Source organism: Nelusetta ayraudi, unplaced genomic scaffold (genome assembly GCF_046127955.1).
Source record: "Nelusetta ayraudi isolate G7.1 ecotype Tasmania unplaced genomic scaffold, CSIRO-AGI_Nayr_v1 ptg000234l, whole genome shotgun sequence".
In the NCBI taxonomy this organism is placed as follows: domain Eukaryota; kingdom Metazoa; phylum Chordata; class Actinopteri; order Tetraodontiformes; family Monacanthidae; genus Nelusetta; species Nelusetta ayraudi.
Window position 1 is genome coordinate 1,916 of NW_027466283.1, and position 71,020 is coordinate 72,935.

Genomic DNA, 71,020 nt, shown 5'->3' on the forward strand with positions numbered 1-71,020 from the left:
TTCAGACACGTGTGGTGGCACTTCTTTGTTTGGAGATCGCCCCCACACATGGCATTCACATGATGATGCACCTCTAGAAGTGAAGTTTGGCCTTTAGTTGGAGCGAGGTGAGGCCAGAGGGTCGGTGGTTTCCCTCTTCCTGTGCAGCTAGAAGCACTGCTGATGAAGAACACACGCATGTTTCAGGGGTTTTTTTGTGCATTTTCTGAAGACCTGCTGCCTGCTGCTCGGTTTGCAATGGAGCACTTTTGAAAGGACGATGATGGTGAAATTAAAGCTCTTAAACTAGCCACAGTCGACGCCAGAAGTCAAGGTTCCGTAAAATGTCGAGTGAATTTTAATCCAACTTTTGAAAGTTTGCTGAATGAAAGCAGGAAACGCTGCGCCGCCTTAACTTTAAATGCTTTTCTCCAAATAAATCCGTGAGTTTAAAGGAGGTTATTTGAAAAACTCTCCAACATGGCATGTGTGGACATTTTTTTTCCTTTTCTTTCACATTTTCACATTAAAAGTCGTATGCGGGCTCTATTGCCGATTGGCAGGGAGGCCGAGCGAGTGGGGCCAGATAAGAGAGTGAGAAAGGAAACATGTGAGCATTCTCAGCTCCAGCAGAACAAGACAAGGCAAAAAAATAACATGCAGGGTAGTGGAAAGGTCAGAGATAAATGAAGTAGTTCCCCAGGCTGATATGTGTTCTTAACCTCAAACACAACATCACATAAGGAGGATGCTTTATGCCGCCGTCCAAATGTAGTCTGCAAGCTTCTTTTTTTCCGTCTTTTCTCTGCGTCTGCAGCTCTCGAACGACGCCGCTGCTAGCAGAACAAATTAGACTCGTCCGAACAGATAAGACGCGAGTATGGCAGTGTGTGTGTGTGTGTGTGTGTGTGTGTGTGTGTGTGTGTGTGTATGTGTGTGTGTGTGTGTGTGTGTGTGTGTGTGTGTGTGTGCTGCTGTAGCTCGCGGGGCCTGCGAAAATAAAGGGAGGCCAGAAGAGGCAAAAAAAAAAGAAGAGAGAAAAAGCCAGAGGACATCGCTTTTGTCCCAATTACAGCTAATCCCTTTAGTTGCAGAGAAAGTGGAGACCCCCTGCCAGCTCCCTCTGACTCCACACAGCTCTGCTGAGGGCCTGCTGCTCACTCCACACCCCACACCCTCCTCCCCCTCCGCACCCACCTCCACATCGCAGGGGGAGGGGGCGAAAAAATCAAGAACTTTCATCTGCCTCTTGTCTTTGCAATTCATCAGGCCCTTTCAAATGAAAACGTGCCACTTTTCATGACTTGAAATATGTTAAGCGGTGAGACATTAGCCAGACCAATCCTGTTAAGAGCATCAACGCTGGGGGGTGGGGGTGGTGCTCCGGGGCGGAGGGCACAATCTTCTTAAGTGATTAATCACCATGTGAAAGTGAAACCCAGCGAGGGTGAAGAAATTTCACCTCGACATTTCAGCGCCCCTTCACTTTTGTTTGCGCCGCTTGTTTCTCCGCCGTCGGAGACGTTTGGCGTCACGCGACAAAGTCTGGAGAGCGCAACGTTTTCTATGCGTATGAAGCCCGGGGATGTTTCTGCCGTCGGGATTCTTCTCTTCAGATTTCATGCGGGAGGAAGTGAGTGAGCCACGTTGGCGGCCCAATCGACACATCGATGCGGTGATCTCAGCGCTCACTAGCATGCGGAGGGTTGCGGAGGGTTGGAGACGGCACTGGGGGTTAAAAAGCAAACACGTTTGGTTGAACCTTCACTGTTATTGCCTCATTATGGTGATGCAATGGAGGAGTGCAGTTGTTTTTGCCCCACTGGCCCTCTGGCTGCAAGCTGGAGGCTCTCAGCCCAGCGCGCGCGCACACACACACACACACACACACGAGCAGGGTGAAATATAAGAACAAAGTGGGGGAGCTCTGAGGGGGAGTGGGGGGGTGGGGGTGGGGGGTTCTTTCTTTCTCCACAGAGACCATAAAGTCACCGCCAGTTTGTTTCCTTGTTATGTTTTGTGTGTGTGTTGGTAACCAATCTGTGGTCGGTGGCCCTGCGATGAATCGCTGGTACCCACACAGGACACGACACCTCTGTACAGTGGTGCAGCGGTGGCAGAGTGCACGCTGCGTCGCTGTGAAAGTGAGTGGCAGACAGCACGTCGCTGTGGTGTTAGGTTGTGTTGTTGTTGTGTTAGTTGTCTAGCGCCGAACACATTTGTTGAATTGAAAAAGCTGCATTGTCTTCACGCCATCGCCAACGTTTTGACTGTGAAGGGGAGTGGGAGAGTCGCAGTGCTGCCCCCTCTGGCCACTCTGGCTCCCACTTGGTGAAATTTGCAGCAAAATTTCGAAATTTCTTCTGAAAACTTCGACCCCTTGCCATGACATTGTCAACACACGGTTCTTCAGACTTTCATTTCGTCAGTCAGCCCCCCCGCCTGCCTCCCATCCCCCTCGTCCCCCCCATCACCACCCCAACCCTTCTCCCTCCCACTCCCCCTCCCCCTCCTGGCCTTTTACAGGAAGAATCGGGGTAGCGGGGGCCTTTTTTATGAGCTGCAGCTCGCAAAACAATTACTGGCCCTTAATGAGGCCGTCTGGAATTTCACAGCCCCCCCACCTCGCCGTGTCACCTTAGCCAAGGGAGGGAAAATATAAAAACACAAGTGAGAAGCCCCATCTTGAGGAGGAGGAGGAGGAGGAGTTAGCGTGTCCCTGCAAACACGTTAACGCAGCATCATGAGCCTTTTGCAGGCGTTGGATGCATTGACTAACTTTTCTCTTCTCCCCTCTTCCTTTTCATGCTGCTCCTGCTGCTCTTGTTGCTGCTGCTGTTCCTGCTGCTGCTGCTGTTGCTGCTGTTAAAGGTGAGTGTCACTGTTTCTAAGAATCCCTCTCATTGTTCTTGCAACAACATCAGGGTCAATGTTGCTGAGTCTGCAGAAGCCGGCGGCTGCACATAGAAGTGCCGCCGCCGCTGCCTGTCATTTGTCTGGCAGACCGCGCACGCACATGCATGCACATGCATGCACACGTGCACGCGTACGGACGCACGGGGGGGCGCGACACAATTTGTAGTATTAGCCACAACTTGCTGCGCTCGCGCAGAGCGGCCATCGCTCTGAGATTTGTGTGGTAGTTGAGCAGAGAGGAGGAAGGGCGAGCGAGGGGGAGAGAGAGAGAGAGCAGTAGTGAAACCTCAAGCCTCGACCGACGTGGGTTTAACCAAAATGGCCGCTCACCACAGGCCTGTGTGAGATGGAGGAGGGTGCGACCGCAGTTCAAACTATCACCAAGTTGCTTCTGCAAACCAACCCTGCTGATTGTGTGTGTGTGTGTGTGTGTGTGTGTGTCTCCCAACCATCTCTGACAACTGTGGCCTTGGCTCTGCCACCACCTGCTTCACACAGATCCTCCTCAGCAGCCCGCAGCTGTCAATAGAATAGAATAGACAGAATAGATGCACTTTATTGATCCCAACTGGGGAAACTAGGCTGTTGTAACGCCAAAGACAGCACAATAAATACTATACCATGCAGTAATTACAGGGAGGAGTCACGTGAATCCATACACAGCAAACACAGTCACTGGGTGGTTTTCTGCACTGTTGGAAATTCCATCCTATTTGAAATGATGACTTTGAAAGTTGTTGAAATCAATCATCGGTAGTTTGTACGTCGCGCAGTTCACTTCAAAACGCTTCTACCTGGGAAGAAAAGAATCTGCGTTTTGTTTCTCTTCAACTTCACTGAATTTCCAATGTATATATTTTGTCTCTGCGGGTGGAGTTTAGTTGCAATGACCTCCTGGGTGGGAAAAAAAAGTCGGCTTTACATTCGGCTCACTGCTGACTCCCTCCAGTGCTGCTCCTCTGGGGGAACTAGCGCAGCAGCAGCAGCAGCAGCAGCAGCTCACCAGTGGGACACTGCAGCCTAGCAGGAGGGCATCACGCTCAGGTCAAAGGTCAGGGTGGCTCGATATTTGTTTGGCGGAGTGCGGCCCACATCCTCTTTTGCAGAATGCAAATGATTTCTCATTGAGCGCTGACTTCACCTCCAGGCCTGCCGCTCCTCACATGAGCTGAGTGTGTGTGTGTGTGTGAGGTGTGAGTGTGAGGTGAAAGGTCAGGCTCTTCACCGAGTGAGAGAGCGAGCGATAGGGAAGAAAGTGTGTGTGTGTGTGTGTGTGTGTGTGTGTGTGTGTGTGTGTGTGTGTGTGTGTGTGTGTGTGTGTGTGTGTGTGTGTGTGTGTGTGTGTGTGTGTGTGCTGCTCTGGTTTATGACGAGCACTTTAGTGGAGCTGAACTGGGTGTGACTTGTATCACAACAAGCATTGAACTACCAACCCGGTCATATAACAACCAAAAAAATGAAGCCTGTAATTTCTGTAACCAGTTGAAAGAGCAGGGGTGGGCAAACTGTGGCCTGGGGGCCATATGCAGCCCGTTAAGTTTCTAAAATCTGGCCCGTCGAACTTGAAGAAATGATATTAATAGTCAGTCAATCATCAAACTACTGTATTCCCTCCATGTTTGCAGTGTTTTCAGAGTCATTTCAATAAAGAGCTGAACACCCTGGTGGTTCTGGATGGTTCTCAGTGGTTCTGAGTGGTTCCAGATGGTTCTAAGAGTTAAACACCATGGGGCTTCAAACACACTGACTGCAGCTTTGCTTTGGTTCATTTTTCAATTGACGTTGCGACGTGCTGAAGAGATGAAGATCTCACCTTATATCTTAAAGAAAACAGCAACCTAACCCATCATGTATAGATATGTTTTCCACACCGACCCAACCCCAGCCTCCAGTCGTGGGTGTGTGTGCATCGCCATGTATTGATTGTTGGCACGTGACACTTTTTGCCCGTCTGCACCGAGCCGACGATATTCAGCGTAAACACGTCTGGCTTTGCCTCTGCTTTTGACACACACACACACACACACACACACACACACACACACACACACACACACACACACACACACACACACACACACACGGGGTGTTTGTGTGTGTGTGTATGTGAGAAATGAACTTCATCTGGGGCTGAGTTTGGAGCTTCACCTCCAGGTGTCACTTCATCAGAAGCAGATGAAGGAGAACCTTGTCGTGTGTGGAAGTCGACCGCTGGTGCGTGAGGTCGACGGCCAATCAGACGGCGGCGGGGCTGCGGCGGGGCTGCGGCGGATCAGAGAGCCGCGGTGTCTTTTTGCAGGGAGGAAGGAAGGCAGCAGCAATCAGAACCAGATGACAGCACTTCTCTGTTTTGACTCTGAAACGTCCGTTTTTGCAAAGACGGCCGGTATCGTCTGGAGTCAGTCAGTCAGTCAGTCAGTCAGTCTGGGCCTCAGATTTTAACTGGCGTGTGACTCCAAGTCAAAATGGCTTGGTTTAGCCTGGTTCTGGTCTGCTTCTGGTCTGGTTCCTGGTCCTGGTCCTGGTCCTGGTCTTCCTGCTGGTGATCAGTTTTTACTTCATCCGGCCGACACTTCAACACTGCAGGAGAGGCAGAGCGGACTGGAAGAGAGTGTGTGTGTGTGTGTGTGTGTGTGTGTGTGTGTGTGTGTGTGTGTGTGTGTGTGTGTGTGGCACGCCCTTGCAGGTTTCTCCATCACTCAGCTTCCATTAATTTTTAATTGCTTCCTCCGCCTGGCACACAGCTCCACTTCTCACTCAGTGAGTAAAAAAAAAAAAAAAAGAGGAGGAAGGACTCCCCAGAAGGAGGTGGAGGGAGGTGATGAGGGGGCGGGGGGGAGCACTTGAAGGAGGGCTGGAGGAAAGGGAGGAAGCGAGATGGAAGGGAGGACAAGGGAGGAAATGGCGAAGGAGAAAATTTCTTTCATTCGCCAGATTTGGCGCAGCCGGCGGCGCCAACTTCCTCTGCCCCTCCCCACCTCATTCCTCCTCTCTCTCTCTCTCTCTCTCTCTCTCTCTCCCCCCATCCGCTGGCCGTGTCTCTTATCAGCAGCAGCCCAGTCTCCTCCGTCACTGCTGGCAAACCAGTGAAAAGCAGCCAGCCTGAAGCCTTTGATTGGAAACAGTTTTGGGCCGCGCTGCTCACACCTCCGCCCACCCCGCCACCCTCCATCCCTCCATCCATCCATCCACTCTGCAGCTTTTCAGATATACTCACCCCCCACATCCCATCACTACCTCGCCGACTCTAAATTAAACATCAAAGGGAGAGAGAGAGAGAGAGACAGAAGGGAGAGAGACCTTAACTAGGTGCTCCTGCTCACCCAGCGCCTCGCCAGCGGTGCCACCGAGCCTTTTTCACTTGTAAAGAAAGTCGCACACTGTATTTCACAGCCCCCCCCCTCCCCCCCACCCTCACGGCTCCTGCTAGAGAGCTCTCTTCAGGTTTTGAGGGGTGACAAGTGGCCCCATGGAAGAGACAGAGGAGAAAACAGACCCACTTCCTATAAACAGCATATTAGAAACTGAGATTTGTTCTCAGCTCGCAGCGTCAGTGGGACTGTCAGCGCACCTGTGTTTGGTTCGTGTGTGGCGCTAATGAAAGTGGACGAAGAGAAGGAGGGAACATCAGAGGAGGAGAGGAGGAGTGGGGGGGGGAAGCGGGGGGTGGGGGTGGCAGCTGCAGTCTGGGCCTCCTGGCTAGACTGAGAACACAGACAATGGAGCCGAGCGGAGACTTCCTCTGCCAGCCGCCCATCCATCGGCCTGTCAATCAATCAATCAATCAATCAATCAATCAACCAACCAATCAATCAGACCTTCTCTGACTAACAAGGAAAAAAAAAGCTGAGCAGAAAGACCCAGGCCGGAACAGGCTGAGAGTCCAGACTTAAAGGAGCAGTATCTAAAATGAGTCTTGATTTATGATTCTTATATTGGTGAAAGCTTAATATACTGCCCATAGATACATTAATACAAGTGTATACTGGCAGTGCAATAAGTCGCCAGTCATTTGGTTTTCCTACCATAACATAGCGGTTCTCATATATATTAGAATAGAAGCAGAACATCCACAGAGCAATACGAGTCAGCTGCGAGTTAGCAGCCATCTTGCACAGACATTTCTTCAGGTCATCGCCCATCACGGTGACTGAACTCTGCCACAGTGTGCACTCGCTACAGGTAGAGAGAAACAGTGTTGTTTTTAGAATTGGTACAGTTTGGAAGACTTTGAGTGGAGGATGAAAAGAAGATCACGGGCAGGAGGAGGAGGAGGAGGAGGAGGAGAGAGGCTGCTGGCTTCTTGCCACGTCTTCTCACTGTGACCTTCTTTGTAAATAGCTCATATGACTCCCCCCTCATTCCACCGGGAGGAAGAGAGAAGGAAGAGAAAGCTGAGAAGAATTCCTGCACCACCACGAGCCCCCTCCTCCTCCACTCCTCCTCCTCCACCTCCACTCCTCCTCCTCCACTCTTCCACTCCTCCACCACACCCCCATTTTCTTTCTGCCAGTCCCTCTGTTTTTCGCAGGGAGAGCGCAGGTGTAGTGAACCCTGGTAAACACGGGCAGGCCGCCCGTCAGCCAGACTCTGTGAAAGCCGCCCTCCCCATCCCTTTTTATTTTTACATAAAAGATGTAAAAGCAGAGAGAGAAAATTCATTGACTGAAAGTCAGCACAAAATGGAATTTTATTTGCCAAGGACGGCGGCCGGGTCGAATGTCTCCAACCGGTCCCCCTGCGCTGATTAAAATACACGACATTTCTGAGGTCACAAGACCGAGGACGACTTCCAGAGCTCATTTGACTGTTAAATAGAGCAGCGTTGCAATTAACCATTCCATAAATTGGCACGCCAAATTAAATTGGCAGAGTGTGACGGCCTGGCGGGGCTCTCTCCGTGGAGAGGGGGGGGTCACTGCCGGCACACTCGCTCAGAGTGATGCTGAAGACCTGGACCTCCGTGGAGGTGGTGCTCCTCTACAATGTATCTACTGCCACCATTTATATCAGCACCGCACAGCGTGAAGGCAGGCAGGCAGGCAGTGGGCCCAGGAGGATCTGGAGCTGGAGCTGGTGGTGGAGCTGGAGCTGGAGATGTAGGTAGACATGTAGGTAGAGATGGAGATGGAGATGGAGGTAGAGATGGAGGTACCTCTGTTCAAATCCAGACTCATAACTAATTTGTTCTAGATAGCCTGGCCTGCATTGTTCCATTTTATTTTATTTTATTTTATTTCATTCATATATTCATTCATTTATTTTAGTGTTTCTAGCTTTTATCTGTATCTGTTTATTGTTAATTGAAATTGGATCGTTTTCCACAGCACACCTGACATTATCTCACACTACACTGGTGCGCTGCAGCAGTTATGGATCTTTAACTGGACCGTACAGGTCTCCTCCCTTCCATCCTGACGTTCCCTCGCTGTCTGTCTGTCTGTCTGTGTGTCTTTCTTTTGGACTGTGTCACTTGTCGCCAGAGGCAGATGGCTGGTGGCTGGTGAGAGGGCAGCGCCCACCACTCACCAGCCAGCAGCCCCGGCAGCAGCCGTCTGGCTGCCACCTGCTGCCCTGGTCTGTTGGACGGCCTCGCCAGGGGCCAGCAGAGCCACAAGGACAGGACGCGTAGATCCTACTGAGCTGGGAGTGCTTCTCAACTGGTGGAGCCTCAGCATCCACATTATTATTTTCCTTATCATTAAGTCGCGACCCAAATTTATTACACAAAAATAAAAATGCAAGCCCACGTTCTATAATTCCTAGCCAGTAAATTATTGAAATTATTGAATTGAATTCTTTTTTCTGCAAAATAAATGGCCAATGTTTTCTAGATATTAAATTCCCTTTTTTTTCCTAAAAAAGGGAAACTGCGACCCAATCAGAACAGCTCTGCGACCCAAAAGTGGGTCATGACCCACCAGTTGAGAAACACTAGTATAGAATAGAATAGAATCGAACCCTTTATCAATCCCACACATTGGGGATAGTTGCACAATTTCAGCAACTATTTAGTGCAAAGAAAATCATTTTTAAAAATGATTTTAATTCAAACGAAAGAAAGATGTAAAATCTCCATATTTGACATCCAAGTAAGTGTTTTTTTGCACCTTTAGCGTGCCCCCCCCCCCCCCCCCCCCCGCCCCAATACCAGCAGACACATTGGCCAAAGTTAATGGGCCTCAGTTCCGGCTGTGAATTGCAAAGGCGGGACAATAGTAACAACATTAAACGTGACGTGGAGGCTGCAGAGGAGATGAAGCTCCAGCTGTGTTTACTGCTGCTGCTGCTGTGGCAGAGTGAAAAGCTGACCTACATACAGTAGCCACTATAGCGTACAGTAGTGAAGCTATGGCTGTGTGTCTGAGTCACCTCCAGTCTTCCTCCCAGGGTTTTGCCATTCATGCTTATTCACGGCCCTTTTCTGCAGCCTGCGAGGCGTTCAGGGCCTTTCACTGTACATTAACGTTACGGAGACCAAGTCATCGCAGCTGAGCGTAGGAAGTTGTTTCAGTTGTTGGTCATGCTGACACCCAGCCATCCTCATGGAGAATACAGCACTATTATTAATATTTTTGTTCAGACCATGTGACTACTCTGCGGATGGGCTCCTGTTTTCCAGTCAAGGCTTTTAATGATGCCATAACCAAAACTGTTTCATAACCACTGAAAATAGACCAGCTTGACATATAATAAATCAAATCAGACTGAACTGAAAAACAAAAACACAAACCAATTTTCAGCCATTGTCTCTTTCAACTCTGGTACCGGTGTGCCACACCAGCAGCAGCACCAGCACCAGCAGCATCAGCAGGCCTCGGTCCAAACTGGGACTCAGCGGAAGCAAAGCTGAGGCTCCAGATGTTTTGAGGATGTGCAGGTTGTTTTAGACGATCACCTTATGGAGTGGAACCAAAACCATCTTCTGCAGGACGTCTTGCCCATGTGCTGGTCCTCACTGGTCCTCACTGGTCCTCACAATCACCTGCTTACTGGTCTGTCTGCAGGCGCATCAGAAATATCAGTGCTATAAGATTCAAACCCCCCTCCATGCCTCCACTTGGGCTCCCGCCGTGGCGGCTGGGTGACCTCAGTGTTGGCCCTTCAATCAGCCCGCTTGTTCCAAAACACATGTGCTGTGTTGCTGTGCAGCCCAGAGAGAGAATGAGCTCATTGTTTACACTTGAACCTGGCGCTACGCTTTTTTTCTTCTTCTTCGAAACACTAACAGCTGCATAACTGCCCCCCCAGCCAGCCCTGATCCTACCCACCCAACCCCCCACTGCTGCCCCCCCACCACCACCCAGCCTGTGAGTGCTTGTGTTTGCCTTGGCAGACTGTTTAAAGACCCAGCAGGCGCCTGATGATGATGATGATGATGATGATGATGATGTTGATGTTGATGATGATGATGATGACCACCACCACCCGTCCAACTCAAAATCGGCGTCACTTCCATCCAAACGTGCTTCACCAAATTGAATCAGCGCAACAAAATCGATCACACACACACACACACACACACACACACACACACACACACCAGTGTTAGGTTGCCTACTTAAGCAGTCCACGGGGTTGGATGGTGTTTGGGAGTTTTGTTCTGCACGCTGGCCGTCGCACAAACCTCCTTCAGCCTTTGATTCAAGATGCGATAACTTTATTGCTCACACCCTCACAGGATGTGCAGTGAAATGTATAAGATGTAAAGGTGGCAAACAGCAAAATAACATTCACATTATATATAGAAAGAAAGAGCAGCAGGAACAATGTAGAATAACACCATATGCAGCCATTAGTGTTTTATATTATTATTATTATATTATTATTATTTTTAGTACAAAAGAAGCACAATATCCACAAAGGCACTTATTTAGAAAAATGTATGGAGTGTGAACAATTTTCAAAGTGACTAAAGTGACTAAAAACGTGTGTATAGGCCATTTATTTGTGCATTTATTCACTTCCCCGTTGCTTCCGTACGCTTCCTGCGTCAAAAGTGTGTGTTTTTCTTTTTTTCTTTTTTTTTTTTTTACGACGGCTCCAAGTTGAAGATTTCAGACAGTCGGACTTTGCAAAGTGGGGGATGGGTGAGGTGGTCGTGGAGGGAATAAAAGCAGATGAATGGCGAGGAGCCAGATGAGGGATGATACTTGTGCTCTCCCTTAATTGAGTTAAGTGCCTTTATTAGCAGCCGGACCATCAGCGCCTCGGCTGCTGGCTAATTCAACACATCCATTGGCTCTCGTCTCGTCTCGACTCGTTTCGTCTCGTCAGCTGTCGTGAAACACGGCTTCCCATTACACAGTTCAAACCTTGACCTTGTTCCAACACGTCGTCCTCTGCCGTGCTAGAAGCCACGTGTGGTTTCACCTTGACGCCACTTGGTGGCCCAACCAGGCGCAGGCACTTTTCTTTTTATTTAAATGTATTTTTCATGGGCCGGTCCAGACGAGTCCGGGGCCCCTCTGGTTTGCGGCGAGCGACGGTGCGAGAGACAATTGGACGTTGACTTGCGTGCACTTAAGCCGGTGTGCAGCTTCCTGCCTGCTGCGGCCCTTCGTGCATCGGGTGGGGTAGAGGAGAAAAGCGCAAGAAAAATAATTTCAAAATCCTTTGTGTTATTGTCTGCCGCAGTTTTTTTCCCTCTCTTCCTATTTCACCTCACTCTCTTGAAGAAAAGTCTTCTTAAAACAACACAGTCAGCCAGCCATGTGACAGGATAGAATGGAGGGAATGGCAACTGCGGAGGAAATGGCCGTTTCCTGTCGGCTACCGACCTTCACGCACACACACCGCACGGTTCTCCCTCTGCATTTTTCCCCTCCGCACTCATTTACCAGTCTGCTGGATACGCTGCTCTTATCTTGCCGTGTTGTCTTAAGGAAAGACAAAGTGATGACACAGTCCAGTGGAAAAACAACAGAGTGGGGAAGTGGGAGAGAGGAGGAGTTAAAGGCCGCCAGCTTCTCCTCACAACTTCAGCGCACCTTGTCATTCTAAAGTGCAGCTGAGCTGAAGCTGAAGCTTCCCTCTGTGTGTGTGAGAGTGTGTGTGTGTGTGTGTGTGTGAGAGTGTGTGTGTTTGGTGGCCCAGTTAGTTACTGAGTCCTTCCAGGAGGACGTTGGGTCTTCAGCAGTCGTTAGATGCTCCTTGTTTGGTTGCTTTTTGCTGAAATAAGAGGCAATGCTCGTTTACAAAATACAGAACCGAAAGCAAAGACTCGCTGCCTTTCTAATTTTTCGCAAAATAAAAGCGATATTTTCCATGACACTGTTGCGATATACTTATATATGGATACGTGTGAAAAACCACCTGATGAGAGCATCAAAACCTTTGATCCATATTTGAGAGGTTTTTCCAAGTCGAGCTGTTTTTTGGTTTTTTAAACCAAGAACTCCACGTGACGTTTCAGACCACAAGGACTCGCTGCAAAACAGCAGACAACAAAACAGTTTGGTGTCATGGTTTTAAAATGTTTTTCAGATTTTAAAATGACCCTCAGACACCTGGTCCATAAATCCTGGGTTGAATACCAGCACAGACCAGTGAGAGTGTTCTGTCTCATTCTGGGATTCTTTGGTTCATCGTCATCTTCATCATCATTCACTTTCAGCACACTGCCATCACCAAACAAGTCATTTCAACTGTCCTTCACATCACAAATGGCCAGTTAGTCGAGTCTCTGTTTGACACCATGGCTGCATCACCAGTGTTTGTACCCACAACAGCAGCAGGCCGGCCAAGTCCACGGCTTTGATAAAACCTCAACCACTCACAAAAACAATGAGCTTGCGAAGAGGAAACCACACACACACGCGCACACGTGCGCACACACACACAAACTGTTACAGAAAGTCTTGCGTCACCGTGGCCGACCGATAAAAAGGAAGATTACGGCTGGTGTTTGTCTTTATCTGGAAGTTCTCAGCATTGAACCCATGGTCTAAAAATTCAATCTTTAATGGGAGTTTTGTTTTTCTGCCGTTCTTCTTCCTCTCTGCTCCGCAGCAGCAGCAGCAGATTAAAGTGAGTGTGCAGCGCAGTGACAAAACAACGCTGCGTGTGTGATAAGTCTGTCTGGGAATCTCGTCTCCTCAGTCTCAGACATAACAGATGTGTGCGATTGGAGGCTGTGTGTGTGTGTGTGTGTGTGTGTGTGTGTGTGTGTGTGTGTGTGTGTGTGTGTGTGTGTGTGTGTGTGTGTGTGTGTGTGTGTGTGTGTGTGTGTGTGTGTGTGAGGGGGCACGTAGTTTACTAAACACAATTTTGTTACTGTGTCAGAGGATAGAGTAGCGGTGGGCAAACCTTTTTTTTTTTATTTGTACAGCGCTAAATCACAACCAAAGGCGTCTCAAGCTTTTCACCGAGAGAATTCACAGGACCACCTAGAACCGTTCCAGGACCGTCTAGGCCAGTGGTGGGCCAACTTTTTGACGGGTGGGGCCACAATGTAATATGTAGAAAACATGTTGCTTTAATGTCAATTGAAATTGAAGCAAAGCAAAGCTGCAACAAGCAACCACCAGGGTGTTTAGCTCTTTATTGAAAGGACTCTGAAAACACTGCAAAATGGATAATTGGATGATGGATTTTATGGCTTCCTTACTATTAATATTATTTCTTCAAGTTCAGCGGGCCAGATATGGCCCCCGGGTCATAGATTGCTCCACGCCTGGGATTGAGGGACGGAGGTAGGGTTCGAAAGAAGAAATTAAAAATCCCGGAGACGGTGAAGGAGTGAGCGGTCAGCAGGTTGCGTGACGCCACACACGCGTATGTTTTCCCTCTAAGAGCGGTCACGCTGCCATGATGTGTGTGTGTGTGTGTGTGTGTGTGTGTGTGTGTGTGTGTGTGTGTGTGTGTGTGTGTGTGTGTGTGTGTGTGTGTGAGAGTGTGTGAGAGAGTGTGTGTGTGTGTGTGTGTGTGAATATATATTTAGAATGAAGCGGCGGCTCACTGATGTCACACAATCATATTTCCTGTCCCATTTGACAGGCTCTGTGTTGGAGAGCCACACTGGCTGCAGGCCTTTCTTTTTGTCCCAGCGTGCGCTTTTTAAAAATTGACAGGGACAAAAAAGAGATGGCACTCGGGCGGTCGAGGTTAGCAGATACTATGGAGAGAGAGAGAGGGACACTAACAGACAGCTGACAGAGTCCAGAGACTGATAGAGAGCCAGTGACGTCTTCTGCCAGGCTCCGTCTCTCTGGCTCTCGTCTGACTGTCACGTACACTGTTCCTCCTCCAGCCACCAAGAGCCATGCTCTTTCTCTCTCTCTCTCTCTCTCTCTCGCTGTGTCTCACTCTCTCTCTCTCTCTCTCTCTCTCTCTCTCTCTCTGTCTCTCTCTCTCTTCTCTCCCTCCCTTCATTTTCTTCTCTCCCTCCCTCTATCTGCACACTTATCCCAGAGGGGTCGGCCTCAGGCAGCCCGGCTGGCTGTCTGGACAGACAGACAGACAGACAGACAGGCTGAAGGACAGACAGACAGACAGGCTGAAGGACAGACCGATGTCTCGGTGCTGGTCAGTGTCAGGAGCAGAAACATTGTTTCTCTTCCCAGAAAGGTTAATTTAGTTCTTCAATTCTTTCTTTTCTTTTCCTTCTTTTTTTTAAATGACCTGAACATTAAGTCATTTAGTGACGTTTTTTTTTTTATTTCTTCTTTTTTCTCCAGCTGCTGCCTGGTGACCAGCAGCTTTTAATTGTGTTGCCTGGTTGTTTGGAAAAATCAATTGTTGGTGGCCAAAACTTTTGAAGAGCGCGCGTGTCTTTTCTCTGCGCTGCACCGAAGCCGACCGACGTCGGCGGCTGCTGGTGATGTGCAGCATCAGATCCGTGCTGCGTTCAGGGCCACCCTCCGTTGTTTTCCACGGATGCTGATGTGTGCGGCTGGGTCGAACACTCTGTGTCTTAGGAAACGGCTCGGACCAGATCCTTCCCTCCCTCCCTCTCCAGGCCAGAAAACACCAAACGTCTGAGATTCATCATTTGTTCCATGTGGCGCAGCCAGCGGAGGGTTTGGAGCGGCCGCCGCTTACATAACTAAAACAAATATCCGACATTTTGGGGGGGGATTACGTCACGCCAACGGGATGGAATCGCTGGGCTTGGAGTCGTGTTATTGTGCAGGGAAAAAAAGGTGCAACCGAGCATCTGTTTAGCTCAGGGGTGGGCAAACTACGGCACTGGGGCCATATGCGGCCCGTTGAGCCTTAGGCCCTGTTTGCACTTGGTCATTTCATGCGTTTTTTGCTGATCAGATTACGAAAAACGCATGAAATGACCAAGTGCAAACAGTCCAAATCCATTTTGACATCCGATCACCAGATCGCATCGCATAAAAATGCATTCGTCACGGACGTGCAAACAGAATGCGACTTCAGTCCACATTAACAACCGCCTACTCCACTCACCTCTCCCGTGTACGTACTTGGTCGGCGCCCCAACTTCCGGCATCGTCATTATAAAGTTACAAACAAGAAGCCAAAACAAATCATTTTTGTTAGACTCGTTTATTAGCATGCTAATAAATTTCATTACGCATTAGCGTATTTTGTCAGCGGAGCAGCGGTTGCAGTTTCCCACATATGTGATTAAATGTGCGACGTTGCATCCGAAAATTTGCCAGCCACTGTTGATCCGAAAATAAAGTCGTCACCACTCTGTCCCACCAGTCGTTACTCCTCGTTCGGATCCATACGAGCTGCAGTAGAATTAAAACCAGTGACTTGATATAGTCCGCAAACAGGAAGTTGATTCTTATTCGCTGTCATGTAAAACTCGCCGTGGTTTTGCGCTTTACTGCCCCCAGTCGTTAAAAGCGGAAATGACGCATGTTGCATTTGCATAGGTTCGGCAGGGGGGTGTAATGCGATCACAAATGGCACGCTCGAGACGCATGTTAATGCTACGTGCGAACAGATGCTGCGAGATCCGTTCTCGTGATCCAATCACCCAAAACAGTTACAAGTGACCAAGTGAAAACAGGGCCTTATACTCCGGCCCTCCGAACTTGAAGAAATTATGTTTATAGTAAGTAAGTCGTAAAATTGGTTTATTTCATCCATTTTGCAGTGTTTTCAGAGTCATTTCAATAAAGAGCTAAACACTGAGGACAAATGTATTTGTATGAGGGGGTCAACGAAAACCTCCATCCATCTGCTGCTGCTCCGGCCACCTCCCTCTGTCACAGTTTAGAACCCACCATGGCCCCACCAGTCGGTGGTGGTGTAGCTGCATCTCCTGGTCTGGGATCAGTGTTGGGACGACTGCTCTCTATGGTCTAGATGATGAGTGGAATCATCAGATGACATCAGCAGCGCCTCAGCAGGGCCTCAGCAGGACGGCGTCGGCTGGAGGAAAACAAAGCGTGAGCGGAATATTTCCGCAAGATGGGGTCATGGTGTTGTTTTGTCGTCATCGTCGTTCCTCCGGCGAAGGTGTCGTCACGTGTTGTGAAGCAGCTTTTGTGGTTTCTGCTCAAGACTCTGTATCACTTTTTTCTTCTTCTTTTTTTTTACTCGCGTGTTGGAATACATATGGACGATGACGTGTGCGCTCAAAACTCTGTCTGAGCCCAGATCCCTCCTGGTTCCTGGCCTGGCCTGCTGTGAAATAAGGCAGAAGGAGCCTTGGAAGAGGGAGGGATGGGGGGGGATGGATGGAGGGAGGGAGGAGAGGAGGAGGAGAAGGGAGGAGCGGCGCTTTTGCACACACCGAGGGAATGATGGATTTTATTTGGTCTCTGTTTGTTGAGCCTGAGCTTGGCCGACTCCGTGTGTTATGTCGGTTTCTATGGTGAAAAACAGCAGCCCAGCCAGATCCGACTCGTACAAGGAATTAAAAAAAAAAGAGGAGAGGGAGAGAGAGAGAGAGGAGGCCTGTGCAGGGACAGGGAGGGACGATGGCGGCGGCGCAGCCCAGTGGTGGTGGCGGGATGACAAGGAAAAGTCGTTTCCAGGAATACTGGAGGGCGTGGATCTGCTGAGAGACGGACACCACTGCACACACACACACATGGACTGACGGACGGACAGACGGAGGGGAAGACAACAGCCACAGTTTGAAGTAACATTCGCTGGATGGAGGAGAAACAGAATTCAAAGAGGAGCAACTCAGAGTCAAAGTTGCTTCCAGGTTCTGCTGAGCAGAAGTTCAGTCAGTTTCAAGGTGCTAAAAGTCACGGCTTTGAAACCAGTGGGATTTCTTACATCCCACGTTCAATTCAAGATTCAAAAACTTTATTTGTCACCTGCTCATAGGATGGGCCATGAAGTGTAAAGGTGGCAGTGCTCTGCCAGAGTCAGAGTGCAAACAGCAAAATACAGCAGGCAAAAGAAAGGAAAAACAAACACACGTACATGTCCATCGTTTGTTCCTGTAAAATATGCAGAACAGTGGTGCCTCATAACACACTCGGCAACGTCATGCAAGTCTTGACGTTGCACTCGGGACTGTAAACTAGTGAATGTCCACAAGCAGTGAGTGGTCGTGCATATTTCAGGAGTATTTTAACAGCAGTTGGATGTAAAGCAAGCACAGCTCAAACTTCCTGGCTGCAAAGAACAGTCAAGCAGTCGCTCGGCATCGTGTTGGAAAGTCACAGTTTTTCCACTTGTGGCACCTCGCAGACACCTGAGCTGGATGAAAGCTGCTCCGTGATTGGCCGCTGCTGAGGTTCAGTGCAGTTGATGGGGTTTAATCCCTCGTCCCAACAGGAGCTGCTGAGCATCGCACCGTTTCCTCCTCATGCATGAAACATCAGCTGCATTAGCACACACTGACATGTGATTGATAGCGTGCGTGTGTGTGCGTGTGTGTGCTTGTGTCTGACTGACTGAGAGTGTGTGAGTGTGTAAAATATGTTAAGCGGTGTCATCGTCGGATTGATGGGCTGTGTTTTATTGAACAGATTGAAGTGAGTGAAAGGTCGGCTGAGAGTGCGAGCAGGCTGCAACTGCTCTGCCATTTACCTGATTGCTGTGTGTGTGTGTGTGTGTGCGTGTGTGTGTGTGCGTGCACGCAGGCACGCGTCTGTGCAGGAGGGTGAGCACTGTTTCTTTTCAAATTGTCTGTCTGCTGTTTATGCAGCTGTGTTCAACCTGTGTGTGTGTGTGTGTGTGTGTGTGTGTGTGTGTGTGTGTGTGTGTGTGTGTGTGTGTGTGTGTGTGTGTGTGTGTGTGTGTGTGTGTGTCTTGCCTGTATCTGCTTGTCTGCTATCAGTCCATTTATCTGGGGCTTAACTCACGGTATGCACCTCACCTGCAGTAACGGGGTGTGTGTGTGTGTGTGTGTGTGTGTGTGTGTGTGTGTGTGTGTGTGTGTGTGTGTGTGTGTGTGTGTGTGTGTGTGTGTGTGTGTTGACGGGTGGTAGGGGGGGCCGTCAGTAACACACTGCCAGCCTAGACACACACTGTCTTGCTTGAGCTGAAACGACTGCTACAGTCTCACTGACTGCAGAGGTCAGGTGGAGAGACACGACTGGCACAGAGATGCACACACACACACACACACACACACACACACACACACACACACACACACAGGAGAATAAGTCATACAGGGCTCTGCTTTGACTCTGTATCAACAGTTTAGTCTGCCGGCTTCATCCATCATTCAGTAACAGGGACACTGAGGGTGGCTTGGACCCCTGGCCTGTGGGTTTGTGTGGGGGAAAAAACTCTTCAATATAGAATATAGAATCAATGCAGCAGCCACATGTAACCGTTGAGTGTCAAAACGTTTTAAAAGATTTAAGAAATCCAGAGGTCGCAGACTTTGTGGAGGCGATCTTAAGATCTGTCACAAGGTGTCTGGGAAAGTGACTGGAAGTAACTTCTGTGGACAGTTTGGTTAAAATAAAATATACAACAAATACACAACCACCGTTCTCCCCCTTAAAGGTTCTGAACACGTTTAGATGTTCGCCATGAAAACACAACTATCAAATTTGTTTCATTTCTCACTGCCACGCCTTTTAATTTGGCTGTGTGTGTGTGTGTGTGTGTGTGTGTGTGTGTGTGTGTGTGTGTGTGTGTGTGTGTGTGTGTGTGTGTGTGTGTGTGTGTGTGTGTGTTGATATGTTATTAGTCTGGCAAGTTTGCATGCAAAAAAAAAAAAAAAAAAAAAAAAGAAAAGCTAAATATGCTCCACCTGTGGACACCTGCAGCACGCTGTCTGGCTGAGCATAAACAAAGCTTCAGGCTGGAGCTGCAGGCAGGTAAGTACACGCATGCACACATAAACACACACACACAGACACACACACACGCACACTGGTTTTTCCAGGCAGCTGACTGGAAGTCAAAGCTTCTACAGTAACTGCTTTTCTCTCCCAGGTGCAATAAAGTTGATCCTGCAGGCGACACTGCGCTGACTAACGCAGCGTCACACTTGTTAAAACAATTAAAACCAGTTCTTGGAGGGTGTTTCAGTTGCTTCAGAGCCTCTGCAGCCGCTGCCCAGTCAGACAGGTTTTTTTTTATTATTATTATTAGTTTTACTCTTGCTTCACTTCTCAAATAATGTGACTGGCAGCCTGTCGTGTCCAGACATACAGGCTGCCTTGCTTCAGAAAAACATCTCCGCGGTCAAATGATGAAACCAGACTCCATTTTAATTCAGGCTGATTCCAGTGAGGAAGGAAGAGCAGCAACGAGCTGGTTTGCTTTGGTTTACCACGTGCAATATACTAAAATCTCATTCAACTAACCAAGAAGAAGAGAAAAAAAATCTTACAAAGAAATTTGCATGATATATACTCCCACAACAAAAAAATGAGCCAACGCTGTCTTTGAAAAAAGCAGCAAGCTGAAGCCCAGGCCTATTTTTGCAGATCCTGTACTGATATTGATATTGATATACATACTCTATTGATATCTAATACGCAAATGCACAAGATGGTCCAGGCACGTCTAGTCCTTGGTGGTCCTTGGTGGTGTTTTTTGGTTGTTGTTTTTTTTTTTTTTTTACAGTCCCTTAGTGCTTTTGTTCTTGTCTTGATAGATAGATATATAGATGGATGGATGGATGCACTTTATTGATCCCAAATTGGGAAACTACACTGTTGCAGCACTCAAAACGGTAAAAAATAAACTATACACTAATTACAGTAATTACAAGAAACTTCAGGTCAATCTATGTGACAGACAGTCAAATTGTGCAGATGCAGGGATGAGCAAGGTTTACAAAGCAGTAGTGCAGGATTTACCAACGTGTGCGCATGAGGCTGAGAGACGGACGGCTGCACGGTGGCAGAATGCACACTGCTGCTCAGCTGCAGTCAGGATAGTAGCAGAGGACAAGATGACAGGGAGACACCGAGGCACTGAGACTGACCCTCAGAGAGTGAACCTCAGAGAGTGACCCTCTGCAGTGACCCTCTGCAGTGACCTGGAGCTGCTCTGGGAATGACCCCAACTTTTACTGTCCAGTTGGCCTCCCAGTGAGCCACATGTTTTTCTTTCCTCCAACCGTTCCCTTTGTTTTTATATGACATCCTCGCAACTCTGCTGCTGCCCCCCACCCCCAACCCCCACCCTCACCCCATCCCACCTCCACCACCTCCAGTCAGCCGTCAGGGCCAGAATGCCGCAAAACAACAAACCCAAATAGTGGCTATAAACTTCAGACTTGTTTATGGCCCGGCTCTGCTCGCTCACCTCGCGCTGAACTCCTGCACAGACACCATCGTCCCTCTGTCCTCTTCACAGAGCCACAACCCCAACTTCACCCCTGCCAGCCTGCCCTTTGGACCACTCTGGGTGGAACTCAAGTGCTTCTGCCTCTTACGCAACTGCTGTGTGTTGCGGTGGTGGCGGCGGTGCCCTCGAACGCGCCACTCGCCCCCTCCGTTCTCTGGATTTCAAGAGATCTTTTTAATTCTGCAGCCTGGTTCCCCCGGAGCTACACAGCCGGGTCAGAGCCGGGTCAAGTTCTCCACAGTCCAATTCCACAGAGTGCGTGTGTGACCAGTAGACCATGACTGGTGGGCCACAGTGGGTTCTAAAATTTGACAGAGGGGCCGGAGCAGCAGCAGATAGATGGAGCATTTTGGTGAGCCACCTCATAGGAGGAAGAAATATAGTTTCCAGTTTCATAGTCTGGCCATGTCTGGCCTAGAACCACCACCTAGAATATTCACAGACCCACCTAGAACATTCATAGAACCCCTACAGAACCTCCTAGAACAACCCAGACTTACGTAGAACCACCTAGAACCATCCCTGGACCACCTATGCCAGTGGTGGGCTAACTTTTTGACTGGTGGGGCCACAGTGGGTTCTAAAATGTGACAGAGGGGCCGGAGCAGCAGCAGATGGATGGAGTGAGTTTTGGTGAGCCACCTCATAGGATGAGAAAACCTATCATGGGATATTATGGAGAAAACAGTGTTGCTTTAATGTCGATTGAAAATGAACCAAAGCAAAGTTACAAGAAAATCATTTGAAGCCCCGCGGTGTTTCGCTCTTTATTGAAATGACTCTGAAAACACTGAACACCTATTTTATAACTTCTATGACTGACTTTTAATATCATCTTCAAATTTGGGGGGCCGGATTAAAAAGCTCTAATGGGCTGCATATGGCCCCCGGGCCATAGTTTGCCCATGCCTGCCCCTAAATTGTGAAGCAGGCTGGTCGAGTAAAGCAAAAAAAAGGAAAAGGAGACGGAAGAGTGGTGGTGGCTGTGTGAAGTGACACCTGAGGCAGAGCAGCCGCAGCCCCACACATCACCACTAAGCTGCTGTAACCAGCATTGATTGACTTTGTCCTGTTACAGAGCTGCCAATTCTGCTGATGGCTGGCTCTGGGGAGGCCCGTCAATTCTCTCACTCCGTGTGTGTGTGTGTGTGTGTGTGTGTGTGTGTGTGTGTGTGTGTGTGTGTGTGTGTGTGTGTGTGTGTGTGTGTGTGTGTGTCAGGGGTGGAAGTAGGCCACTGATCCTGGGAGCAGGCTGCTAGACGACAGTTTTCCCAACCCTGCTGACTGGCAGGGGATTGTTCCTGGCGTAATGAGGCAGAGGGGCCTGTTGCTTCTCTTTTAATTGTCTTTTTTTGAGTAGAGTGCGATTGGGGGTGGCCGGGCGGGGGGGTGTTGGTTTGTAGGAATTTGGTTTGGAGATTTTGCATTCTTTGTCTTTGTCAGTTTAAGCTTTAAATGTCCAGTGTGTCATATTTGGCTTGATTTATGATTTTTATATTAGTATATTGGTATACTGCCTTTTTTCATTACCAGAATTAGAATGGAATAGAATAGATGAACTTTATTGATCCCAATTTAGGAAACTGCGCTGTTGCATCACTAAAAACAATACAAAAAAGACACTACACAGTAATTACAAGATTATAAATGATTTCTCTGCGTTACTTCTATACTGACCGAGCACTGAGCACGTTATTAAAGTGTCCTGTCACTCCTTCAAGCGCCCTCATATCTTAGGCAATGATGCTGATTCATGAGCTTTGACCTCAGCGTTGACCTGCAGTTTTAATATCACTTTCTCCTCCCGTTGATTGGCTGCTGCTCAGAAGCCGACAAAGCCTCTCGATGCTCGCCGCTGGCCGGCGTCCCGTCATTGTCTCAGTGCCTCTCGCTTACTTTAATGCCTGTATGTTTGGGTGAGCTGTTGAGATTTTAATCTGCTCAAGCGAGGCCATCTGCCACCGTCGCTGCGCCGAATGTCTCCGGGATTAAGTGGGACGGCGGGCGGCTGGTCGCGGCAGCACGTGAGCCGCCGCTCCTCGTGCACGCTGAGCAGCGGCCCTGTCAGGAAGACACGCACACACACACACACACACACACACACACACACACACACACACACACACACACACACACACACACACACAGTTTATCCCAGACACAACGCAAACAAACAACACATTCTGTCAGGCAGATGAAAGCACGTCTGAATAATCCTGAGCATTCGCAATTCACTGCAGGAATCAGTGGTGTGTGTGTGTGTGTGTGTGTGTGTGTGGGAGGGGGGGGGGGGGACACTCCTCTCCACCTCCCCTTCCCCCTCCCCCCCGCCCGCTGCTCAGATTGTGTGGCGACTCTGGACGGCCCGCCGCCGCTCAAGGCCGCCATTAGCATTTTATTACAGCGTGTCATTATTCTGATGCTATCAATGGAAATGAATTGGCTGACAATTGATTTACAATAACGCTCCCTCCCCTCCCGTCCCACAGTGGGCGCCGGCCCCTCGGGGAAGCTCTGCCGCTGCTCACTGATTGGTTCCTCCTGTCTGCTCCGGCCCACCGACTCTAACTGGGCTCTTTCCTATCGTGACTGTCCGGCTTCAGCCGCACACAACTTTTATTTGGGGATTTTTTTTGGGGGGGGGGGGATTTTTGATTCAAAAGGACAATGCAGTGATATTAACAGACAGAGTGAGTAACAAACAGCAGCATTAATGGGGGTGTGTGTGAATTGTCGATACAACATTTTTTTTTTAATTTTTTAATTATCCATCTGTTATGTTATGGAATATATATAGGGAGCCATGGGGGCCAGCCCAAAGCCCCTCCCCCAACCCTGTGTGCTCTAGAGTGCACACAACTTGAATTTTTTCCACAGAGTCCACCTGGACTAGGCCATACGCAGCACCAGGACACCACAGGCAAAAACCAGCTCCAGCAGCTGAGCCGAGCTGGCCAGATTCTAGAAGTCAGTGGAGCTGCTGCTGCTGGTGAAACTGAAAAACATGCTGATTAGAGAAAGAGAGTGAGTGAGTGAGAGAGAGCGAGAGTGAGTGAGAGAATGGTTGCAGCCACAGGGCGTGCAGAAGCTCATTAGTGTGCCAAGTGTCTGGAAGCTGTCGGAAACACTCCCATCATCATCACCATCATCATCATGGTGCACTCCCTGACTACTCCCACCAGCAGTGGGGACAGTGTGACTGTGGCAGTGCAGTGACACACTGTCTGAAATCCAACACTGTTGTGCTGCAGCAGTGGATGGACTTTTCTATTCCTCCGATATTCAAACACACTGAAGTTCCCCTTTTTCTTTTTCAATCCCTTTTTTCTTTCTGTTTCCTGATTGCCAGACTCTGCGCTGCGGCGCGTTGTCGACAGTCAGCAGGCCTCTTCAGCTGCTTTTTACGGCTGCAACAGTCCGACCGACACACCGGTGCTAAAACACACTTGGCTTGAATAGATATTTAATTTCCCCGCTGCACTGTCACCGGTAATAAGCAACAAGCAGATGGAATTTGTCAATATGCTGCTACTGTCTTCCCTCAGCTGCCATGTTCACACCTCTTCGACTGTCCTCTTGTCCTGGAGCCCTCGTCAGTCTGATATGTGGCGTGAGGGGCGCGCTGTTCTTCCTCTATTATTCTATGTAAAGGAAGTGTTTGATAGCAGCGTGGAGACCTTGTCAAACTTACATATTCCAAGTGAAATTGTTAAAAATACAGATTTCTCTCCTTTGACTTCCCTCCTCCGCTGCTTTCCTGGCCTCCAGATGAAACCATGGCGTCAGGAATGTTGCAGCTCGGCGCTCCGTCACGCGCTCACGAGCTCGTTCCTCCACGTTGGGTTACGTCTTGGGCACGGTGGCTCTAATTGACCCGCCGCGTCTGCAAGTGCATTAGTGCAGGGCAGCATGCTTGGCCCCACTTCACCGCCCCGCTACCACAAACACTGTCATCAATAGATCCAACTGTCGAGCTGCAGCAGCACAAAGAGGGCGGCTGTGCGCCGCCGTGTGAGGAGCCACTGTGCTCCGTGCTGGTTTGTCTAGAAGGCGGGCGAGCGGTGGGCAAGGGGGGGGGGGGGGAGCGTGGCAGCCTGTCAGAGGAGGGAGTGTCAGCACAAGAGTGGCAGTGGCTAGACGTGGTGTCTGCAGCAGCTGACACGCTGACCTAATCCCACCCCAGAGACAGGAAGGAAGAGCCTGCAGCCTGTGGCCATCTGACGCTGCTGCTGCTGCTGCTGCTGCTGCTGGTGATTGCTGGTTGCTCATAGATTAAATGTGTTCAGTTTGTATCTGCAGTGCAGAAAGTGGTCAAGATAAAGGAGAAACAGGTGTGTCCATGCTTTTGGCTGGTGGTGTGTGTATATTTATATACACTTACAGAACATCTAGTTGTCCTCTCTTCCTCATTCGAGGCAGGTGCAGCTCCAGTTCCATATATACACAGACTGTGGACTAATGCGTCACCCACACTTTTTCGCTGTAGATTGTGAAGGTCTATTTTTTGTGTGTTTTTTTTTTTTTTTTTTTTTTAGCCACGACTGAGCAGCTTGCAGTCACAGAACCAAACTCTCACTCTTGGGTTTTCCCATGTAAACCCCTCATTCAAGCCAGCGCATCCTTCCCCAAATGTCCAATACCTTAACTTTACGAGATGACGTGCAAAATGCATCAGCCACTTCATCTGCAGACAAACATTTTACCGTCCTTCTGAGGGTGGACGACTAATTTCTCCCGTTGGAAGCCCTTTTTTCTGTGTTTTCAGTCAGCACAAGCTGCAGAGCAGACACACACACTGCACACGTATCTGCTTCCATTCAGTGATGCACTTGTTTACAGTGCTGCAGTGCTCCAGTGTTGATAGTTGCTGGCTGTTTACACAGGGACCCTCACACACTGGCTCACTGTTGGATTCTCGCCTCCCATTATCCTCCGAGCCGTCGCATCACCTTGGCTGACTGCAGCGCCGCAGGCTTGTTTATGTTGCAAAAATATTCACTCGCTGTTTGTGGAGCGTAGCGGACCACTTAGTCCGAGTGTGAGAATTCCCATTCAGTGTGATTTTTTTTTTTGTTATATATTTATTTATTTATTTTTTTGGTTTTGACTCCAACGTCGTCCAAACGCGGTGATTCAGTCCAGCCTCCTCCTGCTCCATTGCACGCTGGCACTTTCAAATGCTATTGTGGCTGATTGTGGTTACTAAATGTAATGCTTCAGAAATTGTATCAACCTCATCAACCTCACCAACAGGTAGTCAGTAGAGTAGAGTAGAATAGAATGGCTATATTAACCCCACATTGAGGACATTTGCAATATTACAGAAAAAATATTGTGCAATGAGAAGGGAAATTATATTAATGAAAAAGAAATAAAAAAATAAAAAAATGTAGAGTAAGGAAAAAAAGAAGGAAGTTCACTCGTTGTTTACTTTATTCCATAAACTTCTTATTTTTTTCCCCCTCCCAAAGTGGAATAATAATTTGAATATTCTGGGAAACTTCAGCGCTGCAGGAGGGGCTACTTCCTCTCACCATGTGGAGCAGTTCAACCTGCCTCAGTCATCTTTGTCTGATAAGACCAAGACAAGAGCACTTGAGTGAAGTCTTAGCAGTTCAGCTGGGGGTTGATGCTGGCTTAAAGCCAAAGGTCAGCGGGGCTGGAGGCAGCTCAGGGGACACGACCGCAGAGCAGCGGCCCACCTCTGCAAAGTCGGCGTGGCTTTGCCCACTTTGACATGCAGCATCTTCACACACACTTTTTTGGGGGGGCATTTTGAAACTTAATGATAAAGGATATCAGCAGTTAGCAAGCAGTTAGCAAGCAAGTTAAATTGGTTTCTCTTTATCTATTAAAAACAAGTTCTTGTGACGGTGAAGAGTGAAGTGACGAGCGGTGGACGGTTGCACAATATGCTGAGTTTGGCTGAATTTGTGCAGCAGCAGCACGAGACGGCGAGGTTCTCCATGAGCTAGAAGTGCTTACATAGCTTCTAGCTCAGAATAAGTGCACAAAAAAAAAAAATACTAGACAGCAGACGTGTTGCAAGTAGAGTATTTGAGCTCTGGTGTGGGACTGTCCAAGGAGCAAAGTGGTCTTTGCCACAGTAACTACAACAGCAGGGCTGCATCAGAATTCACGCACCAACATTGGACTCTCTTTCCACATCTGCTTTTGGTCTGTCTGTCTGTCTGTCTGTCTGTCTGTAGTGGCAGCGGCACAAAGCTCTCGGAGCTTTAGGTGTCAGTAAGACAGAGACAGTAGGGGCAGGACAGAGGTTAAGACTGTAATTGGTGGTCTGCTGGTGGTGGCGGCTCCAGGGATGAGGCTTTAGTGGCCTTAATGATGCCTGTAAGATGAGAGGGGATTTGAGTGCCAGTCCCCTCCCTTCACTCAAATCCCCCCGGTGCTCCTCTGACTGGAGGGTCCAGGCAGTGACACTGACCAGTGGACGGTGCAAGGACACATTCTGACACTGCAGAGAAGCACTGGGGGAGCCTCAGCTTTTTGGAAAGTCTCAGAAAGTGCTTTTCAAACCCGCCGACGAAGTCCCAGCCGGTAAAAATTTGACTTGATTTATGATTTTTATATTGGTAAAAGTTCAACATGCTGCCCAGAAATGCATTGAGTAAAGCGGAGACTCGCAGTACAATAACATTTGTTTGGTTTTCCTACACTTAGAACAGTTCCCATATAAGGATATACATAGAGCAATAATTGAAATGAAATGAAAATCTTTATTTTGAACTTAAAAATTAAACAAAATAACACAATTAATGAAAGCCACGGTATATAAACCAAATAATAATACGAAAAAAATGCAATCATTGATCCTCTCAAAGGCGTTTGAAAAGGAGTAGGAAGGAGTAAATACTGATTTACTCCTAATAATAATAAGGATATCATTAGGGGGTGATAATAAGGATCAGAAGGGTCTGGCTCCCAGTTTGCAGTGTCGCCATTTTTTTAAGGAGCTCAACTGACAGTCAACTGAATACCAAACACACTATAACAATTTCACACACTGCACCTTTAACAGTTGCACGCACGCGCGCGCACACACACACACACACACATCCTTGTGTGTGTTTTCACCAAAATGTGGTAATTCCACTGTTTGCAGCCATTCAGGAGAGTGAAGCCCTCTTTCCGCTGGAAGGAAGCAGGCTTGGTGCGCTGCAGTGGGGCGGCGGGGCACTGTGGGAACACCTGGTCGGCTGCTCCATGGGGCCGCCAGGGTTTAGCGCTGGCATTAAGGAGCTCGGATGTGATTTATCATCATCGCGGGATGAAACTTGTCTCTGCAGCTTCACTGCTGCAACTGGAAGCTGCTTTGATGTGTTGCAAGCAGCAGCAGCAGCAGCAGCCGCCGCCTGCGCTTTTTTTCTTTCTTTTTTTTCCCTTTTTTTTTCCGTCCTCTCCCGGCGTGTTTTGCGCGTGCGCTGGCGCTGCTGAGGCGGTGGTGCGCGGCCGAGGCCGAGCCGAGTGGAGTCGAGTGGAGCTGAAGGCTCACCGTGGCTTCAAAGCAAGTGTGCAAACACGCACATGTGTGCGCATGTTTGTGCAGCGCTCCCGGCCAGGCCCGTCGTCACATGCGAGCGCATGTGATGCAGCCAGGACCGGGGGTTCACCACCCCCCCACCCCCCCAAACCCCCCCTAGTGGCTGCTTGTGTTCCGCTGCCCCCGTAAAATACACTTGGAAATCAAACTGCCACTTTAGTTGTGTATATGTGTGTGTGTGTGTGTGTGTGTCCAGGCACGGATGCCCTCTCCGTGCACGCCAGCTGGCAGCGGCGTCCACGCCAAACACCCCCCCCCCCCCCCACCCACCCAAGGCCCCCCCCCCCCATCCAGTGCTATTTATGCGTTTGCTCAGCCGTGCGATTTAACCCTTCCAACATTCAGCCTCAACCTCCAGGCAGAAATATGCCCCATGCCGTGCACTCTCACACACACACACACACGCAGACTCCTCCCACCTCGTTAGTCACAATTGGAACGTGGCCTTTTCCAGGACAGCAGCTTTTTTTCATTGTGTTTTTTTGCAGCAGGAGCCGTCAGTGGAGTTGTGTCTCTAACCTTGTTTCCTCAGGAAATGGTGGATTTTTTTTTTTCCCCGCCTCCTCTCGCTCCTTTGCCGCTCTCTCAGCTGCTTTACTGGTTTTGGTGTCAAGCATTGTCCAGCACTTTGATCTTTTGGCCAAGGGTTATAAAACCTGTAGTGTAAAGTTATTTTATTTATTTACTGAGTCTGTGCTTGATTTTGTGCTATGTCGTCATCATCATCATCATCATCATCATCATCATCATCATCATCATCATCATCTTCATCAAATTTGCAACCACGGTTTCCACTTTACGAGGCAAAAATATTCAAGTGTTCAACCCGAGATTTGCAGTCTCACCTTGTATTTCTACCAGGGCTGTAAAACCATTCATTTTTTTTAAATCAAGATTAATCTGCTCTCATTGCGATTAATCCATTCATGCCTTCAGCACTAATTTATACCCTCTGCGTTGTTTGTGGCCACAGCAGCCTTCCTGACCTCTTCTCTCCTGACACGCCAACATCGAAACATCCAGAATCTGCAGGCTGGAAAAGGAGAAGCTATGGAAAAGTCCAGCTGTATTTACTTACCCCCACCCCGTCTCCGTTGCTCGTTCTTTGAGCTTTCCGTTTCTTCGGTGGGCCAATCCCCGTCCCGGTCCGGCTGAGAGGAGCTGCTCTCATTATTCCCACGGAAAGAGTTGCCAAAGCAAATTTGGCGCGAGGAAATGGAGACCCTGCTTTCTTCCCAGAGCTCCAAACTCTTCCTCATCCTCGTTTCCCCCCCCGACCCCCCTTTCTCTCTCTCTGTTGCATTTTTTGCATTTAGATCCGTCTCCGTGTCCTCGAGGCAGCAGCGAAATGTTGCCTTCCCTTCTCCCTTCTCAAACGTAACTGCGTTTCCATGACAGTTTTTTTGCAAAATAAAAGCCACGTTTCAAAACATTTCGACAAAGTACAATTGCGATTTGCAAGTGTTTCCATTTGAATGATCTGAAGCACACAAGCCGTAATTCTCGTCTTGAAATCTCGTCCCGCGAGAGCCCACAGTGAGGAGGATGGAGGTACATTTTGGAGCAGCTATTTCAGTTGTCACCGCTGTTGCTGCTGCTGCTGCTGCTGCTGTCATCAGGACACAAAAATATTCTATCTCCTGCTCCGTCCAGTCACGACGCACCATTTTCACCGGTCAGTGAACTGGTCATGTGACCCTGTACGTCACTTCCGCCGATGCGTAGTTGTGAAAAAAAAGTGTTCTCATGAGACTTTTGCGATTTTCCTATGTGTGGAAAACCACCTGATGAGAGCATCAAAGCCTTTTAGCCGTGAGAGGTTTTTCCAAGCTGAGCTGTCTCCACCACCCGTTTCTTATTGTCATATTTAGGTTTTGCGTTATTCTAGGGGTGATGGAAGCACAGCTGGTGTTGCCATGTGGCAGCTGAAAGCTCAGATTTTGTTTTTTATTCTTTTTTACTACACTTAAAACTCCAGCTGTGCCATTTCCTCGGTGCATCATGGCCGTGTGGGAAGATATTGACCCATGTGGCTGTGAACGCTCCCCTTGAGGCAGACTCACTGTAGGTGCTCCTTCAAGACAAGCTGCTGGGCCTTGTGGTTCAGAGGACTTCAGCCTGAGAATCACCAGATTCTATAAGACACAACCTCCCTGGAGGAATACCTGCTGGTTCCTGCGGGTTCCTGCAGGTTCCTGCTGGTTCCTGCTGGGTCATGTGGGGAGAGGTGCTAGAGACGGGAGCTGTAGCGCCTCCTGTTTATACACTGGAACCTGACAAGCGAATGCATGTAACCTGCTGCTGTTCACACCTGCAGCAAACTGTTCCTCGCCGTCCTCCAGCAGTGGCAGCTTATTCTTAGAGATTAGAGTTGGAATTAATATTAAAAAAACAACAGGAGTGAGTTAATTGCTGAGCGCTGAAGTTATCAGCCAGCCTCTCTCATTGTTTCAAAGAGAATATTCAATGAGGATGTGGAAAACGTCGCCGGTTCATCCTGAAGTCAGGGCAGCGTTTCTGCAGAAGCGAGAAGTTGAGTCATTTTGGGTTGAAGCTGCGCGACTGCAAGAGCCGCCGCACCGCCGAGACGCAGCGTCTGCCCTGTTTATGAGCTACTAATGAATTCAACTTGGACCTCCGCTCTCTTTTCCCTTTTTTCTTTCTCCCCGTGCTTGGCTCTGCATTCAACAGCAGATCGCTGAAAGAGGTTGTCTGACACCTGCTCGTTTGCTCGCACACGTGTGGTTTTTGCGGCCGGCCGCTGCGTGAGGAGAGCTGAGAGCTGAGCGCGCTCGGCTGCCTGCAGGAAGGGAAGGGAAGGGGCCCCTCCCTTCTCTCTATGTGTGTGTGTGTGTGTGTGTGTGTGTGTGCCGCTGCAGGGCCCCTGCTGGAGACACGCAGGGAGGCCAAAGTCAGGTCAGAGGCAGGGCGCGGCTCCACGCAGCCCACACCACTGAAGACAGAGCAAACAAAGCCGGGCCGGGCCGCTCTTTCATCTCGGCCTTGTCTTGTGGGGGTGGTTGGGGGGGCGGGGGCGGGGGGTGTAGGTTAGTTGGCTCAGGCAACCTGTTCGCCGCGGCCGTTAGTGACGGTCGTGACACACATGAGTCACAGTTTGTGGGCCGCAGATGAAAAGAATTCCCCTGGAAAGGAAGAGAAAAGTGAACGGTAGCCCTGCTGCCCGGCAGACACTGATTGCAGCAATTAAATAATTTACTGTTAATGAGTGACTGGCTTTTAGGATATGATGAGCATTAAGTACAGACTTTCTGTCTGTGTGGAGATTCTCCTGGTGCAAGAAAGACAGAGGGCCGCTGATCAGTGGCCACGGTTGTGTTTATTTATTTATTTTTTTTTGCTGTTTTTGTTCATAACAGAAGTGAACTGGAGAAATAACTGTGGAATTTTGTCATTTCCTCTTTTTCATTGCATTTAAATTTTGAGTTGCAAAGCTGCGTTTACCGAGATTCGCTCCAACTTATTGTGCTTTTTCTTTACACTCAGAGCCCTGCTTGTTTGTAGAGGACATCCTGTAATCTATGACACAGGAAGTGCACTCAGACAGATCGTCTAACGGAGCAGTGGAGGTGGGGGTGGTGGTGCAGTGGGGGGTTCAGTGGGGGCGTTTCAGGGCAGGGAGTGCACAGTTCACCGTGGCAGAAAAACATTCAAACTACTGAGAAAACTATTCTGATAAAAAGCACAGAAACACGACCTCCTTGTAACTCAGCCAAACATGTAATAGTTTGAAATGGGAGTCACGCCAGTCAGAGAGAGTCATGCTTCTTTTAGTCACCTCCTCAAATAAAATCTTATCAGAGTGCGGCCCTGAACCCTGGCAGCCTCACCTGGATCCCAGCAGGAACTTTGCCCCCCTTCGGTTTACAGGCCAGCAGCGACGTGTCATCAGGTCTGCTTTAAAGATGCACCGCAGTGAGGAGGTGGACCTGCTGTTATTCCAGGGGACCTCCTCGCTCTCTAGGAGGCTCCTCCAGCTTCTGCTACCAGCGTTCTCCTCCTCCTCCTCCTCCTGTTCACACCACTGCTGCCTTTATTGGGGAGCGTTGGGATTGTTGTTTTTTTTTTGGATGACATTTTTCAAAATGTCAGAGAGAGAGAGAGATAGAGAGAGATGGGGAGAGGGAGGGGAAGGGGGAGGGGGAGAGGGAGAGAGAGAGAGAGAGTGTTTATCCAGTTTCACTTCCTCACTCGTCCCTCTAATACTTATGTCAGCTCTTCACTTGTGTGTGTGTGCCTTTTTTTTACCATTTGAAGCCCATTATTGTGTCTTTCTGTGACATTAGAAAGACAGAACAAAGTCTGCATGTCTCGATGTTTTTTTGAGGGGAAGCAGAAGCCTTGAGAAACTTCTTCCTGTCAGCTTATAAAAAAAATGCCTCTGTCTCACCATGACAATCACCTCTTTGCCGGCAGACGGAGGAAGTATTAAGAAACTGTGAGGGTTTTTTTTTTTTCTCTTTCTAGAAGCGGCGTCTTCGACCCGAGAACGCTGTTATCACTCCACCCATCCTGTCTCGCCCTGTGTGTGTCTCTGTCTCTCTTTCTCACACACACACACACACACACACACACACACACACACACACACACACACACACACACACACACACACACACAGAAAGGCGTACTACTTGCCCCAACACGTGCTCACACATGAGCCCCTGCGTGGGGCCCCCTATGGCAGCTGAGACACTCTCACTATTTTCACATACGCTGTCCCATGACTCCAGGCTCTGTGAGGGAGTTTCTCATGCAGGGGTTATTCCTCTCTGCCGTGTGTGAAGTGAAGGGGCCCCTTTAAATGAAGCTGCTGCTGCTGCTGCTGCTGCTGCTGCTGCTTTGCACCTCCAGCAGCAGCCGCTGCTCCGCGCCATCGCTCGACCAGACCTTTGCGAAATAAAGACCCTCGTTTTTCCAACGTGTGTGTGTGTGTGTGTGTGTGTGTGTGGAGAGGGTCCTCCCCCGACAGTAGTAATGTGTGGCGTTCTGGCCGCTCTGGGATCCAGTTGGCAGCAGTCTGGGCTTGTCCGACTCATCGTCGGAAGGCCTTTTTTTAGCCGTGTGACTTCCTGTCTCTGCTGTTGTAATCCACAGCTGAGTGTAAAACAGCGCAGCCAGGCTGTAAATAGAGAGAAAAAGCAGCGGCGTGGACTCGCAGGGCCGCGCGCGTCTTTTGATGTAGGCCACCGCTCTATTGGCCGCTGTAAGTCAAGTCTTATCAGCCCAGCCAGCGAAGCTGTCAGCTCCACAATAAAAGTGTCTCGCTCACCCCTCGGTCAGGGTCTCACTCTGTGTGTGTGTGTGTGTGTGTGTGTGTGTGTGTGTGTGTGTGTGTGTGTGTGTGTGTGTGTGTGGGAGCAGCAGTTGTCACGTTTCAGCCCTCCTTCGTCGAATCCAAATTATTATTAGTAGTAGTATTGCTGTTATCATTAGGGTTGCACCAATACCTCTACTAGCATTTCAGTACTCACTGAAACCCATATTGAGTATTTAATAAGGCCGTTACACATTATAGGAGTACTCTGCAGTTGTAGTTTTCCTCAGGTGTTGTTATTTGAACAACATTCCCCTGCAGTACAAACACACATTGAACAAAAAGTGTTGTATATATGCAGACAGCTGGTATTGGCGTTGTGGTATCAGCATGTATTTTACAAGTACGGGTACCCTGGTACCTGACACTGGTATTGGTACTGATAGTTAGGGTTCATCCCTAAGTATCATTATAGTTATTATCATTATTATTATCGATCATCCCAGGGCTCCCTGCAGGGGGCTCCACCTGCTCGACCTGAGCGGAGTTCTGGGACTAGGTCGACACCCAGCGACTGTTGGCCTCACACTTCAGTAATCTACGCATGCCCCCCCACCCCCATCCTTCCACCAGCTCAGCTGCCAACTGCTGACCCCCCCCCCCCCAAACACTCTCCTCCGTCCAAGATTAGCGAGGCCGGATCTCAACCTGATGGAAAGCCGCAGTGTTGGCAACGGCTAATCCACGAGATGACGACTGGCACGTGGCACAGAGACTTTGCCCAGAGGCAACTGTGCGTGTGTGTCTGTCTGTCTGTTCGTGTGTGTGTGTGTGTGTGTGTGTGTGTGTGTGTGTGCGTGTGCATGCGTGCGTGCGTTAGCAGCCACTTTATGGCCTGAGCTGCAGGCACTAGCCTCGTGCCTGCGATCCTGCTTTACTGCCCTGCTATCTGGGGTCTATTGCTTTATCTTAACATAACCCACAAACCTACTGGACGACACAGAGCCACACCCTCCGCAACTCAACTCAATTCAGTTCAAATAACTTTGTTTATCCGTTGGGAAATTTATTTGTGTAAAAGCATCAGTGTGTGTGTGTGTGTGTGGTGGGGGGGGGCAGCTGTCACGTCAGCAGACCTCGCCAGTATTTGTCCGTCTCGCCCCACTGCGATCCTCAGAGAGAGAGAGAGAGAGAGAGAGAGAGAGAGAGAGAGAGAGAGAGAGAGAGAGAGAGAGAGAGAGAGAGAGAGAGAGAGAGAGAGAGACGTGGAACCCCGCTACAAATGACCACCTGTCGACACTAGGAAGGAAGGTGTGTGTGTGTGTGTGTGTGTGTGTGTGTGTGTGTGTGTGTGTGTGTGTGTGTGTGTGTCCCACTCCGCGCTGACGTGGATTCCGTCGGCAATATGAGTGAAAACATCCCCGGGGGGGCGGGGGGGGGTTGACAGATGCAGCTCAGCTCTGCTTTGTGTCATGTGACCTCCAGTCCAACACTCACGACCTCGCCGCCACCAGTGGATGGTCATTTGAGACCATAGCAGCGCCAGGCACGCTTACATTTACATGTAATTGCTGTGTATTGACACACAGATGAATATTATTATTATAATGATAATAATAATAATTAAAAAAAATAAATAATAATAATAATAATAATAATACATATAAGAATACACATACAAAACTGTGTATAAAAGTTGCTTGTTTTATATCTCGGACCTCAAGTTTTCCCACCTGTTTGTTTTTCTTTTTCCACCTGAAACGTCAGAAAGTTCACTCGCTGCCTACATGAGGTCATCACGAGCAATAAACAGCAGGACTTCAGCATCAAGCATCATTTTCTCCACTGCGTCGTCAAACCAGCTCAGCCTGTTTGAGTCGATCACTGTGGATGAAACTAATGGGAAATTTCATGTTTACTTCACCCCAAAGTAGCTTGCATTTGGCCTGTGTGTGTGTGTGTGTGTGTGTGTGTGTGTGTGTGTGTGTGTGTGTGTGTGTGTGTGTGTGTGTGTGTGTGTGTGTGTGTGTGTGTGTGTGTGTGTGTGGCAGCTAGTGACAGACACAGCGAGTGGAGGCTGAGGTCATAGCCACAAAGCCAGCTTAACAAGGGAGTAAAAGAAACAAACCATTGCTTGTCAGCCTGTATGGGTGTATCTGTGAGTGAAAGACAAACACACGCACACACTCACACACACACAGACACACACAAGCATGCAGACACAAACCCCATGCCACTGCACTCGCTGCCCTACTCACCTCGAAAACCAAGCAAACACTCAGCCGTAGTTGTTGGTCTTTCTTGGCCAATAGTGAGAGTGTTTGTGTGTTTGTTGCTTGTCTGTGTGTGTGTGTGTGTGTTTCCGCAATGAAAAAATTGTGACTGCAACAGTCAGGCTGCTATTTTAGCCGTTCAGAGAGGCGTGTTGCAGGTTATTACGGCGGCTTTGTTTAAACACTCTGGCACCTTGGATTCAGACGCATCCACTGGCACTGCTCCTGTACAAACACACACAAACACACACGGTTATCGGTCCGTCTGACACCGCTGGGTGCGTTTCCAGTTCATTGACATTGGAGTGTGGCAGCGCTGCCAAGTGGAGCCCTGTGGTGAACGGCCATGGCGAGCTATCGACCCCGACGCTGAAAGCTGCTTCCTGCACCCAACGCAGCTCAGCTCAAGTTTGGGGGAAAGCGACTTGCACAGACTGTTAATAAACGCAGCCGTGACTTGAAGCGACTTGCACAGACTCTTAATAAACGCAGCCGTGACTTGAAGCGACTTGCACAGACTCTTAATAAACGCAGCCGTGACTTGAAGCGACTTGCGCAGACTTTTAGTAAATGCAGCGGTGACTTGATGCGACTTGCACAGACTTTTACTTTGGAAAACTAAAAGCTCGTCTCCTTCTTTTTCCAGGTGTCCGATCCGATCCCCATCAAAAAGTTCAAACATGAAGACTTCCCGTTGCCGTCGCCGCTGGCAGACAAAGAGAAGCAACATGATTGGCTCCACTCGCTCCAGTCTGCCTCCAGCAAGGTGTGTTGATCATGTGACTGTACACGGTGATGGCACTCTCTACATGTTGAGCAGGTGGAGGCTGCACTGTTAGACGTCCCCATCCAGAGCACAGAGCACTGAGGAAACATCAAAGTCATTTTTTAAATTGAGCTCTTCTGCCAGAACCAGTTAGAAGGACAGCAGACAGAAGACTGAAAACAAGGAATAACAGTATCATATTAAACAGAACCAGAGATGTCAGTCTGGCCTCCTTCTGTTTCTGGGGTTTGTCCAGTGTGACTGCTGCTGTGTTCATTTAACTGAGCCAGTTTGTGCAGTGAGTCGATCCCATGTCATTAACAACACAACACAATCCCCATAGGGCTGATTGGTGTTGAGTTTTGTTGTTGCTCTTGCTAGTGTAGGTCAGTGAAGACGCAGTTAGCAGCCGAAATGTTGATCAGCTCTCCGACAGTTTGCAGCCACTGTGTTGGAAACCCAGTGCTGACCCCCAATATTCCACAGCCACCAAATGAAGGTAGAACAACGATGGTACAAGTAGAACATTAAAGGTCCAGTGTGTCAACTTTTCAAGGAAGCCTGAGTCTGACAGAATGTTTGGTATTAAGGCCACTGTCAGGTAACTAGCAGCAAGACCCTGACGTATTTATGGTCACTAAGTTCAGCTTTTACCAATATAGAAATCATAAATCAACCCAAATTTTACACCCTGGATCTTCAAGAGCAGAACCTCAGTCATTGAATTTTTCATTTCATCTCTCCTATGATTATTTCCAGGGTGGTAACTGCATCCAGCCCAGGCAGCGGCCCTCGGCCTTCAGACCCTGGTCCCCCCACATCTCTGCCGGTGAGAAGGAGCCGTCCAGCCACCCGCTGGCCCTGCTGAGAGACAGGTAGGCCCCAGTGCAGCCAGCCGCAACAAGCAGGCCCTCAACGGTTCTGTGAAAACGGCTGAAATCAATTAAAAGGGATGAAACACTCTCAGGGAGGGGAGGGGAGGGAATGGAGGGGAAGGGGAGAGGAGAGGAGAGGAGAGGAGAGGAGAGGAGAGGATGGCAGGGGAGGGGAAAGGAGAGGAGAGGAGAGGAGAGGAGAGGAGAGGAGAGGAGAGGACAGGACAGGAGAGGAGAGGAGAGGAGAGGAGAGTCCGCTGCACAACATGACTGCTGCCATGTTGTGCAGCGGACTCTCGTGCTGCTCTCTCTCTCTCTCTCCCTCTCCCTCTCTCTCTCTCTCTCTCTCTCTCTCACTTGTCTGGGTGGGCCGGGGTCACAGGGGTCAAGTCTGACTGTTCCACCGCCTCCCACACACCACCATTAACACACATTTGACACTCACTCACACTCACTCACTCACTCACCGTGGGCACCGGCCCGGCTCTGCTCGGCTCGGCCCAGCCCGGCCGTGCCAGTGCAGGGATGGCGGCCGATCTGGCCTCACAGTTTGTGCATGAAGTGGGAGGACGGAGCTGCAGGCGCTGCACGCTGAGTGACTGCTGCTTCTGCCTGGTTTGGCATCGCCGCCCAGACCTCAGCCGCTCAATATCAATATGGTCCCGACCGCGTTTCATTGGAAACTCCAAGGAGATGCACGGCCGCCAATCAACATGTCGGGGATCTTGTTTATTTATTTGTTGTGCCAGAACACACATAATCATGTAGGTTCATATAGTATTACTATGTTATACTAATTAATATGTTATTTCATAAACATTATATTTCATAAATCATGTAATACTAATTGCTTGATACATTGTTTATTATATTATACTGTAATGCACTACTGCATTATTATTATAATTATTATTATTACATATTATGATGGCCCTGTTTCATACAGACAACATCCTCATCAGTATTTGCCATTTTTAATCTTTCTTTTTTTTTAATTGACTAATATTTACTTTATATTTACCTTAAATTCATCTAAAAAGATATATAAATATTTTCATACTTTCACTTTTTTACGCTTCATTCCTCGTAATCGTGACAGGCTGAAATTGATTGATTGATTGCTCGTAATGCAGAATCAGCTCTTGCCACATCAACGTTTCACTGCCGTGTGACTCTTTGAACCTTTGACTCTTCTCTTCCAGCTTCTACAACAACTACAAGAGCCTGGAGAAGGCCGTGGCCCCCAACGTGGCCCTCACGCCGCTGCCCCTGGGGAAGGTGGGGCCCCTGTCGCCCTCAGTATCCAGCACCTCCCACCCGAGCGGCGGCGAGCCCCCGGCCGAGGAGGCCAACTCCAGGCCGCGCAAGAGGAGAGCCACGGGGGAACTCCCGGGGGGCCCAGAGGCCCCGGGGGGCCCCTGTCCTCCGACCGTCACCGCCAGCAAGCAGCCGCCGCCGCCGCTGCTGCCGCCTCCCGACGACAAAGACTCTGAGGTGGAGATCGAAGTGGAGAGCCGTGACGAGTGTAAGTCAGCAGGCCGCTGCCCGGCCAGCGGGTGAAAGACACAGAAGCAGCTAAGATTTGTCTGCTTCATTTTACCCCTCACCTCTGAGGGAGCGGTGGACTCATTGAGCTAACCCCCAAGTCCAACCCAGAATACTGAGGGTCCAAGCATGGGAGCCAATGGGAAGCATTTTTATGGTCTTTGGTCTGACACAGCCGGGGCTCGAACCCACAACCTCCCAGCCTCCAAACACTCTACCACTAGACCACCACAGAAGCAGTGTTGTAGACGTCACTTGTTAACGCTACATTCATGAGGGTGAAGCCATCGTTAGGGAAAACAGTGTACAACAGTACACAGTGTTACTGTAATCTGATCAAACTTCCAAAGAGGCATCGCTATGTGTAGAAGTACTTCTACAAGTCAAATATTTTACTGCAAGTTCTTCTTTTCCAGACGTGTGTCTCCATTATTTTTGGCTGACTCTGTCGCTGCTATGCAGCTCTGGCAGTTGGCCAAATGTTGACCCTGATTTGAAAAAAAAAGATTAATCAGCTGAATCTCGTGTGTCCTCATCCCGACAGTCACGTCGTCGCTGTCCTCGCTGTCCTCGCCGTCCTTCACCTCGTCCAGCAGCTCGGCCAAGGACCTGAGCTCGCCGGGCGGTGCGTCGGCACCCGCCTGCACCGTGACGTCGCCAGACGGCCCCACCCATCCCGTCCACCCCGCTCCCCCCACAGCCACGGCCACGCCGCCAGTGGTTGCGCCGCTCACCCCGCCCGAGCTGGGCCTGGAGTCGGAGCTGGAGAGCCTGAGGCAGGCGCTGGACTCCGGCCTCGACTCCAAGGAGTCCAAGGAGAAGTTCCTGCATGAGATTGTGAAGATGAGAGTGAAGCAGGAGGAGAAGCTGGGCTCGGCCCTGCAGGCCAAACGCAGCCTCCAGCAGGTGAGCTTCTGTGGCGAGTGCAAAAGTCCGTCAGCGAAAACACAATCCTGTATAATAAATACGCTGCACTGCTTCTCTGATGGCAAAATTGGCGCAAAATTTAAATTGATTTTGTTAAATTAAAATGCAATAGAAAGTACGTTTTGTACATTTTGGTGAATTTGAAACACTTTTTTTTAATCAGTTTCAACTACAACTGCTATTTTGGAGATGTGTCAGGTGGAATTAACGGCACATTCATTGGACACTCGCTCTACTGTAAATGTGCAGTCGAGTGAAATGTGTGTAATGTTTGTACTTGACAATCTCCCACGAGACTTGATTCAACTCCAACACTCCGAGTTTTGACTGCATACAACGGCAAACCTCCTTTGAGCAAGAAGGTTTCCTGATCATCAGAAAAAAGAAGTTTCACACTTAGTAGGTTGTGGAAGTTTATCATTTCCTGAGCAGATTCCAGTTTAGTTTAGGGACAAAATGTAAGATTTGATGCTTTACTTTCATGCCAAATCACTCCAAGACTGTCAAAAAGAAAAAAACTAAACCGGTTTTCTGACTTGACGTGCAACCTGTCACAGTCACAGCGAATGTTTCCTTTGGGCTTTAAGTTTGTCTCAACAGAACAGGAGCAGGACTTTATTTCTGGACAGACTTGACACCAGGTCAGGGCGTGTATCCCTTTGAATGACACAAGGCTAGAAAAGCCCCCAACAAGACGGTTTGCCGTGGATTTTAAGTTTCATGGCGTTTCGAACTCGGGACATTTTCTCTCTCTCTCTCTCAAGGTTTAGAGGCAGCTGTCCAAACTAATGTACGACTGTCAGGGAAAACTTTCAGTCGATCACAGTCGATATTATGCAGCGTTGAGTTCTAAAGTAACTCGAAACAGAAGTTCCGCTCTATCGTTTTTTTTGTTTGTTTGTTTGTTGTTGTTTTTTTACGAGCGATCTTTGTCATCGCCGTGATGCTAATGTTAGCAAGCTGCTACTTCTGTAAAGACGCTGTGCTGCTGGTTCTCTTCGTCTCCCCCTTTTGCCTTCGAGGCAGTTAACTCGCCAAACATGGCCTGGCATAGGTACTACATCGTCTTCAGTATTCTCGGGAAATCGTTTCCGAAAATTCTAAAGTGTCTCATGACAACAGTATGCAATGTATGCTGTTTTTTATTTAAACAGTCAATGCAGCCCGATGGAGTGGAAGCAAGAGTGTGAGAGTTTTCCCCCGAGCCGCTAATACAAGACTCCAAAAACCTTAATGTCTCCCTAACTGTTTAAAAATCCGACTTTGACAACACCGTGGTGCGTGTGGAGCTCCAGCAGCAGGATGCACGACTGGATGAAAAGTCGCTGCCGCCGCCGCCACTGTCTGCGAGAGCCTCGAGCGCGAGTGATAACAATGAGAGCGGATGTTGCTGCGGAGGGAAAGGCCAGACTTCCATTTTTATTTTTGGGTCTCGGGCCGAGAACTAAAAGGGAAAAAGAAAAAATGCAGACGCATGAGTCTGTGTGGGTGAGCGACACAAAATGCACCCCGAGCGGCGAAAAACTCTCCACCAATTCTGCTTTCACTTTCCGCCAGGGTTCACTCACCCGCCCTGAACGCCCCCCCGACCCCTGGCACTGCTTCACGTTAAACGTGTTGGAAGTAAACGTTCTTTCAGCAGCATTTATTTCCAAATTCCAGCCGGAGCCCCGTCTCCCTTCAGTCGTTGAAAGAGGAACACGCTCGGATTGTGTGGCACTTTGCTGCAAAAGTTTTAAAAAAAATCACTTCTGACTGGAGTTTTTCTTCTTCTTTTTTTTTGTGATCGTTGGAACAGCCACTCTGTATAATCCCCGCTGTGTTTAGACGAACTGAAGCTCACCCCCGGTGGCACTGACAGAGTTGTTATGTAAAGCCGCTGTAGAGTAAAGTGTGCGATGGAGCCTCGTTTTTCTTCTCTACTCCTTCGGTAGGAACCAAACAAAGCACGATGACAGACGTGTTTGTCCCAACTGCTCTGTTCCCATGAGCAGGCTTTGGGCGTGTTACCGCAAGACACACACACACACGCGCTCTTTCAGTGATTCAGAGGAAGGAAACCTAACTTCTGTCAGCCTACACAGTGCTTTAACCCCTGACTTGGCTCAGTGTAAACACTGACATGGACACTGCAGCAGCTCACTGTAACGAGTCACTGATGCCTCGTGTTGACGGCTCAGAGACAAAGGAAAAAAAAAAAAAAATCACACACAGCGTTCCTGCTACATCCATGTGTCGGACACCCCCAGTGGTCCAAAGCACCTCTGAACCTTTTTTCTCCTCCTCCTTCTTCTTCTTCTTCTCCTCCAGGAGTTGGAGTTCTTGCGTGTGGCTAAGAAGGAGAAGCTGCGTGAGGCCACCGAGGCGAAGCGAAACCTGAGGAAGGAAATCGAGCGGCTGCGAGCTGAAAGCGAGAAGAAGATGAAGGAAGCCAACGAGTCGCGGATCCGTCTGAAGCGAGAGCTGGAGCAGGCCAGGCAGCTCCGGGTCTGCGACAAAGGCTGCGAGGCCGGACGTCTCCGCGCCAAGTACTCTGCACAGGTCAGTCAGCCAGTCAGTCAGTCAGTCAGTCAGTCAGCCAGTCAGTCAGTTCTCCAGTCAGGGTGGTGTTGGTTGACCAGGAGACAGGCTGCAGAAAATTGGAGAGAAGATAATAAAAAAATGCAAATCAACTGATCACACAATCAAATTATCTTTTAATTATCATCTTCAAATATTATCTAATGATTTTTTTATCAAATAAAATCAAATTGTTGTTCAATCATCATCATTAAATATAATCAATCATAACATCATAGGATTTCCTGCCACTCAAAAACATGGTTCATGCTGGTCTGCATCATTCATCAAGGTGATTTGCTCCTCAAACCAGTCCAGGTAGAACAAACTAAACAGGTCGGTGACACAGACAGACAGACAGACAGACAGACCAGCTGCGGACGACACTGCTGGGGAAGAAAACCTCAGAATTGGCCGCCTGAAGTGAGAAAATATGAGGCAGCGTACGTTAAGTTTGGCTTTACAGCCAAAGACGTGGCCACGTTACAGAAACATGGGCGTGATCATCAACATGTCAGCTGATAGTATTCAGTATTCTAAACTAATGCAACAATTACTGAATCGCAAACAATAGCGAGAAAAAAACATTGTAAAAGTTGAAGTTTCTTTACATGTTTTTGCAGCATCGTCTGCTGCTTTGTCAAGGGGGTCCCCGTCAGAAGCTAATGCTAATGCTAATGAAAAGCTTGAGAACCCCCAAAACTCTCAGCAAAGTCAACTCCAATTTTGAAAGTTTTGCCGTCCAGAAATCCTCTCAAGGTCGGCAGAGAAACGCAGTGCTGCAGGAGGAGGGGGAAAAAAAGCCGCATTTCCTCTTCCTCTGTTAAAAAAACACCAGGGTGGAGGTCCAAGTGCACAGATGTAGGATAAGCCCCTCCCCCTGCCCCCTCCCTCGAAGGGAAACAGGAAGAGACACGGACTTCCCTCAGGCTCCATGGGAAATGCAGATTAGACAAAACAAGAGGGAGGTTGTGCTCTCCAGCTGCGGCTCCCTGCAGAGGCTGCGCTCGTCCTCCTTCACATGTTTACACGTTTGCGTCGCTGCAGTCTGAGCGGCAAGACGGGAAGAAAAAATGAAAAAAAAAAACTGGCCTTTTTTTTCTCTCCGCTCCAGAAGGTCTCGGTGTGGCAGCGCGACACAAACTGTTTCCCTTCACATTTCAACCAAAATCTCCACTGGACACAGTCACTGGCTCATACACTGGCTCAGATTGCTCGTTTAAATGTGAAATTGAGCCTTTTTGTTCTCACTTTTCTTAATAGTCATGGCAGTGACATTCAGTCTTAGCAGCATTTGGTCGCTAAAATACAACAGATTAATCTCATTAATCTTAATGAATTAATATGGATTAACCCTCCAGCGCGGGGTTGTTCGCGTCTGCACTTATGGCCTTAAAATAAAGGAAGGATGGAGGTGAGATAAAGACATAGTAAAAATACAGTGGACTGAATTTTCCTGGTCTGGGTTTTTGGAGATGCAGGTCCTTCATTGGTTCATTGTCGCTCTTCTTCCGGCTTAACGAGACCTTTCCTCTCCCTGCCGCCCTCCTGCAGATCGAAGACCTTCAGATGAAGCTGCAGCATGCCGAGGCCGACCGCGAGCAGCTCCGGGCCGACCTGCTGCAGGAGCGGGAGGCCCGGGAGCACCTGGAGAGGGTGGTGAAGGAGCTGCAGCAGCAGCTCTGGCCCAAGTCCAACGGCGACAAGGAGGCCACGCTCAAGGACACGTCGGCCGACTGAGCGGCCAGACGCCAGTCTCACCCCCCCCCCCCCCCCTCCCCAATAACCCCCACACGACCCCCCCCCATACCCTCCCCCCCAACAGTCTGAGCAGAAGTTCCAGCCTGGCCGCCAAGAAGCACCGCCGTCATCATGACTTTCACCACAGAACAGTCAAAGACTCGCAGCCAAACTGAAACGCAAACGGACTCGAGTCCTGGTCTCACCAGAATGAAAAGTCAAGTGCAGAGTGACTGCAAACAGAGGGCTAAAAGCAAGGAAATGGAGCACTGACTCGTACCTTTTGAACTCTTGGAGCTGAAAGGCGACAACGACGGGATTGAGAGACGGACAAACGTGAAGGTGGAAGTGGGTTTTGTGCCTGCGGGGTGAGACGAACACGAACACTGAGCTCAGTTTCCTTCAGCCAGGAGGTCAGGGGTCACCTTCAGTCCCCGACCCCTGACCGCTACATCCACGACCCCCTCGCCTCGACACAAACAAGTATTTCATTAGAGGAGATTCAAACATTATAAGCTATTTAAGAGAATAACACGACAACATGTAAAGAAAAGGAAAATATCTCAGCTAAACAAATATTAAACATTGAAATATTATCAAAGGTGGCGAAACAGCAAAACAAGCAGATGAACTTGGATGTCGGTTCTTTCAAGACGCCACTGCAGTCCACAGCAAATTCAAAGGGTTTCTCACATTAAAACCAAACCAACAAGTCGTGTGTGGCTGTAGAGGGACTTTGGTTCGAGTCCTACTAGTCTGGTCATCACCAGGGAGGAGAAGCTGCTGTAGTCCAGTGGACTGCAGTGAGGCCTCCTGCAGTGAGGCCTCCTGCAGTGAGGCCTCCTCCAGTGAGGCCCTTGGTGGTCTCCTGCACCACAGCGTCTTCATCATCTGGCTCCAGATCCATCGAGTGGAGATCACCAGATCACCAGAGGGCGGCGCTGGTTTTTTCTTTGATGTTACATTAACGAGCAAGAGGCAACGTCTCAATGGACGATGCATTCAGGGCCCCCTCGGCCAGAGCTGCAGTATTGTTTCTGATTCAGTTAAGGTGTGTAAATACAGATCTACCCTGTTTCCCTTTGGTTTTTTCCTTTTTTTTTTTACGACAACGAATCGCGCGTCACGACCGGAAAGCAAAGTTTCTCGTCCCTCCGTCGCCCTCACTCGTTCTTCACGCAGCGACTCAGCCGCTGGTGCATTGACTGAACGCATCCAGAACAAATCTGCCCAAGTCCTCCGTCTCCAAGGGCAACGCATTGTAAATAAAACGGAAAGAAAGTGGCTTGTGAGACTGGTGCATTGTGGGAACCGGCTCGATGGACTCAGATCAGCTGCAGTGTTGCAGGAGCCCCGACAGTCACACGGTGTGAAGGATTAAAAATGCAAATGTTTTTTTTTTATTCCAAAGGGTCAACGCCTCGATCACATGGTGGCTGCAACCCAATCAGAATGTACATTGTGTTAATGCTCTTTTTTTTTTTTTCTTCTTCTTCTTCTTCTTCCCCTCTTCGGTTGGTTGTTGATGTTTTCAAACGTGGAGAAACTTTATTGCTCGTCTGTTCCGTTCACTTTTTTTTTTTTTCCAATAGAAAATTCATATTTTCTTTATGCATGGAATTTGAGATACATGAAGTTTGCCATACATATAGTCAGTTATTGGGCATTGATACTGTACATGTAAAGGTTTTTATTGTGTTATGCAATATAAAGCAATTTGTCTTATTTAGAAGAGGAACATTTTACAAAAACAAAAACAAACAAAAAAAAAAAAAAAAACCAACGCACCATATATTGTTCGAAAAAAAAATACTTTTTAAAAAAAAAAGCATCAAAAGATATTTTTTCTTTGAATGCAATGCTGGATAACCTCAAGTGCCTGAAAGAGGGCGAAAGGTTTCCAGAGTAGGGAAAAGTGATGACGACGCTTGTCAGGGCTGGGCCGTTCATCAACTTCCTGGTTTCAAATTAAAAGCCCTTCTATTGCTCAGCAGCTCGAAATGAAGAAAAAAAAAAGATCAAGAAATAAATGAATAAATCAATGCACCTATATAATCAGTATTCCTAAAAACAAGTTTACAAACCTAGTTTTTAAATGCAGAGAACATTTGAACAAACTATATATGCTTAAGGCTTTTTTTTTTCTCTGAATGAGTGCGTTTTTTTTTTGTTTTTTTTTGTTCCTTTATTTAAAATCAATGTTATGCATGTTCAAACTATTTTTTTAATAGAGAAAAAAAAAAGCCACTTGCTTCAGTGAATTGTTACTTTTTGGGTTGTACATAAAGATTTTACCAGTTTGTTCCCAGTTTGCTGACTTTTCCTCAAGCAGACAAGTGTGGGATCAAACCGAGGGCATTCGCTTCAACGCCCCCCTTTTTTCTAACAATGCCGATGTCGTCACTCAGAGGAAAAATACAATTGGTACATTTTGTAGTTCTTTTTACACTCTCCAGAGTCGCTAGCGTATGTGTAGTTTACTTGGGTTTTTCTACAAAAAAAAAGAAGAAGAAGGGAGACGACAAGATTGGCGCTTCGCTCTCCCGCGGAAAATGAAAAAGCAGTTTTTTCTAAAGGAAAATCATTTTTGCTAAATATAATGGACAGTCACGCAGCAATAAGTCCATATTATTAGAAGAAAAAAAATAATAGCCAGTGTGAAGATTTGAATAAGAATTTACAAATGTAAATATTTTTTTTCATTTCCTATATTGTATAATATATGTACATTGTGTTTCCTTTTTCAAAAAAATCTTTTCTTACAATAGTTGTCTTTCTTTGAATTTGTGTTTTAACTGAAATGTTTTCAACAACAGTTAATGCAGTGCGTAAGAGAATATTCCCTACATAAACATGTTAATCCATTATTTTTTTGTTCCTTTCTCTCTTTTTTTTTTTACTGTAGTGTCTTTATATTGAATGAGTTTTTTCTTTTTTTTTCACCAGTCGACATATATATTTTTTGAAGATTGTGTTGAGTATCAGATTAGCAGAGCCACACTGTGGCTCCAATACCTGCAGATTATTTCTCCAACCTCCCCCACCCACCACCCACTCCCCCCACTCATCTCCATGTATCTTTTTTAGCCCTGTGCTGCTGCTAATACTATATAAACCTTACAAATCTAGAAATATTTTTATGTAAGAGGTAAATGTAAGCCTTTGCATTATTAATGCCACTTATTCAGTATAAAACAAGAAGCTTGGCTTATTTGTCTGTCTTTTCCTCCATTGTTTCACACCTTGTTCCCCCCCACCCCGCCCCCCCACCCACCTTCTCTCACGACACGGACTATATTGTAAAGTAAAGGACTTTATGAGATTATGTTTGAAAATAGCTATGCTTATATACTACAGTGACTGAATGTACAGTGTATAGATGCATTACCAGAAATAAAGTTGTTTGTCCAGATCTGAAGACCCAGTTTCCTGCTTGTGCACATTGTGTCATTTTCACATGTTCCAACACACACACACACACACACACACACACACACACACACACACACACACCACAGAGTGGTTGTTATATTTTTCTCTTTGATGACTTGTAAAAAATACTCTGTCTCCTCCTCCGTCCAATTATAACGCGTCATTTTCACTGGTCAGTGAACTGGTCACGTGACCCGGCACGTCACGTCGGCTGACGTGTAAATGCGAAGAAGTGTTTCTGTGACACTGTTGCCATATTCCTCTACATGGATATGTATGGAAAACCACCTCACGAGAGCATCAAAATCTTTTAGCCACATTTGAGAGGTTTTTCCAAGTTGAGCTGTTTCCATCACCACTTTTTATTGCCAAAAGGAAAGAGTTTTTTCTTTTCTTTTCTTTCCTTTTTTTCTTTTTTTTTGAGTCTTTAGAAGTATTTATGGAAGAAAAAAAAACATCCAAAAACAAGTTGGGTTTGGCCTCACGGCCCTAAAACCCTAATTACAGCTTTCAAGCAGTAATTTGAACAAGCACAGACAGAAACTGAACTGGATGGAGAGCAACAATGGCAGCCCCTCCGCTGGGCGATGGTGGATGGTGGTGGTGGTGGTGGTGGGGGGGGGGGGGGGTCCCCTCGGAGAGTCGCTAAGCATGTCTCTAGGACAAAGTTGAACTTTGACCCCATAGACTTGCATGGCGTTAGGGTTAGGGTTAACTCTGGAATTAGGGTTAGGGTTTTGAAACTAGGCTTAAGGTTTTAGGATTCCCAATGTGCTAGAAGCCCCAAATTTGGCGTGGGCGCACCTCAAGGGATCCCGATGAAAAAGAAAGTGGCCCCATGTCTCTCAGAGCATCACTGAGATGAAGCGCGTCGTCGCCTGGTTCACCGTGTCATCCGCTGGTGGAGAAGACGACTCCCTCATTACTGCCTCCACCTTGAAGATGCTGCGTGGCCTGCGAGAAGAAGTAACATGCACCAAGCTGACGCCCACTCAGCTCCACTGCAGCTCAACTGCAGCTCATGTAAACGTTCATTTGCGCCCATCCACACAAACACACATCAACCCGAGCCGAGCCTGAATGCAGCATCATGTGTGCATAACATACATTCAGGTGGTTTTGTGTCTCGTTCGTCAATAATTGCTTGTTTGCATAGCACTGGTGAAAAGCCACCTGGAAGTTGTTGTATTCAAACACTGTGCAGCTGATCCTCAGTGCTGTTGTCGTGATTGTGTGTTCTCTACTTCTTTCCTGCAACCCTCCATCACCCCTTTATTCCCCCAATAAATGCACAACAGGTTAATTACAAGCAGAGCGACCAAGGAGATAATAGATGGGATTTAACCATCATGTGGCTTCCAATGCGTTGAGTATCCTGTGATAAATGGTGACTGAATGGTTTTCAGTGTGAGACTGTGGCTCCATCATGTCCTTCCTATTCCACCTCCCCATCCTGAACATCAGCACTGGACCTCCTGGTGCATCATGTGGACGAAACAACGAGCGGAAAACCAATCAGGCTTTTGCCGTTTACACACAAGTCCAGAAAAACTTCTCCATCCAGCCAGTTGCACACTCCCCTTCGCTTCAATGGTTCTCCATCACGTCGGACCCCCCCGCCCCGGACCCTCCTGTATTTGTCCCACTGTGTCTCACTCTCCTCTCCACTGACAGGGTTCAGGCTTCCAGTGTTGCTGTGTTATGTTTGTTCCACCGTCACCTGGGGACAGCAGCCACAGAGGAGAACAATGGCTTTTCCTGTTTTCTGGTCGTACACACAAAAAAAAGTGAGCTTCCTTTTTGCCATAAATCCAAACCTTTGTTTTCCAGAAACTTCCCCGTTGGCACTGTGGCTAAATTTGGAGGGTGTTATTCTGTGTAATAGGTGTTTTTACCATGACAATAAACACACACGCATGCACGTGCGCACGCACACGTGTGATTTTTATGTTCACAGTTCACAGTTCATAGTTAGTACTGAAAATCAGCCAGTGTGCTAATGTGGATGATAGTAAACTTCATTTTGTGACAAATAGTATTTTTCATTCTCATAAACATATTATTATTTGACTTCTTTATTTTAATTATTCTACTTTCAATGCACTTTCACTTTTTTCTTCTTTTGAACTTGCATTTTTGTAAATTTGGTAAACTGCCACTTTTTAAATCCTCCTGACACTTTCTTGATTCCTTGCATGCACGACGGTCCCCTGGGGTTCTGCCACGCCGACATTTCCCTGCCATGAAATGTGATGTGTGACAAATAAAACAAGCGTCATTCAACAAAGTGTCTACAGATATCGGTTCTAAAGCAAATTTCTCTGTACTGTTAGATTATCCTGGCTTTAGTTCTCATTAAAATCAGACTTGAATGACCCTTCAATCTGCAACGTTTTAACATTTTCATGAGGATTTTCTTTTCTTCTTCTAAATTCACGACACTAATGTCTACGTTTTTTGTCGTATTGACACTAAGCGGGGCCAGTTGTGCTGCTGCAGCAGCGCCACTGACGCACAGCAGCAGCATGGCACGGGGACGTCAGACAGCTCCCGTCTCCTGTGAACCAACAGCAGTGGCAGCAGCGGCAGTGGCAGCGGCAGCGGCAGCAGCAGCGTCAGTGGCAGCAGCAGCAGCAGCGCCACACATGGCTATTGACTGACCCAATTACAGCAGTCACATGAGGAGGAGGAGCGCCGCAGTTAGCTCATTAGTCTCCCGAGTCTGCTGGGCCGCTCTCCCCCTCTCACTTTGCCTCGGCGTCTCCCGCTGCTTCATAATGTACAGTCAATTATCGAGTCATGTTTAATTCATTTGGTACATTTTGAGGATTTCCTCTTTTTTTTTCTTTTTTTTCCCCCCTAAATGAATTGTGGGATGGGTGTTTTTTGCGCGGCGCCGGGCAGCCTGTTGGAACCAGCGCTGTGGTGTGGGAGGAAACCAGGAGCGTTAGAAATATCTTTCATTGTAGGTGAGGAGATGAAAGGACGAGATTTGAGTGAAGTGACTGAAGCCTCATCAACGACACAAGAACAACATACAAGATAAACACAACAAGCTTTTCTAAAGCAGTTAGAGGGCTTTGTGTCTCGCTGAAAGTGGCACAGTAATTTGACCTAATTAATAAAGTGCTTTCTGTTTCTTTATCTATTTATTTATTTTTACTAATTTGATTGGTTTTGATTTCCTGTCACTTTGACCAGAGTGACACGAAATTAAAGACACTTGGCTGAAACCTCCAACAAGTGAGAGGCTCTGATGGGTGATTGCAAAAGGACCATCAGTTATACATTATACAGAACTTTATTCAAGATCATCACGGAGGTTGACACCTGTATAAGTATTTTGAAATTCATAAAGTAAAAGTCCCAGTGATTGTCACATCCCAAAGGATGCCAAATGTGCCATGATTGAAAAAGCGACACTTAAAGCCAAATCATATAGGCTGATGAATCTCTGTTTTCCCCAATACCTGATGCGTATAAACTGCCTTTACCTTTTGCAACTGCAGGAAGTCTCAGAGGGGCAGCCATGCTCACATGCCCTCCTCGTTGTCATAACGAGGACAAATGTTCGAGCCCAATAATGGCGGGATTGTGTCAACAGGTGAAATTGTCAAAATGTTGAATCATCGCTTTAAATTCATCATCCTCTGCTTTATTGAAATCATCCACATGATGTTTGATTACATGCGCCAATACAACGGCTTCATATCTCAGAAAATATTTGCTGTTCCATGGTATAATATAATATAATATAATATAATATGTAGAAGTTAGTGATTCACAATAGCTTCCGAGTCAAGTGTCTTGTTGGTTTACTGAGCAGCGAGCTATTTAGAGCCAACATGCATTAATGTGTGTGCAACTGCACACACACACACACACACACACACACACACACACACACACACACACTCACACACAACACACACACAGAAAGGCCAGATTCAGCTGGTGCAGGTCAGGGGCCTCTAGGCAGGTTCAATATTTATGGGTCGCTGCTGCATTTTACCGCCTCAGCTTGACAAAAATGATCAGCATCTCCGGCACTCTGCCTGTCAATCCAGGAGCTCGACGCGTCACATCAGTCGCCGTCCCAGTCAGCCCCACAGGATGTCACTGCGATGAGCTGCCAGGATGTCACTGAGTGTCGGCGAGCAAGATGAGCATTTCCATCCCAGGGAGACGGAGCTCTGGCAGAGCCTGGAAAAAACGCGTGGTGGGAAGTAACGTGTGAATGCTGGACATTCTGAGAGGGAACGGCGAGCAACAGTGATCAATGATGTTCATAATGTTCTACTTTTCTAAATTAGAGTTTAACTTTTTTGAGATCAGAGAAGTTGCTTTGGGAGAAATGTGGTCCTACCTGTAGCTTCAGCGCTTCCTGGTGATACATGACAATATCTCAGTTGCTTTTAATTAAATTAAATATTGCTATTGACTGTGAATTTTTTGAACATTTTGAACACCTTGAGAGAATAATAAAACTGCATGAATTTGTTTCAGAGCGAACAGCTGGAGTTAGACTCCTTTTAGGGAAAAACTTCAACCATCCTCTGTTGGTTCCTGGACGTCCACATTTAAAAACATAATTTACAGATGAAGAAAAATCCTGAAAGAAAAAGTCAGATTAGGTCCTGAGATGTGGGGAGTAATAATTGGAATAATCTTCCAAATTAACTTGCAAAATCAGAGAAATGGAGCAACTTGCCTTTACACCCTAACCCTAATGCCATGCAAATCTATGGGGTGAAATTCCAACTTTGTCCTAGAGACATAGGGCCACTTGCTTTTTCATCAGGAGCCCCCAAGAAGCGCCCACACCAACTTTGGGGCTTCTAGTACTTGAGGAGCCCCCAAGGTTTAGGGTTAGGGTTCCTCAAGTACTAGAAGCCCCAAATTTGGTGTGGGCGCTTCTTGGGGGCTCCTGATGAAAAAGCAAGTGGCCCCATGTCTCTAGGACAAAGTTGACTTTTGACCCCATAGATGTGCATGGCATTAGGGTTAGCGATAAGGCTGGAATTAGGGTTAGGGTTAGGGTTAGTGATAAGGCTGGAATTAGGGTTAGGGTTCCTCAAGTACTAGAAGCCCAAAATTTGGTGTGGGCGCTTCTTGGGGGCTCCTGATGAAAGAGCAAGTGGCCCCATGTCTCTAGGACAAAGTTGAAATTTCACCCCATAGACTTGCATTGAAATAAGGCTGAAGCTAGGGTTAGGGTTAGGGTTAGGGTTAAGATTAGGGTTAGGGTTCCTCAAGTACTAGAAGCCCCAAATTTGCTGTGGGCGCTTCTCGGGGGCTCCTGATGAAAAAGCAAGTGGCCCCATGTCTCTAGGATAAAGTTGAAATTTCACCCCATAGACTTGCATTGAAATAAGGCTGAAGCTAGGGTTAGGGTTAGGGTTAGGGTTCCTCAAGTACTAGAAGCCCCAAATTTGCTGTGGGCGCTTCTTGGGGGCTCCTGATGAAAGAGCAAGTGGCCCCATGTCTCTAGGACAAAGTTGAAATTTCACCCCATAGACTTGCATTGAAATAAGGCTGAAGCTAGCGTTAGGGTTAGGATTAAGGTTAGGGTTAGGGTTCCTCAAGTACTAGAAGCCCCAAATTTGGTGTGGGCGCTTCTTGGGGGCTCCTAATGAAAAAGCAAGTGGCCCCATGTCTCTAGGACAAAGTTGACTTTTGACCCCATAGATTTGCATGGCATTAGGGTTAGCGATAAGGCTGGAATTAGGGTTAGGGTTAGGGTTAGTGATAAGGCTGGAATTAGGGTTAGGGTTCCTCAAGTACTAGAAGCCCCAAATTTGGTGTGGGCGCTTCTTGGGGGCTCCTGATGAAAAAGCAAGTGGCCCCATGTCTCTAGGACAAAGTTGAAATTTCACCCCATAGACTTGCATTGAAATAAGGCTGAAGCTAGGGTTAGGGTTAGGGTTAGGGTTAAGATTAGGGTTAGGGTTCCTCAAGTACTAGAAGCCCCAAATTTGCTGTGGGCGCTTCTCGGGGGCTCCTGATGAAAAAGCAAGGGGCCCCATGTCTCTAGGATAAAGTTGAAATTTCACCCCATAGACTTGCATTGAAATAAGGCTGAAGCTAGGGTTAGGGTTAGGGTTAGGGTTCCTCAAGTACTAGAAGCCCCAAATTTGCTGTGGGCGCTTCTTGGGGGCTCCTGATGAAAGAGCAAGTGGCCCCATGTCTCTAGGACAAAGTTGAAATTTCACCCCATAGACTTGCATTGAAATAAGGCTGAAGCTAGCGTTAGGGTTAGGGTTAAGGTTAGGGTTAGGGTTCCTCAAGTACTAGAAGCCCCAAATTTGGTGTGGGCGCTTCTTGGGGGCTCCTGATGAAAAAGCAAGTGGCCCCATGTCTCTAGGACAAAGTTGACTTTTGACCCAATAGATTTGCATGGCATTAGGGTTAGCGATAAGGCTGGAATTAGGGTTAGGGTTAGGGTTAGTGATAAGGCTGGAATTAGGGTTAGGGTTCCTCAAGTACTAGAAGCCCCAAATTTGGTGTGGGCGCTTCTTGGGGGCTCCTGATGAAAAAGCAAGTGGCCCCATGTCTCTAGGACAAAGTTGAAATTTCACCCCATAGACTTGCATTGAAATAAGGCTGAAGCTAGGGTTAGGGTTAGGGTTAGGGTTAAGATTAGGGTTAGGGTTCCTCAAGTACTAGAAGCCCCAAATTTGCTGTGGGCGCTTCTCGGGGGCTCCTGATGAAAAAGCAAGGGGCCCCATGTCTCTAGGATAAAGTTGAAATTTCACCCCATAGACTTGCATTGAAATAAGGCTGAAGCTAGGGTTAGGGTTAGGGTTAGGGTTCCTCAAGTACTAGAAGCCCCAAATTTGGTGTGGGCGCTTCTTGGGGGCTCCTGATGAAAGAGCAAGTGGCCCCATGTCTCTAGGACAAAGTTGAAATTTCACCCATAGACTTGCATTGAAATAAGGCTGAAGCTAGCGTTAGGGTTAGGGTTAAGGTTAGGGTTAGGGTTCCTCAAGTACTAGAAGCCCCAAATTTGGTGTGGGCGCTTCTTGGGGGCTCCTGATGAAAAAGCAAGTGGCCCCATGTCTCTAGGACAAAGTTGACTTTTGACCCCATAGATTTGCATGGCATTAGGGTTAACGATAAGGCTGGAATTAGGGTTAGGGTTAGGGTTAATGCTGGAATTAGGGTTAGGGTTTCGGGGTTCCTCATGGGCTAGAAGCCCCAAATGTGACGTGGCTGTGTCTTGAGGGATCCTGATGAACCTGCAAGTGGTCCCATGTCTCTAAGACAAAGTTGACTTTTGACCCCATAGATTTGCATGGCATTAGGGTTAGCGACAAGGCTGGAATTAGGGTTAGGGTTAGGGTTAGGGTTAATGCTGGAATTAGGGTTAGGGTATCGGGGTTCCTCATGGGCTAGAAGCCCCAAATGTGACATGGCTGTGTCTTGAGGGATCCTGATGAACCTGCAAGTGGTCCCATGTCTCTAGGACAAAGTTGACTTTTGACCCAATAGATTTACATGCCATTAGGGTTAGCGATAAGGCTGTAATTAGGGTTAGGGTTAGGGTTACTGCTGGAATTAGGGTTAGGGTTTCGGGGTTCCTCATGGACTAGAATCCCCAAATGTGACATGGCTGTGTCTTGAGGGATCCTGATGAACCTGCAAGTGGTCCCATGTCTCTAGGATAAAGTTGACTTTTGACCCCATAGACTTGCATGGCATTATGGTTAGTGATAAGGCTGGAATTAGGGTTAGGGTTAGGTTTAGTGATAAGGCTGGAATTAGGGTTAGGGTTCCTCAAGTACTAGAAGCCCCAAATTTGGTGTGGGCGCTTCTTGGGGGCTCCTGATGAAAAAGCAAGTGGCCCCATGTCTCTAGGACAAAGTTGAAATTTCACCCCATAGACTTGCATTGAAATAAGGCTGAAGCTAGGGTTAGGGTTAGGGTTAGGGTTAAGATTAGGGTTAGGGTTCCTCAAGTACTAGAAGCCCCAAATTTGCTGTGGGCGCTTCTCGGGGGCTCCTGATGAAAAAGCAAGGGGCCCCATGTCTCTAGGATAAAGTTGAAATTTCACCCCATAGACTTGCATTGAAATAAGGCTGAAGCTAGGGTTAGGGTTAGGGTTAGGGTTCCTCAAGTACTAGAAGCCCCAAATTTGGTGTGGGCGCTTCTTTGGGGCTCCTGATGAAAGAGCAAGTGGCCCCATGTCTCTAGGACAAAGTTGAAATTTCACCCCATAGACTTGCATTGAAATAAGGCTGAAGCTAGGGTTAGGGTTAGGGTTAGGGTTCCTCAAGTACTAGAAGCCCCAAATTTGGTGTGGGCGCTTCTTGGGGGCTCCTGATGAAAAAGCAAGTGGCCCCATGTCTCTAGGACAAAGTTGACTTTTGACCCCATAGATTTGCATGGCATTAGGGTTAGCGATAAGGCTGGAATTAGGGTTAGGGTTAGGGTTAGTGATAAGGCTGGAATTAGGGTTAGGGTTCCTCAAGTACTAGAAGCCCCAAATTTGCTGTGGGCGCTTCTTGGGGGCTCCTGATGAAAAAGCAAGTGGCCCCATGTCTCTAGGACAAAGTTGAAATTTCACCCCATAGACTTGCATTGAAATAAGGCTGAAGCTAGGGTTAGGGTTAGGGTTAGGGTTAAGATTAGGGTTAGGGTTCCTCAAGTACTAGAAGCCCCAAATTTGCTGTGGGCGCTTCTCGGGGGCTCCTGATGAAAAAGCAAGGGGCCCCATGTCTCTAGGATAAAGTTGAAATTTCACCCCATAGACTTGCATTGAAATAAGGCTGAAGCTAGGGTTAGGGTTAGGGTTAGGGTTCCTCAAGTACTAGAAGCCCCAAATTTGCTGTGGGCGCTTCTTGGGGGCTCCTGATGAAAGAGCAAGTGGCCCCATGTCTCTAGGACAAAGTTGAAATTTCACCCCATAGACTTGCATTGAAACAAGGCTGAAGCTAGCGTTAGGGTTAGGGTTAAGGTTAGGGTTAGGGTTCCTCAAGTACTAGAAGCCCCAAATTTGGTGTGGGCGCTTCTTGGGGGCTCCTGATGAAAAAGCAAGTGGCCCCATGTCTCTAGGACAAAGTTGACTTTTGACCCCATAGATTTGCATGGCATTAGGGTTAGCGATAAGGCTGGAATTAGGGTTAGGGTTAGGGTTAATGCTGGAATTAGGGTTAGGGTTTCGGGGTTCCTCATGGGCTAGAAGCCCCAAATGTGACGTGGCTGTGTCTTGAGGGATCCTGATGAACCTGCAAGTGGTCCCATGTCTCTAAGACAAAGTTGACTTTTGACCCCATAGATTTGCATGGCATTAGGGTTAGCGACAAGGCTGGAATTAGGGTTAGGGTTAGGGTTAGGGTTAATGCTGGAATTAGGGTTAGGGTATCGGGGTTCCTCATGGGCTAGAAGCCCCAAATGTGACATGGCTGTGTCTTGAGGGATCCTGATGAACCTGCAAGTGGTCCCATGTCTCTAGGACAAAGTTGACTTTTGACCCAATAGATTTACATGCCATTAGGGTTAGCGATAAGGCTGTAATTAGGGTTAGGGTTAGGGTTACTGCTGGAATTAGGGTTAGGGTTTCGGGATTCCTCATGGACTAGAATCCCCAAATGTGACATGGCTGTGTCTTGAGGGATCCTGATGAACCTGCAAGTGGTCCCATGTCTCTAAGACAAAGTTGACTTTTGACCCCATAGATTTGCATGGCATTAGGATTAGCGATAAGGCTGGAATTAGGGTTAGGGTTAGGGTTAGTGTTAATGCTGGAATTAGGGTTAGGGTTTTGGGGTTCCTCATGGGCTAGAAGCCCCAAATGTGACATGGCTGTGTCTTGAGGGATCCTGATGAACCTGCAAGTGGTCCCATGTCTCTAGGACAAAGTTGACTTTTGACCCCATTGTCTTGCATTGAAATAAGGCTGAAGCTAGGGTTAGGGTTAGGGTTAGGGTTAGGGTTCCTCAAGTACTAGAAGCCCCAAATTTGGTGTGGGCGCTTCTTGGGGGCTCCTGATGAAAGAGCAAGTGGGCCCATGTCTCTAGGACAAAGTTGACTTTTGTCCCCATAGATTTGCATGGAATTAGGGTTAGCGATAAGGCTGGAATTAGGGTTAGGGTTAGGGTTAATGCTGGAATTAGGGTTAGGGTTTTGGGGTTCCTCATGGGCTAGAAGCCCCAAATTTGACGTGGCTGTGTCTTGAGGGATCCTGATGAACCTGCAAGTGGTCCCATGTCTCTAGGACAAAGTTGACTTTTGACCCCATACATTTGCATGGAATTAGGGTTAGGGTTCATCAAGTACTAGAAGCCCCAAATTTGGTGTGGGTGCTTCTTGGAGGCTCCTGATGAAAAAGCAAGTGGCCCCATGTCTCTAGGACAAAGTTGAAATTTCACCCCATAGACTTGCATTGAAATAAGGCTGAAGCTAGGGTTAGGGTTAGGGTTAGGGTTAAGGTTAGGGTTAGGGTTCCTCAAGTTCTAGAAGCCCCAAATTTGCTGTGGGCGCTTCTTGGGGGCTTCTGATGAAAGAGCAAGTGGCCCCATGTCTCTAGGACAAAGTTGAAATTTCACCCCATAGACTTGCATTGAAACAAGGCTGAACCTAGCGTTAGGGTTAGGGTTAAGGTTAGGGTTAGGGTTCCTCAAGTACTAGAAGCCCCAAATTTGGTGTGGGCGCTTCTTGGGGGCTCCTGATGAAAAAGCAAGTGGCCCCATGTCTCTAGGACAAAGTTGACTTTTGACCCCATAGATTTGCATGGCATTAGGGTTAACGATAAGGCTGGAATTAGGGTTAGGGTTAGGGTTAATGCTGGAATTAGGGTTAGGGTTTCGGGGTTCCTCATGGGCTAGAAGCCCCAAATGTGACGTGGCTGTGTCTTGAGGGATCCTGATGAACCTGCAAGTGGTCCCATGTCTCTAAGACAAAGTTGACTTTTGACCCCATAGATTTGCATGGCATTAGGGTTAGCGACAAGGCTGGAATTAGGGTTAGGGTTAGGGTTAGGGTTAATGCTGGAATTAGGGTTAGGGTATCGGGGTTCCTCATGGGCTAGAAGCCCCAAATGTGACATGGCTGTGTCTTGAGGGATCCTGATGAACGTGCAAGTGGTCCCATGTCTCTAGGACAAAGTTGACTTTTGACCCAATAGATTTACATGCCATTAGGGTTAGCGATAAGGCTGTAATTAGGGTTAGGGTTAGGGTTACTGCTGGAATTAGGGTTAGGGTTTCGGGGTTCCTCATGGACTAGAATCCCCAAATGTGACATGGCTGTGTCTTGAGGGATCCTGATGAACCTGCAAGTGGTCCCATGTCTCTAGGACAAAGTTGACTTTTGACCCCATAGACTTGCATGGCATTATGGTTAGTGATAAGGCTGGAATTAGGGTTAGGGTTAGGTTTAGTGATAAGGCTGGAATTAGGGTTAGGGTTAGGTTTAGTGATAAGGCTGGAATTAGGGTTAGGGTTAGGTTTAGTGATAAGGCTGGAATTAGGGTTAGGGTTCCTCAAGTACTAGAAGCCCCAAATTTGGTGTGGGCGCTTCTTGGGGGCTCCTGATGAAAAAGCAAGTGGCCCCATGTCTCTAGGACAAAGTTGAAATTTCACCCCATAGACTTGCATTGAAATAAGGCTGAAGCTAGGGTTAGGGTTAGGGTTAGGGTTAAGGTTAGGGTTAGGGTTCCTCAAGTACTAGAAGCCCCAAATTTGCTGTGGGCGCTTCTTGGGGGCTCCTGATGAAAAAGCAAGTGGCCCCATGTCTCTAGGACAAAGTTGAAATTTCACCCCATAGACTTGCATTGAAATAAGGCTGAAGCTAGGGTTAGGGTTAGGGTTAGGGTTCCTCAAGTACTAGAAGCCCCAAATTTGGTGTGGGCGCTTCTCGGGGGCTCCTGATGAAAAAGCAAGTGGCCCCATGTCTCTAGGACAAAGTTGAAATTTCACCCCAGAGATTTGCATTGAAATAAGGCTGAAGCTAGGGTTAGGGTTAGGGTTAGGGTTAATGCTGGAATTAGGGTTAGGGTTTCGGGGTTCCTCATGGGCTAGAAGCCCCAAATTTGACGTGGCTGTGTCTTGAGGGATCCTGATGAACATGAAAGTGGTCCCATGTCTCTAGGACAAAGTTGACTTTTGACCCCATAGATTTGCATGCCATTAGGGTTAGCGATAAGGCTGTAATTAGGGTTAGGGTTACTGCTGGAATGAGGGTTAGGGTTTCGGGGTTCTTCATGGGCTAGAAGCCCCAAATTTGACGTGGCTGTGTCTTGAGGGATCCTGATGAACCTGCAAGTGGTCCCATATCTCTAAGACAAAGTTGACTTTTGACCCCATAGATTTGCATGGAATTAGGGTTAGTGATAAGGCTGGAATTAGGGTTAGGGTTCCTCAAGTACTAGAAGCCCCAAATTTGGTGTGGGCGCTTCTTGGGGGCTCCTGATGAAAAAGCAAGTGGCCCCATGTCTCTAGGACAAAGTTGACTTTTGACCCCATAGATTTGCATGGCATTAGGGTTAGCGATTAGGCTGGAATTAAGGTTAGGGTTAGGGTTATTGATAAGGCTGATATTAGGGTTAGGGTTCCTCAAGTACTCGAAGCCCCAAATTTGCTGTGGGCGCTTCTTGGGGGCTCCTGATGAACCTGCAAGTGGCCCCATGTCTCTAGGACAAAGTTGACTTTTGTCCCCATAGATTTGCATGGAATTAGGGTTAGCGATAAGGCTGGAATTAGGGTTAGGGTTAGGGTTAATGCTGGAATTAGGGGTTCCTCATGGGCTAGAAGCCCCAAATTTGACATGGCTATGTCTTGAGGGATCCTGATGAACCTGCAAGTGGTCCCATGTCTCTAGGACAAAGTTGACTTTTGACCCCATAGATTTGCATGCCATTAGGGTTAGAGATAAGGCTGGAATTAGGGTTAGGGTTACTGCTGGAATGAGGTTTAGGGTTTCGGGGTTCCTCATGGGCTAGAAGCCCCAAATTTGACGTGGCTGTGTCTTGAGGGATCCTGATGAACCTGCAAGTGGTCCCATATCTCTAAGACAAATTTGACTTTTGACCCAATAGATTTGCATGGAATTAGGTTTAGTGATAAGGCTGGAATTAGGGTTAGGGTTCCTCAAGTACTAGAAGCCCCAAATTTGCTGTGGGCGCTTCTTGGGGGCTCCTGATGAAAGAGCAAGTGGCCCCATGTCTCTAGAACAAAGTTGAAATTTCACCCCATAGACTTGCATTGAAATAAGGCTGAAGCTAGGGGTAGGGTTAGGGTTAGGGTTAAGGTTAGGGTTAGGGTTCCTCAAGTACTAGAAGCCCCAAATTTGCTGTGGGCGCTTCTTGGGGCTCCTGATGAAAGAGCAAGTGGCCCCATGTCTCTAGGACAAAGTTGAAATTTCACCCCATAGACTTGCATTGAAATAAGGCTGAAGCTAGGGTTAGGGTTAGGGTTAAGGTTAGGGTTAGGGTTCCTCAAGTACTAGAAGCCCCAAATTTGCTGTGGGCGCTTCTTGGGGCTCCTGATGAAAGAGCAAGTGGCCCCATGTCTCTAGGACAAAGTTGAAATTTCACCCCATAGACTTGCATTGAAATAAGGCTGAAGCTAGGGTTAGGGTTAGGGTTAAGGTTAGGGTTAGGGTTCCTCAAGTACTAGAAGCCCCAAATTGCTGTGGGCGCTTCTTGGGGGCTCCTGATGAAAGAGCAAGTGGCCCCATGTCTCTAGGACAAAGTTGAAATTTCACCCCATAGACTTGCATTGAAATAAGGCTGAAGCTAGGGTTAGGGTTAGGGTTAAGGTTAGGGTTAGGGTTCCTCAAGTACTAGAAGCCCCAAATTGCTGTGGGCGCTTCTTGGGGGCTCCTGATGAAAGAGCAAGTGGCCCCATGTCTCTAGGACAAAGTTGAAATTTCACCCCATAGACTTGCATTGAAATAAGGCTGAAGCTAGGGTTAGGGTTAGGGTTAAGGTTAGGGTTAGGGTTCCTCAAGTACTAGAAGCCCCAAATGTGGTGTGGGCGCTTCTTGGGGGCTCCTGATGAAAAAGCAAGTGGCCCCATGTCTCTAGGACAAAGTTGACTTTTGACCCCATAGATTTGCATGGCATTAGGGTTAGCGATAAGGCTGTAATTAGGGTTAGGGTTAGGGTTAATGCTGGAATTAGGGTTAGGGTTTCGGGGTTCCTCATGGGCTAGAAGCCCCAAATGTGACGTGGCTGTGTCTTGAGGGATCCTGATGAACCTGCAAGTGGTCCCATGTCTCTAAGACAAAGTTGACTTTTGACCCCATAGATTTGCATGGCATTAGGGTTAGCGATAAGGCTGTAATTAGGGTTAGGGTTAGGGTTACTGCTGGAATTAGGGTTAGGGTATCGGGGTTCCTCATGGACTAGAATCCCCAAATGTGACATGGCTGTGTCTTGAGGGATCCTGATGAACCTGCAAGTGGTCCCATGTCTCTAGGACAAAGTTGACTTTTGACCCAATAGATTTACACGCCATTAGGGTTAGCGATAAGGCTGTAATTAGGGTTAGGGTTAGGGTTACTGCTGGAATTAGGGTTAGGGTTTCGGGGTTCCTCATGGACTAGAATCCCCAAATGTGACATGGCTGTGTCTTGAGGGATCCTGATGAACCTGCAAGTGGTCCCATGTCTCTAGGACAAAGTTGACTTTTGACCCCATAGACTTGCATGGCATTATGGTTAGTGATAAGGCTGGAATTAGGGTTAGGGTTAGGTTTAGTGATAAGGCTGGAATTAGGGTTAGGGTTCCTCAAGTACCAGAAGCCCCAAATTTGGTGTGGGCGCTTCTTGGGGGCTCCTGATGAAAAAGCAAGTGGCCCCATGTCTCTAGGACAAAGTTGAAATTTCACCCCATAGACTTGCATTGAAATAAGGCTGAAGCTAGGGTTAGGGTTAGGGTTAGGGTTAAGATTAGGGTTAGGGTTCCTCAAGTACTAGAAGCCCCAAATTTGGTGTGGGCGCTTCTCGGGGGCTCCTGATGAAAAAGCAAGGGGCCCCATGTCTCTAGGATAAAGTTGAAATTACACCCAATAGACTTGCATTGAAACAAGGCTGAAGCTAGCGTTAGGGTTAGGGTTAAGGTTAGGGTTAGGGTTCCTCAAGTACTAGAAGCCCCAAATTTGGTGTGGGCGCTTCTTGGGGGCTCCTGATGAAAAAGCAAGTGGCCCCATGTCTCTAGGACAAAGTTGACTTTTGACCCCATAGATTTGCATGGCATTAGGGTTAACGATAAGGCTGGAATTAGGGTTAGGGTTAGGGTTAATGCTGGAATTAGGGTTAGGGTTTCGGGGTTCCTCATGGGCTAGAAGCCCCAAATGTGACGTGGCTGTGTCTTGAGGGATCCTGATGAACCTGCAAGTGGTCCCATGTCTCTAAGACAAAGTTGACTTTTGACCCCATAGATTTGCATGGCATTAGGGTTAGCGACAAGGCTGGAATTAGGGTTAGGGTTAGGGTTAGGGTTAATGCTGGAATTAGGGTTAGGGTATCGGGGTTCCTCATGGGCTAGAAGCCCCAAATGTGACATGGCTGTGTCTTGAGGGATCCTGATGAACGTGCAAGTGGTCCCATGTCTCTAGGACAAAGTTGACTTTTGACCCAATAGATTTACATGCCATTAGGGTTAGCGATAAGGCTGTAATTAGGGTTAGGGTTAGGGTTACTGCTGGAATTAGGGTTAGGGTTTCGGGGTTCCTCATGGACTAGAATCCCCAAATGTGACATGGCTGTGTCTTGAGGGATCCTGATGAACCTGCAAGTGGTCCCATGTCTCTAGGACAAAGTTGACTTTTGACCCCATAGACTTGCATGGCATTATGGTTAGTGATAAGGCTGGAATTAGGTTTAGGGTTAGGTTTAGTGATAAGGCTGGAATTAGGGTTAGGGTTAGGTTTAGTGATAAGGCTGGAATTAGGGTTAGGGTTCCTCAAGTACTAGAAGCCCCAAATTTGGTGTGGGCGCTTCTTGGGGGCTCCTGATGAAAGAGCAAGTGGGCCCATGTCTCTAGGACAAAGTTGACTTTTGTCCCCATAGATTTGCATGGAATTAGGGTTAGCGATAAGGCTGGAATTAGGGTTAGGGTTAGGGTTAATGCTGGAATTAGGGTTAGGGTTTTGGGGTTCCTCATGGGCTAGAAGCCCCAAATTTGACGTGGCTGTGTCTTGAGGGATCCTGATGAACCTGCAAGTGGTCCCATGTCTCTAGGACAAAGTTGACTTTTGACCCCATACATTTGCATGGAATTAGGGTTAGGGTTCATCAAGTACTAGAAGCCCCAAATTTGGTGTGGGTGCTTCTTGGAGGCTCCTGATGAAAAAGCAAGTGGCCCCATGTCTCTAGGACAAAGTTGAAATTTCACCCCATAGACTTGCATTGAAATAAGGCTGAAGCTAGGGTTAGGGTTAGGGTTAGGGTTAAGGTTAGGGTTAGGGTTCCTCAAGTTCTAGAAGCCCCAAATTTGCTGTGGGCGCTTCTTGGGGGCTTCTGATGAAAGAGCAAGTGGCCCCATGTCTCTAGGACAAAGTTGAAATTTCACCCCATAGACTTGCATTGAAACAAGGCTGAACCTAGCGTTAGGGTTAGGGTTAAGGTTAGGGTTAGGGTTCCTCAAGTACTAGAAGCCCCAAATTTGGTGTGGGCGCTTCTTGGGGGCTCCTGATGAAAAAGCAAGTGGCCCCATGTCTCTAGGACAAAGTTGACTTTTGACCCCATAGATTTGCATGGCATTAGGGTTAACGATAAGGCTGGAATTAGGGTTAGGGTTAGGGTTAATGCTGGAATTAGGGTTAGGGTTTCGGGGTTCCTCATGGGCTAGAAGCCCCAAATGTGACGTGGCTGTGTCTTGAGGGATCCTGATGAACCTGCAAGTGGTCCCATGTCTCTAAGACAAAGTTGACTTTTGACCCCATAGATTTGCATGGCATTAGGGTTAGCGACAAGGCTGGAATTAGGGTTAGGGTTAGGGTTAGGGTTAATGCTGGAATTAGGGTTAGGGTATCGGGGTTCCTCATGGGCTAGAAGCCCCAAATGTGACATGGCTGTGTCTTGAGGGATCCTGATGAACGTGCAAGTGGTCCCATGTCTCTAGGACAAAGTTGACTTTTGACCCAATAGATTTACATGCCATTAGGGTTAGCGATAAGGCTGTAATTCGGGTTAGGGTTAGGGTTACTGCTGGAATTAGGGTTAGGGTTTCGGGGTTCCTCATGGACTAGAATCCCCAAATGTGACATGGCTGTGTCTTGAGGGATCCTGATGAACCTGCAAGTGGTCCCATGTCTCTAGGACAAAGTTGACTTTTGACCCCATAGACTTGCATGGCATTATGGTTAGTGATAAGGCTGGAATTAGGGTTAGGGTTAGGTTTAGTGATAAGGCTGGAATTAGGGTTAGGGTTCCTCAAGTACTAGAAGCCCCAAATTTGGTGTGGGCGCTTCTTGGGGGCTCCTGATGAAAAAGCAAGTGGCCCCATGTCTCTAGGACAAAGTTGAAATTTCACCCCATAGACTTGCATTGAAATAAGGCTGAAGCTAGGGTTAGGGTTAGGGTTAGGGTTAAGATTAGGGTTAGGGTTCCTCAAGTACTAGAAGCCCCAAATTTGGTGTGGGCGCTTCTCGGGGGCTCCTGATGAAAAAGCAAGGGGCCCCATGTCTCTAGGATAAAGTTGAAATTACACCCAATAGACTTGCATTGAAACAAGGCTGAAGCTAGCGTTAGGGTTAGGGTTAAGGTTAGGGTTAGGGTTCCTCAAGTACTAGAAGCCCCAAATTTGGTGTGGGCGCTTCTTGGGGGCTCCTGATGAAAAAGCAAGTGGCCCCATGTCTCTAGGACAAAGTTGACTTTTGACCCCATAGATTTGCATGGCATTAGGGTTAACGATAAGGCTGGAATTAGGGTTAGGGTTAGGGTTAATGCTGGAATTAGGGTTAGGGTTTCGGGGTTCCTCATGGGCTAGAAGCCCCAAATGTGACGTGGCTGTGTCTTGAGGGATCCTGATGAACCTGCAAGTGGTCCCATGTCTCTAAGACAAAGTTGACTTTTGACCCCATAGATTTGCATGGCATTAGGGTTAGCGACAAGGCTGGAATTAGGGTTAGGGTTAGGGTTAGGGTTAATGCTGGAATTAGGGTTAGGGTATCGGGGTTCCTCATGGGCTAGAAGCCCCAAATGTGACATGGCTGTGTCTTGAGGGATCCTGATGAACGTGCAAGTGGTCCCATGTCTCTAGGACAAAGTTGACTTTTGACCCAATAGATTTACATGCCATTAGGGTTAGCGATAAGGCTGTAATTAGGGTTAGGGTTAGGGTTACTGCTGGAATTAGGGTTAGGGTTTCGGGGTTCCTCATGGACTAGAATCCCCAAATGTGACATGGCTGTGTCTTGAGGGATCCTGATGAACCTGCAAGTGGTCCCATGTCTCTAGGACAAAGTTGACTTTTGACCCCATAGACTTGCATGGCATTATGGTTAGTGATAAGGCTGGAATTAGGGTTAGGGTTAGGTTTAGTGATAAGGCTGGAATTAGGGTTAGGGTTAGGTTTAGTGATAAGGCTGGAATTAGGGTTAGGGTTCCTCAAGTACTAGAAGCCCCAAATTTGGTGTGGGCGCTTCTTGGGGGCTCCTGATGAAAGAGCAAGTGGGCCCATGTCTCTAGGACAAAGTTGACTTTTGTCCCCATAGATTTGCATGGAATTAGGGTTAGCGATAAGGCTGGAATTAGGGTTAGGGTTAGGGTTAATGCTGGAATTAGGGTTAGGGTTTTGGGGTTCCTCATGGGCTAGAAGCCCCAAATTTGACGTGGCTGTGTCTTGAGGGATCCTGATGAACCTGCAAGTGGTCCCATGTCTCTAGGACAAAGTTGACTTTTGACCCCATACATTTGCATGGAATTAGGGTTAGGGTTCATCAAGTACTAGAAGCCCCAAATTTGGTGTGGGTGCTTCTTGGAGGCTCCTGATGAAAAAGCAAGTGGCCCCATGTCTCTAGGACAAAGTTGAAATTTCACCCCATAGACTTGCATTGAAATAAGGCTGAAGCTAGGGTTAGGGTTAGGGTTAGGGTTAAGGTTAGGGTTAGGGTTCCTCAAGTTCTAGAAGCCCCAAATTTGCTGTGGGCGCTTCTTGGGGGCTTCTGATGAAAGAGCAAGTGGCCCCATGTCTCTAGGACAAAGTTGAAATTTCACCCCATAGACTTGCATTGAAACAAGGCTGAACCTAGCGTTAGGGTTAGGGTTAAGGTTAGGGTTAGGGTTCCTCAAGTACTAGAAGCCCCAAATTTGGTGTGGGCGCTTCTTGGGGGCTCCTGATGAAAAAGCAAGTGGCCCCATGTCTCTAGGACAAAGTTGACTTTTGACCCCATAGATTTGCATGGCATTAGGGTTAACGATAAGGCTGGAATTAGGGTTAGGGTTAGGGTTAATGCTGGAATTAGGGTTAGGGTTTCGGGGTTCCTCATGGGCTAGAAGCCCCAAATGTGACGTGGCTGTGTCTTGAGGGATCCTGATGAACCTGCAAGTGGTCCCATGTCTCTAAGACAAAGTTGACTTTTGACCCCATAGATTTGCATGGCATTAGGGTTAGCGACAAGGCTGGAATTAGGGTTAGGGTTAGGGTTAGGGTTAATGCTGGAATTAGGGTTAGGGTATCGGGGTTCCTCATGGGCTAGAAGCCCCAAATGTGACATGGCTGTGTCTTGAGGGATCCTGATGAACGTGCAAGTGGTCCCATGTCTCTAGGACAAAGTTGACTTTTGACCCAATAGATTTACATGCCATTAGGGTTAGCGATAAGGCTGTAATTCGGGTTAGGGTTAGGGTTACTGCTGGAATTAGGGTTAGGGTTTCGGGGTTCCTCATGGACTAGAATCCCCAAATGTGACATGGCTGTGTCTTGAGGGATCCTGATGAACCTGCAAGTGGTCCCATGTCTCTAGGACAAAGTTGACTTTTGACCCCATAGACTTGCATGGCATTATGGTTAGTGATAAGGCTGGAATTAGGGTTAGGGTTAGGTTTAGTGATAAGGCTGGAATTAGGGTTAGGGTTCCTCAAGTACTAGAAGCCCCAAATTTGGTGTGGGCGCTTCTTGGGGGCTCCTGATGAAAAAGCAAGTGGCCCCATGTCTCTAGGACAAAGTTGAAATTTCACCCCATAGACTTGCATTGAAATAAGGCTGAAGCTAGGGTTAGGGTTAGGGTTAGGGTTAAGATTAGGGTTAGGGTTCCTCAAGTACTAGAAGCCCCAAATTTGGTGTGGGCGCTTCTCGGGGGCTCCTGATGAAAAAGCAAGGGGCCCCATGTCTCTAGGATAAAGTTGAAATTTCACCCAATAGACTTGCATTGAAACAAGGCTGAAGCTAGCGTTAGGGTTAGGGTTAAGGTTAGGGTTAGGGTTCCTCAAGTACTAGAAGCCCCAAATTTGGTGTGGGCGCTTCTTGGGGGCTCCTGATGAAAAAGCAAGTGGCCCCATGTCTCTAGGACAAAGTTGACTTTTGACCCCATAGATTTGCATGGCATTAGGGTTAACGATAAGGCTGGAATTAGGGTTAGGGTTAGGGTTAATGCTGGAATTAGGGTTAGGGTTTCGGGGTTCCTCATGGGCTAGAAGCCCCAAATGTGACGTGGCTGTGTCTTGAGGGATCCTGATGAACCTGCAAGTGGTCCCATGTCTCTAAGACAAAGTTGACTTTTGACCCCATAGATTTGCATGGCATTAGGGTTAGCGACAAGGCTGGAATTAGGGTTAGGGTTAGGGTTAGGGTTAATGCTGGAATTAGGGTTAGGGTATCGGGGTTCCTCATGGGCTAGAAGCCCCAAATGTGACATGGCTGTGTCTTGAGGGATCCTGATGAACGTGCAAGTGGTCCCATGTCTCTAGGACAAAGTTGACTTTTGACCCAATAGATTTACATGCCATTAGGGTTAGCGATAAGGCTGTAATTAGGGTTAGGGTTAGGGTTACTGCTGGAATTAGGGTTAGGGTTTCGGGGTTCCTCATGGACTAGAATCCCCAAATGTGACATGGCTGTGTCTTGAGGGATCCTGATGAACCTGCAAGTGGTCCCATGTCTCTAGGACAAAGTTGACTTTTGACCCCATAGACTTGCATGGCATTATGGTTAGTGATAAGGCTGGAATTAGGGTTAGGGTTAGGTTTAGTGATAAGGCTGGAATTAGGGTTAGGGTTAGGTTTAGTGATAAGGCTGGAATTAGGGTTAGGGTTAGGTTTAGTGATAAGGCTGGAATTAGGGTTAGGGTTCCTCAAGTACTAGAAGCCCCAAATTTGGTGTGGGCGCTTCTTGGGGGCTCCTGATGAAAAAGCAAGTGGCCCCATGTCTCTAGGACAAAGTTGAAATTTCACCCCATAGACTTGCATTGAAATAAGGCTGAAGCTAGGGTTAGGGTTAGGGTTAGGGTTAAGGTTAGGGTTAGGGTTCCTCAAGTACTAGAAGCCCCAAATTTGCTGTGGGCGCTTCTTGGGGGCTCCTGATGAAAAAGCAAGTGGCCCCATGTCTCTAGGACAAAGTTGAAATTTCACCCCATAGACTTGCATTGAAATAAGGCTGAAGCTAGGGTTAGGGTTAGGGTTAGGGTTCCTCAAGTACTAGAAGCCCCAAATTTGGTGTGGGCGCTTCTCGGGGGCTCCTGATGAAAAAGCAAGTGGCCCCATGTCTCTAGGACAAAGTTGAAATTTCACCCCAGAGATTTGCATTGAAATAAGGCTGAAGCTAGGGTTAGGGTTAGGGTTAGGGTTAATGCTGGAATTAGGGTTAGGGTTTCGGGGTTCCTCATGGGCTAGAAGCCCCAAATTTGACGTGGCTGTGTCTTGAGGGATCCTGATGAACCTGAAAGTGGTCCCATGTCTCTAGGACAAAGTTGACTTTTGACCCCATAGATTTGCATGCCATTAGGGTTAGCGATAAGGCTGTAATTAGGGTTAGGGTTACTGCTGGAATGAGGGTTAGGGTTTCGGGGTTCTTCATGGGCTAGAAGCCCCAAATTTGACGTGGCTGTGTCTTGAGGGATCCTGATGAACCTGCAAGTGGTCCCATATCTCTAAGACAAAGTTGACTTTTGACCCCATAGATTTGCATGGAATTAGGGTTAGTGATAAGGCTGGAATTAGGGTTAGGGTTCCTCAAGTACTAGAAGCCCCAAATTTGGTGTGGGCGCTTCTTGGGGGCTCCTGATGAAAAAGCAAGTGGCCCCATGTCTCTAGGACAAAGTTGACTTTTGACCCCATAGATTTGCATGGAATTAGGGTTAGCGATAAGGCTGGAATTAGGGTTAGGGTTAGGGTTAATGCTGGAATTAGGGGTTCCTCATGGGCTAGAAGCCCCAAATTTGACATGGCTATGTCTTGAGGGATCCTGATGAACCTGCAAGTGGTCCCATGTCTCTAGGACAAAGTTGACTTTTGACCCCATAGATTTGCATGCCATTAGGGTTAGAGATAAGGCTGGAATTAGGGTTAGGGTTACTGCTGGAATGAGGTTTAGGGTTTCGGGGTTCCTCATGGGCTAGAAGCCCCAAATTTGACGTGGCTGTGTCTTGAGGGATCCTGATGAACCTGCAAGTGGTCCCATATCTCTAAGACAAATTTGACTTTTGACCCAATAGATTTGCATGGAATTAGGTTTAGTGATAAGGCTGGAATTAGGGTTAGGGTTCCTCAAGTACTAGAAGCCCCAAATTTGCTGTGGGCGCTTCTTGGGGGCTCCTGATGAAAGAGCAAGTGGCCCCATGTCTCTAGAACAAAGTTGAAATTTCACCCCATAGACTTGCATTGAAATAAGGCTGAAGCTAGGGGTAGGGTTAGGGTTAGGGTTAAGGTTAGGGTTAGGGTTCCTCAAGTACTAGAAGCCCCAAATTTGCTGTGGGCGCTTCTTGGGGCTCCTGATGAAAGAGCAAGTGGCCCCATGTCTCTAGGACAAAGTTGAAATTTCACCCCATAGACTTGCATTGAAATAAGGCTGAAGCTAGGGTTAGGGTTAGGGTTAAGGTTAGGGTTAGGGTTCCTCAAGTACTAGAAGCCCCAAATTTGCTGTGGGCGCTTCTTGGGGCTCCTGATGAAAGAGCAAGTGGCCCCATGTCTCTAGGACAAAGTTGAAATTTCACCCCATAGACTTGCATTGAAATAAGGCTGAAGCTAGGGTTAGGGTTAGGGTTAAGGTTAGGGTTAGGGTTCCTCAAGTACTAGAAGCCCCAAATTGCTGTGGGCGCTTCTTGGGGGCTCCTGATGAAAGAGCAAGTGGCCCCATGTCTCTAGGACAAAGTTGAAATTTCACCCCATAGACTTGCATTGAAATAAGGCTGAAGCTAGGGTTAGGGTTCCTCAAGTACTAGAAGCCCCAAATTTGCTGTGGGCGCTTCTTGGGGGCTCCTGATGAAAGAGCAAGTGGCCCCATGTCTCTAGGACAAAGTTGAAATTTCACCCCATAGACTTGCATTGAAATAAGGCTGAAGCTAGGGTTAGGGTTAGGGTTAG

At 47.9% G+C, this 71,020-nt stretch overlaps 1 protein-coding gene across 1 annotated transcript; it reads left to right on the plus strand.

Moving 5' to 3' along the window:
* Positions 1 to 8,016: 8,016 nt before the first annotated feature.
* Positions 8,017 to 47,534, plus strand: LOC142882118 (ski oncogene-like). The gene is made up of 7 exons (XM_076016663.1): positions 8,017 to 8,046; positions 36,336 to 36,476; positions 37,236 to 37,351; positions 38,554 to 38,876; positions 39,441 to 39,802; positions 42,134 to 42,364; positions 43,937 to 47,534. Exons 1-7 carry the CDS (start codon positions 8,017 to 8,019, stop codon positions 44,120 to 44,122), a joined length of 1,389 nt encoding a protein of 462 aa, XP_075872778.1. The 3' UTR covers positions 44,123 to 47,534.
* Positions 47,535 to 71,020: the final 23,486 nt, after the last annotated feature.

Excerpts from the sequence above, each read along its gene's own strand:
- LOC142882118 (XM_076016663.1), top strand. The coding sequence starts at position 8,017 with ATGGAGATGGAGATGGAGGTAGAGATGGAG. Across the intron at positions 37,352-38,553 it reads CTGGCCCTGCTGAGAGACAG|CTTCTACAACAACTACAAGA; the intron begins GTAGGCCCCAGT and ends CTTCTCTTCCAG. Across the intron at positions 39,803-42,133 it reads CCAAACGCAGCCTCCAGCAG|GAGTTGGAGTTCTTGCGTGT; the intron begins GTGAGCTTCTGT and ends CTTCTCCTCCAG.